The 72,089-nt window shown below is 40.7% G+C and overlaps 1 long non-coding RNA gene across 1 annotated transcript; it reads left to right on the forward strand.

Moving 5' to 3' along the window:
- The first annotated feature begins 18,462 nt into the window (after positions 1-18,462).
- On the forward strand, positions 18,463-21,026 carry LOC109616794. The gene is made up of 2 exons (XR_002198053.2): positions 18,463-19,457; positions 20,438-21,026. It is a non-coding gene; the product is annotated as an uncharacterized LOC109616794 (long non-coding RNA).
- The last annotated feature ends 51,063 nt before the right edge of the window (positions 21,027-72,089 follow it).

Genomic DNA, 72,089 nt, shown 5'->3' on the forward strand with positions numbered 1-72,089 from the left:
AATCCATGCTATGTCGAGATATATTCAATGTTGAGATATATTATAATAAACACCATAAAAATAACTTCCAAAAACAGAAAATGTGAAATAAAATGGAATCAATGATGCAGTCGAACAATGGCTACTTAGTTTCCAAATACAACATTGTCCCAATTCCAAGTGTTGTGCTCTTTGGTGAGGAGAATACTTCCTGATCTGTTGATGGCATGTTATTGCACTTGAAACAAAACGAGCAATTGGGTGTGTATGAAATAGGTACCAGATTCAGTGCCACACTCACATTTAAGTGTAATCTTCCATTTTACCCATAGAAAGAATATACAGATAATACATGCAGACACACAAACAAACAGGCACACAGATGTTTTAACTCATTCAATTTCTCTTAATTTTGACCATATTCATTAATTATTGCAGACCTGATGTTAACATCATGAATACAAAATGTGAAATGTGGGATAAAAGGACTAACATGACAATGCTCACCACTGTACAGCATCTCGTAGTAGGGAGGACACTTGAAAAGGTCAAGAAACAAAGGTTCTTTAATCAAAGAACTTACAGGTATCTAGGGATAGGATGAATGAAACTGAAGAACCGTTCTGTTTTCTGAGCTCCACTGTTTTGATGGAGTGTACCAGAAGCTCATTCTAAAGTACAACACCACGTGACCAATGACGTTCGAAGCTTCGGACGTCACAAAATCACCTTTGAGTTCCAACCACTGCCTTTTTTGTAATGTTTTTTTTTTAAACTGCGTGCATAAAAGGTTAATGAAATCCGGTCACTTCGAGGGCTGTCAGTGGGAGTTTGAGACACACATGTGAATGGAAATTAGAGAGAACTATTTGAAAGAGCAAGTTAGTCAACAGAGTCAAAAAATCGAGCTTGTTATTTGATAGTAGTTACAGGACAGTTATTTGTGAGTTGTACAAGAAAATAATTTTACTAGTTATTTGAGAGTTAGGTAATTTGAGAGAAGTAGACAAAATAATTATTGAGAGTGTTGCTTGTTTGTAACTGAAGGCCACACTATGTTTGAACAGTCTATGCAAGAACAGGTTGTTGACACATTGGCTGGAATTGTATTGCTTTTTAATTTATTTATATAGTCATTATACACATTGCCAAACTACAATGGCTAATGTCTGTCCGGGCCCTCTACAATCTTTCGTGCCTAAAAAGGTCTACACAGGAACATCCAAAATGAATATAGTAATCCGTTCTTGAAGCTTCAGTAGTTTGGCGGCTTAGATGCAAGGAGGCTGACAATAACATCTGAAAAATATTTTGGCATGTAGAGGCTACAAGTTTGAATCCTGGTTTATTAATATGCGGTTTAAATAACTGTCACCTTTTAATAATAACAATACATAGTTCTAATGGAGCGCTTTTGAAAGACCAAACAATGCCTTTCAACTAGTACAAAATCAAAACGAAGAGAGTAATAACACCGCACACAAAGACACACTACGGAGGGAATTAATACCAGAATCAGACAGGAAACAAGACGATGGGAAGGAGGCGTGGGAGTGAATAAAGACAGACACGCAAATGTAAAGCTTTAATGTACAATAACGTGATTGATAACATCCCAAGTTTGTTTGACCCGGTTCTGGTCAAACCAGAACGCAACACCCCACAGTGCACCAATGACTGAAGGCCAAATACCAAATCAAGGAGTCTAATACTGTGACACAACCATACTCTTCCAGACTACTGTTCACATGGTCATGGGTTTCAATTCTTTCTTTTGCGGGTTATACCATTTTGTTGAACACAACATGTCAGAATTTCTTCGTCAAACAAATTCCTGTTTTATTGAGCTTAGCATTTTCAGTGGTCTTTGTTATTCATTCACCCTTAACATTACTTCGAATGCACCGATAAAGACTAAGGAAAGGGTTGGTGGACATGAACCCCACAAAAATATGTACCACTTCCGATATAACAGGTCTAAATCAAACAGGTCATGTTACATTTTGTGCAGCAGATGTCCCTGCTGTGCACTGTGTTTGAAAGCTTCGAGCAGCGAAGCGATTTTTCGAAATGAGCCTCAGGGGTTCAGAAAGCCTTGGTTTTCCTTCTCTGCAGAGAACATCCAGGAACCTGAGGTAGGAACAAGGAACATAGACGTCACACGAAATAATGACTGACAAGAAACACAAATGACTGAAAACGAACATGAATAGGGATGATGATGAGGAGTAAACGAGATACAGGTGAGACCAATCAAAGAGCATAGAAACAAAACAAACTGAACCAATACATTGAACATAGAAATGTAACAGCCAGCACGGCACAGGCTGTGACCGGCTATTTCAGCACATCCCCCAAAGGCATGGCTCCAGCCGCAAGACAAGGAAGGGGGTGGGGAAAGGCGAAAAGGCGGCAGCGACGCCTGCAGGCTGGACCTGGGAGCAGGAAACGAGACCCGGAGGGGCGGCCGGGGCTCGTCTCTGGACCCCTCGGTGGTGACGGCCCCTCCCTGTTTTTCCTTGGTCGTTATGGTGTATTTTGTGTAAATTGAGATTTTTTTTTTTTATCTGCTTTAAAACAAGGCTGTAATGTCACAAAATGTGGAAAGAGTGAAGGGGTATGAATACTGTCCGAATGCTATGTAATTTTTGCAAATACAGACTGATTATGGATAATGTACTGGGATCTGTCCAACAAAAGTCACTGGCTTTGTAAGTGCATCGACAATGTTGTCCCCAAAGTGAGCATATGTACGTCTCCCAACCAGATGCCTTAGAGTGAAAGGCAGCATCTGCTGTGAGCAAAAGGTCAGATCTGCTGCTTTCTAGGAGAGGGAACACAATTCTGGGCATTTACGAAAAAGACTAGCTACCACGTTTGCTTCCAGGCAAGAAACATTAAACCATGCTTAAATGCACCTGCTGTACTGGTTGAATGTGATCTAGCTCCCCATAGCTGGATTAAAACTTTTAAACATGTTAACATTTGCAAGGCCTTGGGACCTGGGGAATGCCAATGTGTGTATTCAGAGGTTCCCAGATCAGCTGGGAGATTCACATGGACCTTCAACCTCTCCTTGTGTATTCAATACCACAGCCTCCTCACAGTTCATCACTGAGCTTAGGACCCTGGGACAGAACACCTACCTCTCAGCTGGAACCTAGACCCCCCTAGGGGTGCACGCTTGGTCCCTTTTTGTACTCATTGTTCACCCCTAAGTACTAGGTGGCATCATTACATTTGTTGACAACATGGTGGTGGTAGGCCTGATAATTAAAGATCTTGTAGTATGGTGCCAGGACAGTAATCTCTCCTTTAAAGTCAGCAATAAGGAGCTGATCATAGAATAAATGAATCATGATCATGTCCTTAATTATTGTGGTCCTTTTGGGTTTCTGGAGTCAGGGAAGTGGGGGGAGAGAAGGGGTGAAGACATGGTGGTGCCAGGGTTTTAAATATACAAAATGCACAAAAAGGGCCATTAGAAATGACGCCACTCATGATTTTTTACTGATATTTTTAATCATATCAAAGCTGATCTATATTACCCTGACACCATCACAAATTAAAATAATCAGCTGAACTAAAGATGTGTACAACCTTTTATATTTAGATACAGTTGGTCTAAGAAATGTATTCTAAGGCCATGACAAATTCCTGACCAAATATCTGAAGAGGCCACAGTTTACCTGTATCTATTTCAAAAGAGGCTCACAGCACTTCAGTAAAGTTTTTATTGTTAAATGAACAACAGAAACTGTGCTACTCAGTAAGGTGCAGGCACGCAATATTGGTCTGTTAGGAAGATACAAAAGCAATTGTTATCCATCTCCTTTCAACCCTATTCCATTTTAATAAGATTGGGCCAGTTCAATGTGCCGAGTGAGGGCGGTTACGTTCTGCTGCGGGCACCAGTATGCACACATCTGCTTATTAACCGGGGGAAATTGACACCCTTGGATTGCAGAGTCTAATGAGAGATGCCTTCACACAACCACTATCCGCATTTCATTTTAATATCTCCGACGCAGGTTTGCCTGATAATTCACTCCCCTCCCGCCTCATCTTTACTTAGCCTGCTCTATGCCACTCCGCCTCTGCATGTTTGGCTTCTCTTTCTTTTACTTCAGTTGGGCCCCAGCTGTAATTAACTGTTATGTGCGATTGATTGCGGACAGCTTAGCATTGACCAGCTTCATTATGGAGTCCCTTCAAAGTAGGATTTCAGCCCTGTCAATACTCACCAGTTTATTTCAGCCGCCCGGTCAATAGTTAACGTATTAAAAGCTTTATTTGTTCTCCTGACTACCTTTGGCCAATTGCTTTCTGTGCTTGCTTTCTGTGCTTGCTCTGTGTATCCATCTCACCCCACTGTCCACCTTGCTCTGCCAATCCACATCCCTCTGTGTCCCTAGCGCTTGATGATGTTGGTCCATAAGCAGATGTCCATCACACGGATTGCTTCTTGTTGGGATATTAAATTGCATATCTATCCACGTAGGCGTACATTTTCATCCCAAAGACACAACAGTACACACTACCAAACCAAAGGCCGAATTCACAACGTATAGTACTTTGCTGTCCTATAGAACCATTGCATGGACAGTAGTAAGACGCTTATCCTCTCCTCCGCACACACTAACACACACACACAAACACACAGGCAGTGTTGCTCTCTTATGAGGTATCATTTTGTCATTTAGCACGCTGCGCTACAAGATGTATCTCCCCCATCGATGCATCAGCTGCAGCACAAGCTCTGTCCTTGTCTGGCATTTCCCTCAAGGCTACGTTTACAGCAGAGGAGTCACACATAAAGGGAGATGGAGGGGCGCATGGCTGCAACATTATAAATGACTACATACTCTCGCTCATACCCCATCTCTCGCTCCCTTTCTTTGTTGAAAATATTCCCTTCGTGTCTGCAGCTAAACCCTAGCTTACCAGCGAGGCATGAGCCCTTACTGTTTGTACTCAGTGACTTGTGGACAGCCAGGCAATTCACTTGCGTGTTTGCTGGTTGTCCTAGAAGAAAGTAAAAATATTTGTTGCGAAGGCATTCATGTATCTAATCCATTATATTTTCCCTTTCAAATTCCCCCCTTAGTAATATACAATAAAAATTGCCATGTTGTTTTTTCTGTAACATGAACAGTAGGGGTTAATATTTCCATTGTTGTGTGACTATCTGAGCTCTGAGATGCTTATTAATTTTCATCTCTTCCATGGTGTAGGAATCTAGGATAGGCAAGAAAATTATTTGCAATGGAAACTGTAAATGCTCAGAAAGTCATTGTTTATGAGCTAACTGGGCATTGAGGTTTTTTCTTGATTGCCTTAAGGAAAGGGGGATAACCTCTTTTGAAACAATTGAAGCTTTTAATACTGTTCTTCTGGGGTAATATGGCGTACTCAGCGATGGTGAGTGACACAGACTGTGTAGCTACACACTCCTTGTGCTGGGTTAAACCTATATACAACCCTCTGTGAAGCCTGCCATGGTGTTTGAAGAAAGATAGAGTTCATGACATCCAAGCAACTGTACCAACGGGATGAACAAGACAAAGCTCTATGTAGCCATCAGTGAGCAGGACAAGGAAAAAAATGTCAACAGCTGTATACCAACATTCACCTGCAGGGCTTGTAAAGTATGGTTTGATGCACCACTGCACTGAAAGAAGAGGCAATGAGGACATTCTCAAGCATGACTTCTTGTTCTTGTTCTGCATAAAAGGAAGAGAACAGGCTGAAGTATCCTTCAAGGGCTTTTAACAGGCATACAAACCACACATGAAAGACGTAAAGAGAGCAGATAATGGGGTTTATGCATGAGTAGCTTGGACATCCCCTCTGTCACATGGATTCACTGAGAAACAAACTCAAACTAAAACCTGAGAATTATTGTGATAACTCCCTCCCAAAGACCTTTTCTTGGACCTTGGATTTGCCTCAGGACTGTCAACAGATTTTGGCAGGCAATAATCCATAGGTTTGATCCTTATTGCTTAAAAACCTAACATGCCACATCTCTAATATACAGGTGATGGTCATAAAATTAGAATATCATCAAAACATTGATTTATTTCAGTAATTCCATTCAAAAAGTGAAACTTGTATATTATATTCATTCATTACACACAGACTGATATATTTCTAATATTTCTTTCTTTTAATTGTGATGATTATAACTGACAACTAATGAAAATCCCAAATTCGGTATCTCTGAAAATTTGAATATTACTTAAGACCAATACAAAAAAAGGATGTTGGAAAATGAAATCTGCATCTCCATGAAGTTGGTCAGCAGCAGGAAGCATGAAGTGATCTAAAACTTCCTGGTAGACTGCTGCGTTGACTTTGGACATCAGAAAACACAATGGGCCAACACTAGCAGATGACATGGCACCCCAAACCATCACTGACTGTGGAAACTTTACACTGGACTTCAAGCAATGTGGATTCTGTGCCTCTCCTCTCTTCCTCCAGACTCTGGGACATTGATTTCCAAAGGAAATGCAAAATGTATTTTCATCAGAGAACAAAACGTTGGACCACTCAGCAGCAGTCCAGTCCTTTTTGTCTTTAGCCCAGGCGAGACGCTTCTGACGCTGTGTCTTGTTCAAGAGTGGCTTGACACAAAGAATTCGACAGCTGAAACCCATGTCTTGCATACGTCTGTGCATGGTGGTTCTTGAAGCACAGACTCCAGCTGCAGTCCACTCTTTGTGAATCTCCCCCACATTTTTGAATGGGTTTTGTTTCACAATCCTCTCCAGGGTGCGGTTATCCCTATTGCTTGTACACTTTTTTCTACCACATCCGTTCCTTCCCTTCGCCTCTCTATTAATGTGCTTGGACACAGAGCTCTGTGAACAGCCAGCTTCTTTAGCTATGATCTTTTGTGTCTTGCCCTCCTTGTGCAAGGTGTCAATGGTCGTCTTTTGGACAGCTGTCAAGTCAGCAGTCTTCCCCATGATTGTGTTGCCTACAAAACTAGACAGAACTAAACATTTTAAATGCCTTTGCAGGTGTTTTGGGTTAATTAGATGATTAGAGTGTGGCACCAGGTGTCTTCAATATTGAACCTTTTCACAATATTAAAATTTTCTGAGATACTGAATATGGGGTTTTCATTAGTTGTCAGTTATAATCATCAAAATTAAAAGAAATAAACACTTGAAATATATCAGTCTGTGTGGAATGAATGTATACATTATACAAGTTTCACTTTTTGAATGGAATTACTGAAATAAATCAACTTTTTGATGATATTCTAATTTCATGACCAGCACCTGTACAGTGTTATTGAAATGTAGATAAATTTGGTATTTTCAAGAATTACCAAAGTTATGGTTTAATCACATTCATTAGCGACAACTCTGTATTGTGTTTGCCACACTTCAATGCTTTTTCCATTTTATAGCAGCACGTGGCCCATGGTTTACACAAAATGGTTGTGAATGGTAATCTTCTGCATTGCTGAACTGTGTGCATGAAAATATTAAATCAAACTTTTTTATGGTACACCTATCGCCTCTAATCTAACTCAAATACAGATGTCAATGTTTGCGTGTACAAGCTCCGTTCTATTTTCTGTCTGCAGCAGCATGCTGCCCAATGTTGAGGCTGATTAGCTAGACAAGCAGGTGTGAAACAGACAGGTTTGAATGATAAGCAGGACATAACATGGAATCTTTGTTTGGATTTGATTTGAAGAAGTGTGATTGCCTCAAACAATTGGATTCAACACTTTCTTGAGCACAGTGCATGCGATAAGCGAGGCCCCACATGAAATCAATATTTGTCTGTCTCAGGGTGTTTATAATCCTCTTGCCTTTTAGGATGGCCAAAATTCAGTTAACTTACATGTTAATGCAGAAAAGGCAGAAAAAAATTATAAACTGTAAAGCAGCAGTTTTTGTTGTCTTACCTTACCCCTAAACTTAATCCTAATCTTAACCTTAACCCCACTTGAGGGGAGCAGCACCTCCCTCAGCATGCATTTGCACTTGAGCGTTGACGTCAACAACACCACTGAACTCTCGATACATAACTTATACATATTAACCAGAACTCATAATTGGCAGTACATACTATCCTGAATAGGTGCATTGTCATGTTTAGTAGACTATCCTAAATTGCACCCATCCATGTCTTAATCACTTCATAATTACAATGGAAGAAAGAAAAATAGCAAAGATGAGGTAGAGGTCAAGGGAAGGCGTTAGAATGCTTGCCATTGGCACACAGTCAACTGACAAAGTGAATATTTGTCAAATCTTTCATGAATTCTTAATTAAAACAGGCACACAATGATGTTTTCGCAGCTTAAGATTTAGATAAGGTCCTTTTCAGATTGAGAGAAGTAACTGCTAACGGCTACACAATTGAATCAACTGGTGGAATAGCTATAACAAAGACATTGGTGGGTGAATTACTTATGGAGTAATTTGTAGCTGTATTGCACTAGATTGTTGACGATTACATTATTAGGACTGATATCCATACTGATCCAAGTATCTTACTCATATTTTTACCTCAACAAAGTGTAAAATAATATACAATTAATTACCACCATGTAGGCTAATTTTACTGGGTATCAGTGAGGAGAGTCATGTTTTCCCCAACTCGTTGCCATGACATTTCCATTGTTTGGGAGGAGTTCCATTAACCTCTCTACCTCTCTGTTGGAACTGGTTTCAAGGTTCAGAGTCGAATGGGCAGTGTCTCACCAAAAAAGTGGTTACTTAGCAACCAGATACCACATCCTGCCCACAAAAACATATTTGTATATGGTATGAAGTAGGTAGATAATGATACCAACTATTGTGTTCTGATATTTGCATGATCATTGTGATTGGAGTCTAGCAAATCTATTAAAAACGGACAAAGGACAATGTTTTTGGCACATTGTATTGAGTACAGGGACTGGATTACATTACATAAAAGACTGGTAATCAGGTTACAAAATAGGTGCCCCATTTTTATTTAAATCTCTGTTTTCACAAATCAATTAATGTACAGTATGTCTGCATTTGTAGAGACGGAACATAAATGAGCATACGGATGTAGGATAACTACAACATTGTTTCAGAAAATGTGGGAGAAAAAACTGAATACAATAATGTGCAAATCATTTAAACCTTATATTCAATAGAACATATTACAAAGTCAACATCAAACTGAGACATTTTATTGTTTCTTGAAAAATATATGCCCACTTTGAATTTGACGCCAGGAACACGATTAAAAAAAGTTGACATAGGCAACAAAAGACAAAAAATAAAAATGGCAACAGGTCTGTAACATGATTGGGTATAAAAAGAACATCCCAGAAGGGATGAATCTTTCAGAAGATGGGGAGGGGTTCACCACTCTGTGAAAGACTGCGCAGGCAAATAGTGCAACAATATATGAAAAACATTTCTCAACATAAAATTGCTAAGAGTTTGGGGATATCATCATCTACAGTACATAATATCATTAAAAAATTCAGGAAATATGGAGAAATCTCTGTACGCAAGGGACAAGGTCAATATTAAATGTTCGTGATCTTTGGGCCCTCAGGCGGCACTGCATTAAAAACAGATATGATTCTGTGGTGGACATAACTGTGTGGGCACAGGAAAACATCCGAAAACCATTGTCTGTGAATATAGTATGTCGCTGCACCCACAAACACAAGTTAAAACTCTACCATGCAAAGAAGAAACCATATATAAACAAGATCCAGAAATGCCGCAGCTTTCTCTGGGCCAGAATTATTTTAAGATGGACTGAGGCGAATTGGAAAACTGTCCTGTGGTCTGACAAATAAAAATTAGAAATTATTTTTGGGAATCGTGGATGCCACATCCTCCAGACTAAAGAGCAGAGGGACCATCCGTCTTCTTATCAGCACATAGTTCAAAAGCCAGCATCCGTGATGATATGCATAAATGACATGGTGTAGGTGACTTGCACATCTGTGAAGGCACCATTAATGCTGAACAATATATACAGGTTTTTGGAGCAACATATGCTGCCATCCAGATGATGTCTTTTGAAGGGAAGGCCATGCTTATTTCAGCAAGACAATGCCAAACCACATTCTGCATGTATTACAACAGCATGGCTCCGTAGTAAAAGAGTCTGAGTGCTAAACTGGCCTGCCTGCAGTCCACACCTGTCACCCATTGAAAATATTTGACATTATGAAAAGAAAAATACAACAAAGGAGACCCCGAACTGTTGACCATCTGAAATCCTATACCAAGGAAGAATGGCAAAACATTTTACTTCTTAAAACTACATCAATTTGTCTACTCAGTTCCCAAACGCTTATGGAGTATTGTTAAAAGAAGAGGTGATGAAACACAGTGGTAAATATGCCCGTCCCAACTTTTTTGAAACATGTTGCTGGCATCAAATTCAAAATGTATTTCCCCAAAAAACACATTTCTCAGTTCCAACATTTGATATGTCGTCTTTGTACTATTTTCAATTACATATAGGGGTAAACTATTTGCACATCATTGCATTATGTTTGCTATTTTCTATCTACCGTACAGTGTTTGCCAGCAGTGTTGGGTGACAGTAGCCCTGTAAACATCTAAGTGTTAGGTTATATCAAAGGAAATGAATACAAAAGCCCTATGGAAAACAAGTCAAATACTCCATGTAACAGCATGCCAGAGGACAGCGGGGTGAATTTTTGTGACTGCTCTGCACTTGCGATTAAAGGAAAACAACTAACGTTCACCAGAAGTTGCAAGGCAACTTGTTCCAGATAGATTTTACAATCAGATAAGGAGATGATATTAACCAGGATACTCTTTATCATGTGCTACTATGAGACAAAACATGAATGTAGAAAAGCAAAAAATATATTTTTTGAACATTTCCAAGATGTTTTAGAAGAGAGCTGATTGACGGTGTGGGTGAAAGACCATTATCATGTTGTACTAAAAAAAGTCAGTGACTAAAATAGTATACAGTCATCGAAAAATATGTATATAATATATTTAGCGATATGTTCCATTCTATAAAATGACCTAATCTTACATACACACATCTTCCTACTACACAACTGCCTACTGAAGTTACATATATGGATGGACATGGACAATATTTTATTTGATATTAATTAAAGAAGCCTACTTTAAATGACAAAGGGGAATATGTGTTTGTTGTTATAAAGATTCATCTCTGTTAAGATTTAGATGAGTAATTGCTACCACTTGATAGCCTGAGTTTCCTGGATCTGGGTATTAATTTCAATATTCATGAGCAGCCTGTTCTTATACAAACTGCACAGAAGACTGTATGAGTATAATTTTGGTAGGATATCTGTCAAACCAGTATCATGTCAATATGAAAAAGAAAATCAATGTTTCTGAAATTCTGAAATGTAATTAATTAGTAATTTTCCTAGGCAATTTGTTAGATCCATATAAATACTTAAATCAACAGGGAAGCTCTACTTTTCAGCTCAGTGTGCATTCTTATTCTATTCTAATGATATTTCCTGATGAATGATAATTAATTTATACATTTAAACATATTCAACATGTTCAGATGTCTAGATTGTCATTATCTGCTGACATGCAGTATTTCAAATATTTTCTCATGCACCTACTTTGCTTATCCTGTAAAAGATACTTGATTAGAGCATTGTTTTAGTTCAGCATCATTAACCTTTCTTGGATTAGAAACAAATCATACTTTGACACTCAACTCATTCCATCGATGTGAAAATAATCAAGTCACACTTAGTTCTTTGGCGTGACAGTGTGCCAAATTAGTTATACCCCTCCAAATAACACTAATAGGGAATTCATTAAATACTACTCAGTTGACCTTTCAAAACACTGCCACCAAAGTCCTTTTGCTAAATCCCCAGCTTATTGACTTGGCAGCTGCCTTAAACGTTGCTCTTAAAAGGGAATTGCATTTTCTGACCTCACACTGCTGCTCATTTCCTTCCAGGCCACCCCTGACCTTGCCCATGGGGCCTTAAAAGGACATGTTCACCTCATTAATGACCCAGCATGACCTGCTCTTCCGGGTCACCCAGCACTCCAGTGGGTCACTTGGCCCCCGGACCTGCCCGCCACTCACTCTTCAATCTTCTCCCTCTATCTCTTTTTTGATAGAGATCACTTTAGCTTAACAGTTACCTGAAGGCTTTGATTACTGAGAAAGACCCAAGAATATGTGACATTTGAAAAGGTGAACACCAGAGCAATCTGCATTATTAATCTAACTAGCAAGAAACGTGTTGGCATAGATTAAATGAAAAAGTCATGTTCTATTCCATTTTACTGATGCAATAAAGTGCAAGTCTGAAAATATATGATACTTCTCCATAACATGGGCCCATGATCGGCTAATATGACACTCACAGACACACACACAAAGTTCCTCTGTACTTCTTGTGCCTTATAGCATTCATAAACTATTCATTTGGGGCCTAGTCCCTAAGTGGAATTAACAACTTCAGTGCACATACATTTTAAGTAAGTATTCATTGTGTATCTATCTTTTCAGCATGCAATGCAGTTTGTGCTAGATTGGTCACCCAGTTTTAATTAATTTATTTAGACGATGCTAATAATGGTAACGAGCAAGGGTGTTGAGACTTGATAACATAAGTAAAGAAATGTCTTATCATGAAATATGACACCATGGCCTTCAGACACAACACCAGGTACAGTAAGGGGAACTTCAGCCAAACATGATTTTAGGTTGAGTTATCCCTTTTGGTTAATTTTTAAAATGTTTAAACTTCTATGGACTTTAATGGGATTGCTGCATTGACTTTAATGGTGATCTTTCACTGTCAAACATAAATGCTAACAAGACCAAACCAACTGCGTTTCACATTTTGGCTATCCCAACCTAAAATGCTTAAATGTGTATTGACTGTGACAGTAAAAATGTGCATACATTTTATTAATAATCATTAATTATCCCTAAAACAGTATCTCTTGAACCATTTAGGCTAGAGACCAAACTTTGTTTCACATGTTTAAACTATCTCAACTCTCAAAATGTTAAAAAGTTTATATTAATTTACCACCTGGCCTCTCGCTGGGCGCATATTCCTCTTTACGATTTAACTAGTAATATATTGATGAACGGCTAATTAACCCCCAGTTTGCCTAACTCTAATTAACTGGAGAAACTATTAAATACAAGGGGGGAAGTGGAGTGAAAAACAACATGATCCAAGTGCCCTACCATATGTTCTGGTATGGAGAATAAATGTAGTACTTGATTTAAAGATTAAACAACTTGTAACCATCCAATAGATGAACATCTCTGCGACCAATTCTCCTTTAAGCACAGAAGACATGACATTGTATTCAAATAGGGTTTAGCAACCCTATTTGAATACTTAACATGACAGGATAACATCCGTTTATTTGATCATAGCATATTTAGAGACATGATGCTTTTAAGTGTGTACTTTATCAGAAAGATAACCTTCATCAGATGCAGAGCCAGCAGGTAGATAAAATGTGTCAAATTATATTCTTCTTTCAGTTAACTTTATTTGCTTCGATAACTCCGATGTATGCAAGCACAGAATAGCCAAATATCACAGTTCAGTGACATAAAAAATAAATATCTTTGTTTCATTGAGAGACCAACACACATGTGGATCCTCCAGTTACACGCACCAAAGGCACCTCAAATAATCATGTTTTTTGTGTAAAGTGCATCTGGCTGTTAGTTGAGTTCTGATATTTGCATGACCGTTGTGATTGGAGTCTAGCAAATCTGTTCTCCAATTTAAAAATGGAAAGTTTTTGGCACAGTGTATTGAGTACAGACTGATAATCAGGTTACATAATTGGGGCCCCATTTTGATTAAAATCTCTGGTTTTGACAAATTAATTTATGTATAGTAGGCCTACATTTGCAGAGATGGGAAAATAAATCTTGAATACACAGAGATTTGAAAATAAAAATGAACACAGAGTTTGGTTTACTATTTAAACTTATTTGTCACCCAACATTGTTTCCCTGCAGTGCTGGGTGACAGTAACCATGTAAACATTAAAGTGTGAGGTTATATCAAAGGCAATGAATGCAAAAGCCCTATGGAAAACAAAATGAATACACAGGCAGGTAAGAGTTTCTGTGACTGCTCTGCAAATGACACGATTACAGGAAAACAGCTAATTTTCTTCGGATTACATGGAATCATGGAGGAGCAAGACAACTTTAGTCAAAATAGATTTTCCATTGATTTTAGTTTTGTATCTAGCATGAGATAAATCTCTTGGTCTTGGATGTATTTGTAGCCTACCGCTGCTGCCATTTCATATGAAAAAACGAATGATCCGTCAGGTAAACCAGGGGTACCTTCAGAAACTTTTTGAAAGCTTCTCATATCTGGCCTACCAGCTACTGGTCACAATGTGCCTGTCGGAGGCACTTGCCCAGACCAACAACTGTCATTAAATTCGATTGTGAACATATGCCAAGACCATATGCCTCTAGTTACCGTGTGTTTTTTTGTCAGTGGCAAAAACTCCATTTAACCCATTTACATTTTTGGTAAAAAACGTGAAAATGTCCAAAGGGGGGGGGGGGGGGTTGATAGATTTTGAGAGCGAACGTATTGTAAGACATGAATTATGTTAACCATAATTGTTTACCAGCTTGACCGGAAGGACCTAACACTTGACCACCTAGGCATTAGAAACCCTGTTCTATTAGCCACACTTGGGTTCATGTCCACACGGCACCCTATCCCCTATTTAGTGCCCTACTTTGGCTCAAAGCCCAAATGAAAGAATATATTCCCATTTAGGACACAAGCCATGCCTGTGGCAGCTTAGCCCTGGAGACCCCCATGTTGGGTTTCCACAGATGTAATTTACACCTCCTTGCCCCCGCGTATGAGTTGGTCTCCGGTAGCCATCCTGCCGTTCAACACCAATGTACCAACTCCCCAGCCCCCCTACCGAACAAGTCAGAAGATGGGCGAGTTGGTACTTTGGGGAAATGACAGGAAGGGATACAACCCAGCAAGCCATCTCATTACAGCGACACAGCATTTCCTGTGATGTTTGCCCAGGCTTGGTGAAATTGTGCGAGAAGGGAAATTGTCTGAGCGTGATTCAAGGCTTTCGCTGCACTGCTCATGCTGTGCCGCTACCGTGAGAGACAAGGGGAAGGCTGGGGAGCTTCTCCGAATTGGATCTGCACAGTGGGTGAAGAGGTGAAGTCAGGCTGGGTCTGGAGCGTCTGGGGTGGACGGGGGTGCCAAGCAGGGGGACGGCTGATCAGGGGTTAAGACAGGTCGAAGCCACATGGTAAGCCCATCCCTTCCCCTGAGGCCGACAGTGTTAGAGGGCTTGCTTTAGAACGGGTGACAGGGACAGCCACGGGCCATTTCATTATGGAAAGTGTCTGTCCAGAAGATGGAAAAAAGGATTATCCCCAAACAGGATTTATTGGAGAGGATAATTCATTGGCTGAGGTTACAATATCACTTCATTCACAGCTCCCTTATTCTCTATGTGTGTGTGTGCGTGTGTGTGTGACAATTCTTTAAGTAAAAGTGGGGTTTTGTGGGAGAGGGGCTTTTAGTAAACATAATTTATGCTTCTGATTTTGGGTTACGAGTGTACAGATGTCACTGAGCAAGTATATGTTGTTGTGTGTCTTGGACCAAATGCAGTGTTTATAAAGAACCAGTTATTCAACTAACCAGGAATAGAAAGACATATTCGGAACGTTGAGTATTATTCTGATTTAACTGTTAGAAGGTGAATGACAGAGCGAACAGACATAACCACTTAGGAAAGACAAATCCTGATTGCAAGTGCACCTTTCAATATTCATAGAAAATGTTTAATCTTCACACACACACAGACACTCTAGCAGAGTTTTAAAAACCGCTGAGGAATGAAAAACTGAGAAATCTCAATTCGAGCTCATTTGTGTTTGGGCCTGAGGGCACTTGACAAAACAATGATGGAGACACAAATCTAACGCCAGGGAGATTTGCATTTAACAAACTCTCCTTCCTAGTCAACTCATATTAATACCTGAGGTAGATTGCTGGTGTTCTTACCTGTGTTAATGCATAAATAAGACAACTGGCTCCTTATACAGAGGAGATAACAGTCAAACATTCCCTGGCTGACACAAGGCCAACGTCTTTATAGTTCTCCAATTTGCAACAAAAGCCACCACTCCTGTCCATGTTCGAGATAGCAAAGGCCTTTTGTCCACCTGCTATTACCATTTAGGCAGAGTGACAAAGCCTACACATCCGGACCTCTTCTCCAATCATCCAACCCTGATGACGACGTCTTTTACGCCTCTTTCGTGTTTCTTCTGTCGACTGAAAAAATTGAGTGTGAAATCTGCCTTTAAAAGGCAGTTGATTGGGGTGCCGGGGTCTGTAATTTAAAATTAACAAACGGGTTAGGATTTTGACGGGTCGAGATCCTCATTTACATATTGTGGGAAGAGAGATTCTGTGAATGCTTGGGGGTGGTGGGCGGGCAGCGTCTTGGGGTTGATTTATGCAGATTTTGTACATCCTGATCGGAGATGGAGCTGCCATGGATCTCTTTGCTCGGTGTTCTACTTCATCTCTCACGTTATGCACCTGTAGTGAATACAAACCCAAGCCGCAGATTTCCCTTGCCTCATCGCAGTTGCTTGTTAATGACGCGGTTGTTAGCTAGGTCCGACTCCAGTCCCCAGGGGTGGGTGGACATGTTTGTGGTGTCATCAGCTGTGACCATTAGATCTATAACACTTGGGTTCTGTACAGAATGCTGGGCAATCATGTTCTGACATAATGCTTCATAACCTGACATTACGCCAACGTAACATAACTACTGAACCATCTACCTATGAAGACTAAAACAAGCCTGTCTGTCTTTATGTCTCATTGCCCACGTGGGCTTAATATGGTGTGAAATTCCCACTGCAAAACAGAACTCCTTTGGACATCTAGTGTGGATAATAGGACAATAGTATCTCCTAATCTCCTTGTCATAGCCAACACATCCTAAGTGAAAACTAACAAGTTGTGTACAACAATACAAAATGTCTGTTTTGTAATTTCTCAAACAGAATTAGCAGTTTTACGAAATATGGAATTCTAAATCACAGTTAAATACACTTGCTAACAATGTAAGACTCCTATACAGAACCCTGTTAATATCATGCCTATAATCAGGCTGTCAACCACCAGGTGTAATTTTGCAACAGCGCCATAAAGACATTAAATCAGGGTATTTAAAACAGTGAGGGAGATGTGCTCCTTTTCAATCCACCTCGGGCCTTTAGTTCAAGCACACTCAGGAGCATTGATAGCTAGAGTAAGTTCCTCACTCCAATAGGTACAAGAAGGCTCCTGATCTGGACGGCCGCAGGCTTTCATGCTATAGACCCTATGCAGTATACTGAACTTAGCTCATATTCATCTTAACGGCGTGTTATGAAAAGTAATTATATAAACGAGTTACGGCTTTCTAAGTGTAATAGGGGCAATTCCATGGTAATGCACTGAAACTGCAGCCAAAACACGAAAAATGTATTGCAAAGTTATGCCATCCCACGCTATGCACAAGGACGTATTTAATAAATGTCCGCTGACAATTTCACCCAACAAATTAGACTTAAGAAGATGCGCATATATTGTAGCAGAACACGTTGTAACCAGGAAGATGGTAAAATCTGCCTTAGTTTGGGTCTCTAACACCAAGCTACCTTTCAAACATGGATGTCTGCTGCCAGTTGCGGGTCAGAGGGTGTGAATGAACGATTGCAATAAGTGGAGAGGGAACTCATGGGTAGGTGCCAGGAAGTGGTTGACATTAACAGGAGCTTCATACCTAGGTCCCTATTTTTTTTTTTTTTTTCATGCCCGCAGTTGCTATATAAACCTGAGCATGACGTCTCCAGCAACTCTATGGGACTTTTACAAATGTATATATTTCCAGGCATTGTTGTGTTTTTTTTGGGCAGCGGGGAAAGTGGGAGGAGAGAGTTTCTGGTGAGGGAGCAGAAGGTCGGATTTAAATCCATGCTGCAGAAGAACAGGTATGGACCACCATAAGCCACTAGTCAATGGGACTATACATTTGCCGTCCCAGACTAACTTTGTTGTGTCCAACCCAGAGTTTGCCATCCCAAGCTAGCTCCATTGCACATGGCTGGTGGCCTTTGTACCTGCAATGTGTTCACGCCTTACAGCTCGGGCCTTGCGGTCCCAGGGCAACCCCTTGTTTGCTTAGGGCCCCTGTTCGGACACATAGATGCAGATGGTGCAGAGAGTAGCCCTGGAGTGCCTGTCAACACGCTCTCGTAGAGTGCAGGGTCATGTTCTCTCACCGAGTACAAGACAGGAAATCCATTTAATTACCTGTGAAGCAGAAGACGGGGCGAGGGGGCCTGACAGGGAAGGACTGTGTTCCCGGAGCACTCTGCCAGCAAGAGAGATGAAGGCAGGGAGAGATGGGGAAAAATGGTCACCTCTAAAACCCTCGCTCCTTCCTCCTCACAAACCTGCTCTGTTCTCCTTCTGTCTCCCTCTCTTGCTAGATTCACCTGTATTCACTCCCTCTTGCACCACCCTATGTCCTTGTCTCACGCTTTTAGAAACATTCTTTGTCCTTTTTCCTCTTCCCCTCTAACCCGCTCTCATGTTAGTGCTCTCTCTCCTTCTCATGCCCTTTCTCCGCTCTACCCCTCTGTCCTTTGCAGTGTCTCTCTTGTCAACCAGTGTCCTCTCTTTTTCCTTCACTTCAGTGCACCTCACATTTTAATTAATGTCTGTTCTCATTGTCCTCTCAGCAGCTGCATCCACCCTTCTCCACCAGGCAAGTGACATGTCTCTTTCTGTTTTATCCCTTTCAGACATTCTCATGTGTCTATTCTAACAGCTTCCGGAGTAATGGCGAGTCCCCCATAGCTCACTTGTTACAGGGATGGCACTTTTCAGAGGGGTTGTGGGTTTGATTCCCATGGAGGAACAGTGCAATAATGTATGCAACACAGTTGCTGTATGTTGGTCTGGTTAAGAACGTCCGGTAAAGGACTTAAGCATAAAAATCAAACATTATGAAGAGATGTAGCATATCATTTAAGATCCTTTCTTTGAAATCATAATCCAAGTTCTACTTCTGTTACTCAACCATGAAGGGAATTCTGATGGCGTGTTGACTTCTCTCCACACCACTGGGCCAGATGGGCACAGCTGCTGCACATCCATGGAACTACTCAGAGTGTACCTTACACGCTCACCACAGCAAAATCCTCCCTCTCCACTGTAGTGCATTTGGCCGCACTCTCAGGTAAAACGGTTTTCATGTAATCAACTCACCATGCTTACTCTCTTGGTAATTCGAGGAGAATGGCAACAGCAGGGTTTCTAGACCGAGGCACAGAACTGTCACGTTTCGAGAAGGTCTGGCCCTGCGCCCAGTTTCTGGAAAATTCACCATGACGCCCTCCTGGCTGTAAGTTCCTGTATGCGTTGTCTTCTGTCGTCGGTGTGATCTTACAAAAGCAATGCTTCTGCTTTAACTCCTGTGGAGAATCTGAATTACATTTCCTTGACTCATCACAACCAACGTCCCTGTGTTTCTTCTAAAACACATTGGAGGATATGGTCAGCAGGGAGAACCCTCTGACCTTTTTCTTCCAATGCGTTTTGAGGATGAGGCGATGAGAAAGGATGCAAGGAGTCAAGAAAATGTAATTGAATGTCTCCCTGGGACTTTGACTGTTGAAATTTGGAAATCGTTCACATTTGCCTAACCCAAGTGAATAGGGGGAGAAGGAGGGAAGAGGTGGGGAGGGGCATTCTGGCGTTAGATTCAAGAGCTACACGATAAGTCCATAAACAGATGCTAGATTGTATGTGCAAAGCACTGCCCTGCAAGACCCTGTAAGGCATCTTCAGTAGTAAAACAAAATCCTGGCTGATTACTGCGAGCAGGTTTTGATGAGGATGAGTGCACGAATGCAGAGAGGGAGACACTCTGTAGCATTTTACTTACACGTATTTATGGCCAAAAAACGTTTTTGAAAATAATTTGATAATTTAAACCTAAATTCCCCATAGTGTGCCATTAGTGTATTTTAAACTCATAAAGCTAAGGTCATTTGCTTACAATTTTCCCTACTTACATTTACTTAATATTTATGTATTAGCTCTGACCATCGCGAAAGCAGAATCGTCTTGCCATATGCACTGGGCAACCTGTCGTTCCTTTCTAGAAGTCACTAACACAATGCATAATTTGGAATAAAACTGTTATTATTTGATAATTGAGCTGTAATTTTAAGTTGACATTCTTCAGCTTGGCTTTACAAACTGAATGGTGTACCGCCTGCTCCGGCTATGCGCACAACACCCACTCACACATTCCACAAGTAATACAAAAGACACCCACGAGTCTTAAATATTCAATGACATTTTGTTTGTTTATTTCAGATTGCAGACTTCGAACAGTGAACAGGTGAGAGCGGTGCTGCAGTCGGTGGCAGCCAGGGGAGAGCAATGAGCGCTGAGCAATGAACAGAATTAATTAAGAGGCGATCTTGCATTCCTCGGGGCTGCTGTGCCTGGGCCGAGGCCGAGGCCGTGAAAGTGCTTGGGAATTCAGAACGTGAACTGAGCAGCACTGGGGGCAGAGTGCATACAGCTCTGGTGAGGACCCAGTACGCTGAGCTCTCTCACGAAGGAAGTCCGACACCCTCCTATCCCCCCGCCCTGCTCCCGGGGTGGGTCAGCCAGCTAACGATCTGCCCGACTAGGCCTCCCAGGAGGAGGGGTTCAACCACAGTTTAGGCCCTGACTCGAAGAGAAGGATGGATGGAGTGAGAGATGGATGGAGAGATGAGAGAGAGATGGAGAGGTGGACGGCGAAAGACAGAAAGGGACTGATTATTCACCTCCACAGATCACCCACTTTGCTCCAGCATACTTCCTTTTAATTTGACATAACTGCTTGCAAACTAAATGCAAAGGAGCATCCTTTGTTTTGTCTATTGTGTCACTCAAATACAATTTTCATAAGTATGATTCAAAGCAGGCTGATCTCAATAATTTGACCATCTTACTATGCTTTCTGTTGGTAAAACCACTAAAAAGTGGTTTGATTTCATTTTTCGATATCAAGAATCTTATGACTTAATAGTTCTGACATGCCACAGCTATTAAGAACATGGAATAAATATGCAAATCCAGGTTTAATGTAAGATTTGTAGAGTTTTAATAATTAAGTGGCTTGGCAGTATGATTTGTTAAACATGCATTATTAAAATGATATAATAAAACATTCATATTGGGGGATATTGATGCAAATACTGTGACCAATGGTTGGCAGCTGTCAAATTTAGACAAACCAGGGAATTTCTAATGTCATCGAACAGTCTGAAAGGAGAGTTATCATTTCAATGTCATAATTTCCATCAGACTGACCTGAATGTGAATGGTGTCTCATACTTAGACATAAGTCCCTAGACGCAAGAGATACAAGTTCAAATTCATACATTACTAAAAATGTCCTTTTAATGTCTACAGTAAACACCCCTTCCTCTCCTCCTTTTCGCGTGAAGCAGACAGAGAGCATGCACATCAGATCCAACTGCTTGCACACAAATACAATGAACCACCCCAGACCCAAAATGGGCTGCTCTATAAATCACCCAACGGGAGGGAAGAGATAGTGAACAGGGTGTTTGCTGGAGATAGAGTTGGCTGTGAAAGCGTTAGAGCGTGAACCAGGCCGGGTGGCGGGCAGCGAGTAGTCGTGACACCCCTACCCCGGCCACCTGTGTCGGGTGTGGGGTTGTGACGGTGAGTGCCGGCAGGTGGTGGGCCTGCGGTGCCAGGGGGAAGAAACCACTACCTCCAGGTGGCACCTTAGTAGAAATCTGCAGGGAGGGGGTGGGGTAAATACCAGGGGTTTTGTGAGTGTTTGTGTGTGTTTCTGTATGAATGAGGGTCTCTTTTTATTTGTACCTGGGAGTGTGTGTTTGGTTTTGTGTATATTTCTGTGTATGTCTGTGTGTGTTTGTCTGTGTGTGTGTGTGTGTGTATTCATGTATATCTGTGCCCCCTACCCTTAAAATATAGAAATGTATTAAAGAATAGCAAACACATACTGTAGTTACGTCCATATTAACCACGCTGTTGGTATTTCCAAAAATCCTGGGATATGGTAAATGCAGTATATTACCTAATCCTAACTGCTAATTGAGTAAAATGTTGTAAATGTAAATATTGACCTGTTGTTTCCAATCCAATTAACTATTCACAGCAGACCACCTTCCACACCAAGTTCTTGGCGGGCTAGAGCAGTGCTCAAACAACACAACGTGCAGGAATTGTCTCGATGCCCTTTGGACATGATCTTGTGAAATTGGATGATTCTCAAATGGCACCCAATTCCCATATAGTGCATTAGTTTTGTCCAAAGCCATGTATTAGATAGGATGGAATGCAGACTATGCCTGCTGAATGAACTCAGATGGTCAAAAAACACTAGTGGTGGAATCTGTGTGTATGCTCCTCAAACAGCACCTATAGGAAGACAACTGGATTTACACCAATCAGCCATAACATTATGACCACTGACAGGTGAAATGAATAACACTGATAATCTCGTTATCATAGCATCTGTCAGTGGGTGGGATATATTAGGCAGCAAGTGAACATTCTATCCTCTAAGTTGATGTGTTAGAAGCAGGAAAAAAGGCAAGCATAAGGATCTGAGTGACTTTGCCAAGGGCCAAATTGTGATGGCTAGACGACTGGGTCAGAGCATCTCCAAAACTACAGCCCTTGTGGGGTGTTCCCGGTCTGCAGTGGTCAGTACCTATCAAAAGTGGTCCAAGGAAGGAAAAGCGGTGAACCGGCGACAGGGTCATTGATGCATGTGGGGAGCGAAGGCTGGCCCATGTGGTCTGATCCAACAGATCAATTGCTGAAAAAGTTAATGCCGGTACTGATAGAAAGGTGTCAGAACACACAGTGCATCGCAGTTTGTTGTGTATGGTTCTGCGTAGCTGCAGGCCAGTCAGGGTGCCCATGCTGACCCCAGTATGCCTACAATGGGCATGTGAGCATTAGAACTAGACCACGGAGCAATGGAAAAAGGTGGTCTGGTCTGACGAATCATGTTTTCCTTTACATCACGTGGATGGCTGGGTGTGTGTGCATTGCTTACCTGGAGAACACGTTACCAGGATGCACTATGGGAAGAAGGGAACCCAACAGAGGCAGTGTGATGCTTAGGGCAATTTTTTCCTGGGAAACCTTGGGTCCTGCTATTCATGTGGATGTTACTTTGACACATACCACCTACCTGAGCATTGTTGGAAACCATGTGCACCCTTTCATGGCAACGGTATTCACTGATGGCATTGGCCTCTTTCTGCAAGATAATGCACCCTAGCACAAAGCAAAAATGGTTCAGGAATGGTTTGAGGAACACCACAACGAGTTCAAGGTTTGGACTCGGCCTCCAAATTCCCCAGATCTCAATCCAATCGAGCATCTGTGGGATGTGCTGGACATACAGGTCCATGGATCCATGGAGGCCCCACCTCGCAACTTACAGGACTTAAAGGATCTGCTGCTAACGTCTTCATGCCAAATACCACAGCACACCTTCAGAGGTCTAGTGGAGTCCATGCCTTGATGGATCAGGCCTGTTTTGGTGGCAAAAGGGGGACCTACACAATATTAGGCAGGTGGTCATAACGTTATAGCTGATCGGTGTATAGACTTGTCTTTATGATAGGGATTTAAAGCAGGGAAAAAGGGTGAGGTTATTTGCCCTTCATGTTGAACTGGCTTCATTTACTGAATACAAGCCTGTTTTTACACATCACACTTAGCACTGACTAATCATGCTCCTTCGTGCCACTCATAATACAGGGAAAAGAAGGAAGATACAGACAACTTTGTGGTTAAAAATAATAATAATAAAAAACCCAGAAAGCAAATGTATAGGAACAATGCCATTGTTAATAATTTTTTTACTGCCTCGTTACCCCCATCTATAGCTGAGATGACACATTCCCTTGATATAGTGCACTACACTGACCACAGCTGTATATGTCTGAATTAGAAAGCTGGTTACAGGGAAAAGTATGCCATTTCAGACATCGCTCTCTGTCTTTCCCTCTGCAGATCCTGTGGAAAGATATTGCTGCAACAGACAGTTTACCAGACATTCACACGAAGGGCAGATGTTACTGAGGGGGAGATAATTGGTCCTGAGCAGGCTGAAATGTGTTATTAGACAGGACACTCCCTCTTACTTTCTCTTTTTTCTTCTCTCCTATTCCCTCATCTTTTTCAGTGAGAGATCTGAGCTTCTTTGTGTCAGCTTTGATCTCAACTAAAGTTCTCTGAGCCATTTTAGATAGGATCAATTTGCTTTAACCCCAACGGGTTTGAAACAACCTTAGTGGCATGCAATAGCCGGAGGTTGACTTTTTATTTCTTTGTTCTTCATGATTCCTCTCTTGCTTGGCATTCCATGGGGAGTATTTATCTGTAGTAGGGTTGGAAAGTTCCAGTAACTTTTTCAAATACTAAAAATAGTAGATGGAGGATTCTCTGTCAGCTTATTACCATATATTTAAATGATCCTTGTCAATGCAATAAGCTCTACATAACCATTAACTTTCTCCTTACATTTCAAGCAATTTTAATGAAAAATTTAAAAAACGGACAAAGATGTGTGTGAATCCCATAACTGGCAGTATATTTGTTCACTATATTTGGGTAAAAATATAATAAAATGTCTAGACTCATGCATAGTGTAGCCTGTTTCATTTATTTAAACAACTGGTACAGTAATCGAGTAAAAGTGAGGGCAGGTCGGTAGAAAGAGTAAAAATACATTAGCATCTGGCCAAGAATCCCTCTCCCAATTAGCAGCAATGTTGTTGAAAGAAAAAAGCACAAGTTTGAGGACATTTCAAACCTGTTCATAAGGTTCATAACGGTGGATATTTGAAGGACAGTCACATGGAAGGAAGGGAAAAGGAAAGGGTGCATTCTCTATGTTTATCATCCAGATTTGTGCGTATACATATACAGTGGGGAGAACAAGTATTTGATACACTGCCGATTTTGCAGGTTTTCCTACTTACAAAGCATGTAGAAGTCTGTAATTCTTTTCATAGGTACACTTCAACTGTAAGAGACGGAATCTAAAACAAAAATCCAGAAAATCACATTGTGTGATCTTTAAATAATTAATTTTCATTTTATTGCATGACGTAAGTATTTGATCACCACCAACCAGTAAGAATTCCGGCTCTCACAGACCTGTTACTTTTTCTTTAAGGAGCCCTCCTGTTCTCCACTCATTACCTGTATTAACTGCACCTGTTTGAACTCGTTACCTGTATAAAAGACACCTGTCCACACACTCAATCAAACAGACTCCAACCTCTCCACAATGGCCAAGACCAGAGAGCTGTGTAAGGACATCAGGGATAAAATTGTAGACCTGCACAAGGCTGGGATGGGCTACAGGACAATAGGCAAGCAGCTTGGTAAGAAGGCAACAACTGTTGGCGAACATTTTCAAGTTCAAGATGACGGTCAATCTCCCTCGGTCTGGGGCTCCAAGCAAGATCTCACCTTGTGGGGCATCAATGATCATGAGGAAGGTGAGGGATCAGCCCAGAACTACACGGCTGGACCTGGTCAATGACCTGAAGAGAGCTGGGACCACAGTCTGAAAGAAAACCATTATTAACACACTACGCAGTCATGGATTAAAATCCTGCAGCGCACGCAAGGTCCCCCTGCTCAAGCCAGTGCATGTCCAGGCCAGTCTGAAGTTTGCCAATGACCATCTGGATGATATAGAGGAGGAATGGGAGAAGTTTTTGTGGTCTGATGAGACAAAAATAGAGCCGTGTTTGAAGGAAGAAGAAAGATGAGTATAACCCCAAGAACACCATCCCAACTGGGAAGCATGGAGATGGAAACATCATTCTTTGGGGATGCTTTTCTGCAGAGACAACAGGACGACTGCACCGTATTGAGGGGAGGATGGATGGGGCCATGTATCGCGAGATCTTGGCCAACAACCTCCTTCCCTCAGTAAGAGAATTGAAGCTGGGTCATGGCTGGGTCTTCCAGCATGACAACGACCCGAAACACACAGCCAGGGCAACCTCCGTAAAAAGCATCTCTAGGTCCTGGAGTGGCCTAGCCAGTCTCCAGACCTGAACCCAATAGAAAATCTTTGGAGGGAGCTGAAAGTCTGTATTGCCCAGCGACAGCCCAAGAACCTGAAGGATCTGGAGAAGGTCTGTATGGAGGAGTGGGCCAAAATCCCTGCTGCAATGTGTGCAAACCTGGTCAAGAACTACAGGAAATATCTGTAATTGCAAACAAAGGTTTCCGTACCAAAATATTACGTTCAGATTTTCTGATGTATCAAATACTTATGTCAATGCAAATAAAAGAATTACTTAAAAATCATACAATGTGTCACTCACAGTTGAAGAGTACCTATGATAAGAATTACAGACTTCTACATGTTTTGTAAGTGGGAAAACCTGCAAAATTGGCAGTGTATGAAATACTTGTTCTCCCCACTGTATGTATGTATACAGACACGTATTAGGGTGGTCAAAGTGAATGTATTCATGTTGATAATTCATTTAAAATGCTTAACACCATGAATGTATTTGCCTGCGTGAAGCAGTGTACTTCTTTGAACCTCAGAACCATCCATAGTCAGTGCTTGACTTGAGCAGGAGCATTCTTGAGCCTTGTACTAACACTTACTGTTAGTACAAGTAAGTGTAAGTACAAAGAATGACATTTTTCTAGCAATTGCGTATCGGTAACTTTTTGTCACTTGACAATATTAGTTTTTTCATAAATTGTGATATCGCTTTGTTTTCCCGCTGCTTTTCTGGGAATCCATCTTAACAGCGTGTTTGTGCACATCAGGTCACAGGATGCACTCTTCCAAGGAATTCTCTCTCCTTGCATGCCCCCATCCCCATTGTGTTGGGTGACAGTACTCAACAAACATGACTTAAGCATTGAGTAGACCCCTAACAAATATGAGAGACTACTGACTACTGTATGTAGATAGCTAATTCTAACACCTCATCCTCTCAGGGTTCTTTATGTGCCATTTGGCTAATTCCAGACAGTATGTCATATGCCTTGTACTCAGTACAAGTCTGCAGCAATGTTTATTGTTTTGCCAGGTTCTCTAATTCCTTAGCATTTTTATGACCTCCATATCTATGCCTCAGCACAATTCTATCTCTATGGAGATGTCTACAGAGTGTTCCTTTGACTTCATGTCTTGGTTTTTGCACTGACAAGCACTTTCAAGTGCAAAACCTTATATATCTCCGGGAAAAATTAAGAGACCGCTGCACCTTTTTCTTTCCTTTCCAAAAATGTTGAAAAGGAATATTTTGAGTGAGGAAAAGAAGCGTTCAATTTGCAGTGGTCTCTTAATTTTAACCCTTAAAACCTTCCTTTTTGACTTTTTTGGAAAGAAAAAGGTGCAGTGGTCTCTTATTTTTTTCCAGAGCTGTATAGTGAAGGGGTCCGAATACTTTCCAAAAGCAACGTATGTACTGTATATACAACCCTGTTAATTAATTGTGTGATATTCCACCAGGATTAGTTGCTTAACATAACATATTTCATTTAACATTTCCAGTCTTTTGTTGTCTCTGTCCCAGCTTTTATTTAAATGTTGCTGACATCAAATTTTTTCTTTTTCAATTTTCAATTAAACGTTGGGATAAATGATCTATAACCCCATTTCCCCAAAAAGGAATTGGAATGAGGACCGTTTGACCGGAGTATAAATGTCACAGTAACAAGTGTTGAAGGGAGTCCGGGTGACAAAGCACATTGCTGTGTGGAAACATACAAGTAATTAATTGAAGGCCTCTTCAGTGGCAGTTGCATTCATTGTCATAGTCAAGAAATTATAGATTTAAGGTGGACAATATGGATTGAGATTGAGAAATCCAGCCATAGACCCAGGGCACCGATGTTCGTGCGACAAGTAGGTCTGACTGCATACTTTTTATTTGGTATTGAGTTGGTGGAGGTCTAAGTTGTCAAAACGGATGGAATAAAAGCTATATTGTTGGGTGGTCAATACGTTGATCCGTATGGAGCCAGCTAGGAAATGTAACCTGAAAATATTTTTTTTATGTATGTAGTTTGTTGTCCTTTATAACATCCCGTCTGGTACCAGCAGGGCATTTTCCTTAATGTGATTATAAACCTTAGCTTTTCTGTAGTGCTTCTCAGGATGACCAACTGTCATTCATTTTCTGGTTTAGGTGTCTTTCTTTGTCCACTCCAATAACAACAAGTATCTAGTTAGCTAACTCCTGTTCACCCTGACCGAGGTGCAGTTATTTCCAAGCACTTCCCGTAAGCTCAAGGCTTCAGTCAAAAGTCTCTTCTGCTGGGGAGAAATAGGCTGTCCAAAATGGGCTCCACATAGTGAGGCCACTACTTTTGACCAGTACCCATAGTGAACAAGATGCCATTTGGGATGCTGCTTTATGTTCCACTTGACCTACCATCCGTGGGCTAATCTGAAGAGACTGACTACCACCTGATGTGGTAGTCAGAAACAACGCTTTCACATTCCTGCTCTCATTGTCAATAGTGGGGAAAAACAATCTCCCAGAGAAAGGCACACTTGTAGATGTACTGATTAAAATTTCCTGTGATATTTGAGTCAAACTACATGCATTTGCATGGCTTTCAGGAGGAAACATAGAATACAGCAGCTTAATCTGGCAGGTATGTTGTGCTACTGTACTTCAAATTATGGTGTACAGTAAATTGGTATGTTCTGGGTTGGGCAATTTATAAATGAATTAGTTAGTATTAGGAAGACATGATGTAAGTAATGATGAGTAACATATTTTGTGCCCCTCCTTGAATTGCGGGTTGTTAGAAAGAAAATACTTAATGAAAATACTGACTCCCAGTTCACCTGCAATTTCACATCCTCTGCCTCCAGAACACATCACAATCCTTGTTCTCGATTGAACGCCGCTCACTCCCCGGTTCCCAATCACCTAAATATTAATTACCTGTTTACCCACCTGGTTCTCATTAGTTGTTCCCTATTTAGATCAGTTTGACACTCCTTTTTCTTTGTGATGTATTGTACATGATATACTAAGCCTTTCTAAAATGTTTTCCTTATTTTCTATATTTTCCTGTGTACCTTACTGCCTGTTTATTCTTGTCCCTGTTTTGAACCTGCCTGATTTTGTACCTTCAACATTCTGCTCTCCTATGTACCAACCAGTCTTCCTGCCTGTTTAATCTTGACCCTGTTTGGAGCCTGCCTGATTTTGTACCTACGCCATTTTGCTCTGCTGTGTATCAACCATTGCCTGCCTGACTACTGCCTTTTGGACTTTTAATTAAAACTACGCTCTGGAGATGACTCCACCATCTGGGTCCATGTCATATTCTTTCAATTATTTGTCCTTGCATTTTGTTTTACATTCATTTTAACAGACAAGTAAGGAAAACTACACCTTCCTCTGTATATGTAAGAAAAATAAACACATATAATTTTAACAAATAACACAATCACATTAAAGAGCAGACAAAATCATTTTCAAGCACAGTTGTCAAATGTCATACCTTTCTCCACCAAAGCGTGAGATACAGTTGTTTTCATACAGAAAGTAATTTTTCTTCCAACACAGAATCCCTATTGCTAATAATGGTCATTATATGATTGTTGTTTTATGTGAGATCTGTCTAACCCTAATGATTATCTTTTGATCAAACATCCATAACCAAAACCTTTTCATAACCGACAAATGTCATTATTGGCGGAGACCTTAACTGTGTTCTAGACGGGTAATTGGATAGATCCTCAAGGATTAGTATTTTATTAGCCTATTCCTAAGTATTCCTAGGCTGAGCTGTCCCAAGAGGAGGTTACAATGTTAGGAATGGTTCTTTGGTTCACAAAACACATGGGGGAAGGTGCTTTGGGAGGTAATTGGTTGGTAGACAGGAGTCAACCAACCAACCAGGTGTCAATTAAATTAGCTACTGAGCCAGGAATTATGAAGCCCATCTGGATTTTTCCACCAGACCTGCACATTCAGGGAAGCGAGCAAGATTATTGGTCTTCAGATGTGAAGAATTGAAAGGCTAAAGTGCTATTGGACATACACATGACATAAGGCCTAAAGTCTGCATTAGGACACAAAGTCACTTTGGATTCAGTGGATGGGGAGTGTACCAATAACACCCGGAGATCGCCCACATGTTTAATTAAGGTTAAAGCCAGGATTCATTTTCTTTCAGAGGATCCAAAGATCCAATGAGTCCACTGGTCCAGTTGGATTCTGTGGACTCTGTGGATTCTGTGGATTGTACATAACCATAGCCAAGTCCCTATATGTACATATAATTTGTACACAGCTATCCAAGCTGCTTACTTCAAGTGCTCCCCTGCTTGTTGATATACAGTACACCACCGCCATCCTGTTGTTTGTCTTTTTTAGCAATGACAGGATGTATCTGTCATGATCACCATATGTGATGCCCAGTCCCCAGTGGGACTGGCCTCCCCAATGGGACTGGCCTCCACTGAAAGTAGCAAAATGCATTCAGGCACATGCAAACATCCAGTGTTGAACCAGACGCATCAATAACAACCCCTAGGGAATGAGGCTGGGGCCAATCACAGATGCTGTGATCAGTCACAGCAGGCACAGGCCATCATAGAAGTGCACTATACAGCCCCCAGTTGGAACCGGGCTGAAGTGAATCACACACATCTACGTATAGAAACAACAGAATCCTCTGATATGGAGTCAGGTGGATATGGAGTTTTCCTTGAAGTTTCACTTGAAACAAGAAAAAGATTTAACATTGGCAATTACACCTGCTTACATCTCCCCCCCACTACCAAACAATCATCCAGATTGGCCAACAACCTGAGCCACCTGCAACTATTCAGAGCCAGTAATCTGTACCTGCGAACATGGCTTTATGAAATACATTTGATTGGTTTGATTGAAAATATTGTTAGGAGATCCTGAAGGGAGTTACATCCCAGAAGTATAAACTCTGAACCCACATAACTATTCTTAATGTTCATAGCGACACTATGACTGTTTGCCAATTAATACACTGGTTAGTCAGCACTGCGTAAGGAGAGCCCTCTTCTCAAATTGTTTGTACAATGTTATTTTCATACTCACCACTCTTGACACACAGTGAATGAATGGGGAATTGATGTTTATGGGGGGAAAAATAAATAGTTAATGGGTTAATGTTTAACTGGGGGACAGAGGCACCTACCAACTGAGAGGGCCACCACCTTAAACATGCAGAAAAAGGGGACAATACTCATGACCCTCACATAATGAGGTGTGTTGGATTCACAGTCCCCTCTTTGCCTAACGCAAAACTGGTGTAACTGAAAAAAGGCTCCACAACAGTCTAGTTGTTGTCTCTCTTGTGCATTTGGGCTGTACTCTGCTGGCAATACTCGGCCCTCAATCAGGGTGGCTCCGGTTGGTGGGTGTCCCTTTGGTTGATGACTGGCAATGTGGGTGGATTGATTTCCTGCCTGTTGGGCCCTGTCCGGGGCCTCCCCCGGGTAGGGCCACAGTGTGGCCGGACCCCCCCCGGTCTCAGTTCCAAGGTCTTTTACGCTGCTATACTATTGTGCTGGAGGATTGGGTCAGTTCTCCTTCCCCACTAAGTTCTCCTTCTCCACTATAAATCATTGTAGACATGAGGAATGCATTTTCTGAATTTTCCCAGTCTCCTCCCATTTTAAACGTTAGGAGGACATGAGGTCCTGGTCCACACCTGCAGAGTACCTGGTTTGGGGGGTCCGTTGCTGTCCCTGTCCTTGTCCATCTGGTCATACTTCTGACCTAGTCAAAATTTAAATAGACTCTGGATTTAGCTCTCATGCATTTATTAATTATTCCAATGGGACTCTTAATATCTCACCCGGCACAGCCAGAAGAGGACTGGTCACCCCTCTGAGCCTGGGTCCTCTCTAGGTTTCTTCCTATTATTCGGCCTTCTTAGGGACTTTTTCCTAGCCACTGAAATTCAACACTACTGTTGTTTGCTCCTTGGGGTTTAAGGACGGGTGTTTCTGTAAAAGCACTTTGTGACAACTGCTGTTGTAAAAAGGGCTTTATACACTCACCTAAAGGATTATTAGGAACACCTGTTCAATTTCTCATTAATGCAATTATCTAATCATCCAATCACATGGCAGTTGCTTCAATGCATTTAGGGGTGTGGTCCTGGTCAAGACAATCTCCTGAACTCCAAACTGAATGTCAGAATGGGAAAAAAGGTGATTTAAGCAATTTTGAGCGTGGCATGGTTGTTGGTGCCAGACGGGCCGGTCTGACTATTTCACAATCTGCTCAGTTACTTGGATTTTAACGCACAACCTTTTCTAGGGTTTACAAAGAATGGTGTGAAAAGGGAAAAACATCCAGTATGCGGCAGTCCTGTGGGCGAAAATGCCTTGTTGATGCTAGAGGTCAGAGGAGAATTGGCCGACTGATTCAAACTGAGAGAAGAGCAACTTTGACTGAAATAACCACTCGTTACAACCGAGGTATGCAGCAAAGCATTTGTGAAGCCAAATAGGAAAAAGAGGCTACAATTTGCACAAACTCACCAAATTTGGACAGTTGAAGACTGGAAGAATGTTGCCTGGTCTGATGAGTCTCGATTTCTGTTGAGACATTCAGATGGTAGAGTCAGAATTTGGCGAGAACAGAATGAGAGGCTAGTGGTGGTGGTGTAATGGTGTGGGGGATGTTTTCTTGGCACACTTTAGGCCCCTTAGTGCCAATTGGGCATCCTTTAAATGCCACGGCCTACCTGAGCATTGTTTCTGACCATGTCCATCCCTTTATGACCACCATGTACCCATCCTCTGATGGCTACTTCCAGCAGGATAATGCACCATGTCACAAAGCTTGAATCATTTCAAATTGGTTTCTTGAACATGACAATGAGTTCACTGTACTGAAATGGCCCCCACAGTCACCAGATCTCAACCCAATAGAGCATCTTTGGGATTTGGTGGAACGGGAGCTTCGTGCCCTGGATGTGAATCCCACAAATCTCCATCAACTGTAAGATGCTATCCTATCAATATGGGCCAACATTTCTAAAGAATGCTTTCAGCACCTTGTTGAATCAATGCCACGTAGAATTAAGGCAGTTCTGAAGGCGAAAGGGGGTCAAACACAGCATTAGTATGGTGTTCCTAATAATCCTTTAGGTGAGTGTAAATACATTTGATTGATTGAAAATAAATGTGATTGATAGTTGTTCTTTTGCAGTGCAAACAACAAACTTTTAGGTATTATTTTTAAGGGCTTATCACCAACCCAGGAATACCTTTTGACATCAGATGCAATAAGCAAGTGCAAAAACAATATTAATCAGTGTTATAGTAATATTTTGGCTTTCTATGCAGACCATTAAATCAATGTTAGCCTTCAAACAACAGTGCATATGTTAAATGATTCATGTAAGATCAACTAGTGATTTCTGAGAAATGTAGAAGTATGCTTCTCAGCCTAGCAAAAACATACTGGACTAGAGCAAAGGGCCCCTTCACATTAACACATATTTCTCATGCATTGCATCAATTTAGTGGACCGCTTTATCCAGAAAAAAAACATGTTCTTTTCATGTGACTTGCTGTGATATGCTACATATAGTAAAACAACACATTTAAACTTTTCAAACAGAAAAGTTCTATACAAAGCTGATGCTGTCTTAACAAATTGTGTATTCAGTGGGGATTCTAATGGACTGACTAAAGAGACATATTTTGCTAGACAAATTGCAAGACCTTTGAAATCATTTGAATAACAAGGTTAAGACTGAAGCCATTATCTAAAACATGCCAAATCATTCAGTAGATAAAGAGACCAAATAGCCGGAGTGCCAGAATGGAATTTGAGGAGACAAAATAGCAACTGAATGATGCCGTGCATTATTAGGTCAAATTCATAGTCATCCCTGGTTGTCCAGCATTAATAACAAGGGGAACTTCATACACTAACAAATGGTGAGTGCACAACTAATACTCAGGAGATATTTATTAAATGCATTATTAATTATTTTCAACAAGACATAAGCTCTGCAGCTGCATTCTCAGTATGCTTAACAGAAGTGTGCGCTAACCCCCGCCGTCATTAAACCTGTCCTGACACAATTAACCCGTCTGCCAAGAAAGATCAAGGCAAGCCATGCACGAAAACTGACAGCTCTAAGGATGATCTAATATATCTTTCTAAAAAGATCTTTGTATTATCTACAAATGTAAGCATTTTATTGTGTACTGAATAATGGAGATTCTAGACTGAGTCCAAGTAGCCTAATTGCGATAGGTGAAGACTAATGAATTTGTATCTTGCATTGTTCTTAATGGAATGAGTAAAGCTCGACCATCTTAGTTATATACCAATGAACCTCAACCTCAACACAGCTAAGGCTCCGTTTTCTTGGCATGACAGTAGAAAGACGGAACAGAGAACAGACTATAAACCGGAGCACCCCGATGTTAATATGACTTGGTGGCTTAGATAAATCATCTGCGGGGAGGGCTATATGGGCTCCAGCAACGTGAATCAGCCTGATGCAGAAGTGTGTGTGTCCATGAAAGAGCAGACCTTTCCCACATGGCAGCAGGCTCCACTGGAGCAGACAATTGCAATGTAGCCATGTGAAAATGGAGCACGATGGAGTCACTTTCACTGACGGGCTCACCGAAACGCCAGAACTTGGATTGCGGGGCACCCACAGCTAAAAAAAAAGTAAACAGATATAGTAAGCAGAGATAGGATATTCGGTTCCGTTATTCTGGTTTTCACACCACCCCAATCCTGGTCTCCAGATTTAGTTTGTGCTTCAAATGACCAGTCTATCCTTTATTTTTCTACCAACTATGTCTTTGCGTATCAATCTTTTTTTCCTGCCCCCTTCACACCGCCCACCACTAGAATGTTACTAAAGGATCTGTTGTGCTGTGAATGTGCCTGTCTCCTGCATCGGTGTTGCACCAACACCCCTAAGAGAAAACAGAACATTCCAATGGAAGTGGCCATCAGAGCCAGTCCCTCCCCCTTGCAGCTGTCCATTAATCAGGACCTCATCAGGGTGTGGTTAAAAAGGCCCCAGGAGAGTTGCTTAAGGTTGAGAGCAAAAGAGAACCTGACCCATACCACCAAAACCACCATCTTGAGTCTAGCCTAGATGATCCTGAGCAAAGTCTTTGTTTGCTTTTCAGATTTGATTTTGTCCCAGTTCCTCCTGTTAGGTCTGTGGATGAAATGTCCTCCAGGGCCCTGAACACTTGTGATGTGTCTGCTTCCTGTGGCTCCACCCGTTACATTATCTACAGTATAAATGTAGTGTCCGTTCTTGCAGAGAGTGTCTGGCCTTTGGTTCTGTTATTAGCGTCCTATCCTAAGGGAGGGCATGATATAGCATGGAGCAGGGTTGATAAAAAGCTGAAGATGGAGAGAAAAGACGGGCGGGACAGAGAATGGGTATGATTGTGGGGCTTACACAAAGCTTCCTTACATCTCCTGATGTATGATCTGTTTGCTAAAAGGACAGGGCCTTGAAAGACGATATACAGTGGGGAGAACAAGTATTTGATACACTGGCGATTTTGCAGGTTTTCCTACTTACAAAGCATGTAGAGGTCTGTAATTTTTATCATAGGTACACTTCAACTGTAAGAGACGGAATCTAAAACAAAAATCCAGAAAATCACTGTGTGATCTTTAAATAATTAATTTGCATTTTATTGCATGACATTAGTATTTGATCACCACCAACCAGTAAGAATTCCGGCTCTCACAGACCTGTTACTTTTTCGTTAAGAAGCCCTCCTGTTCTCCACTCATTACCTGTATCTGTTTGAATTCATTACCTGTATAAAAGACACCTGTCCACACACTCAATCAAACAGACTCCAACCTCTCCACAATGGCCAAGACCAGAGAGCTGTGTAAGGACATCAGGGATAAAATTGTAGACCTGTACAAGGCTGGGATGGGCTACAGGACAATAGGCAAGCAGCTTGGTGAGAAGGCAACCGCAATTATTAGAACATTTTGAAGTTCAAGATGACGGTCAATCTCCCTCGGTCTGGGGCTCCATGCAAGATCTCACCTCGTCGGGAGCATGAGGAGGAATGGGAGAAGGTCATGTGGTCTGATGAGACAAAATTAGTGCTTTTTGGTCTAAACTCCACTCGTTGTGTTTGGAGGAAGAAGAAGGATGAGTACAACCCCAAGAACACCATCCCAACCTTGAAGCAGGGAGGTGGAAACATTATTCTTTGGGGATGCTTTTCTGCAAAGGGGACAGGACGACCACACTGTATTGAGGGAGGATGGATGGGGCTATGTATCGTGAGATCTTAGCCAACAACCTCCTTCCCTCAGTAAGAGCATTGAAGATGGGTCGTGGCTGGGTCTTCCAGCATGACAACGACCCGAAACACACAGCCAGGGCAACTAAGGAGTGGCTCCATAAGAAGCATCTCAAGGTCCTGGAGTGGCCTAGCCAGTCTCCAGACCTGAACCCAATAGAAAATAATTGGAGGGAGCTGAAAGTCTGTATTGCCCAGCGACAGCCCCGAAACCTGAAGGATCTGGAGAAGGTCTGTATGGAGGAGTGGGCCAAAATCCCTGCTGCAGTGTGTGCAAACCTGTTCAAGAACTACAGGAAACGTATGATCTCTGTAATTGCAAACAAAGGTTTCTGTACCAAATATTAAGTTCTGCTTTTCTGATGTAGGAAATACTTATGTCATGCAATAAAATACTTAAAAATCATATCATGTGATTTTCTGGATTTTTTATTTTAGATTCCGTCACTCACAGTTGAAGAGTACCTATGATAAAAATGACAGACTTCTACATGCTTTGTAAGTGGTAAAACCTGCAAAATCGGCAGTGTATCAAATACTTGTCCTCCCCACTATATGGTATCCTAACTGGATTAGAATATATATATATGACATTCTATCCCTGTATATTGGATATTCTTTATTGGTTATTACTTATAACCATATCAAAACCAGATTAAGCTATTTTTTGCCAGCTATATATTTACCAAGCGGCCCCATGGTATCTCAAATGTAGAGCATGGTGCTTGCAACGCAAGGGTTCTGGGTTTAATTCCCAAGAAGTGTCATTACAAAGAAGTATGACAATGTATGCACACATGACTTTTTCCTTCTCTGGATGACAGTATCTGTTTGGGGGGCAAGGCACACCTACTCCCAATATTCCTCATTGGGGGAAGCTATAAGAGGGAGTAGAAGAATATATATGTGACAGAATTCAGGAACAGGGTCCCATCGCAAAATTAGAGTTTGGCTTTTTATTGCATTTTATAAAGGTCCAGACTCAGAGCTTAATTTGAAATGGTATATAATACATTACAAAGCTCTGCAGTTTGGTAAAGGTTTGGGAATATATGCTGCTTTAAAAGTTGATAAACCATACATGAAATGTTACAGTATTATTAACTAACATTATAGCTAATCATCAAGTAAAGTTAGAAACATAACAATCAAGAAAGAAACCAGGAAATGTTAGCTACTGTAGCTGGTTAGTTAATGTTACTTGGCAAGCTAACGTTAACAGCAACGGCAGCAGCTTTAGCTTACTAACCAGCAGTGCAAACAACTTTCTGAAAAGAGACATTATCTTCAGCTAGCTAGCAAACGTTAGATTTACCCGTATACTTGTAGGAATGTTTCACAGCAGACTGGAATTATATCCTCTGATTATATACGAAGTCCTTCGTTGTTTGCGTTTAGTCTGATAACATTGTTTACAACGCTGTGTCTTTTCGCTACTGTTCACACTCAAGGTCTTCAATACTTCAAGAATCTGTACATCTTTTATTGTCTCTATCATAGATGCCATGGTTGTCCTTTGCTTGTAAATGTAATCCATGGACAATTGATTTATGCAAGACGAGCCAGTGTTATTTTTTTCTACCATTGGCATTGCATTGAAATGCCTACATTTTGCCTGAACATTTCAAACAGTATCCAAGTTTGGAATTTCCTCATCGTTGTCCGATTCATCTGTTGAGTCATGGCATCATTGGCCTCCAGAAAGTAATATCTCAAAACTTGTTCCCCCTGAGATTAGTTAAAAACGTCAGCTAAATTCAGGGAAGCAATGTGGTTCACAGCTGTAGCAACGCTATCGCAGTTGTCCGCTTTTGAAAAACTCAGGGTGGCAATTCTACTGAACAAGTATGGGTGTTATGACAGAAACCAGTGACTTGGCAGACCAATCAGAACTCAGTAACTCAGCATGTCCAGCCCCTTTATTATTTCAGCCATGCATGTCTAGCAGGAAAAGTCCAGTATTTTCCACTGTTTAAACAAGTGTTTGCATTTTAAATTGTATTCGTATTTACACTTCGCATACTAGTTTGTTATTAAATCACATGAAAGTTCACATCTTCATGAAGACATTTATGCAAAAACACTAAATGTCTCAGGACATGCTTTTATTCTTACAAACAGCTCTCCTAAAAGGTTGTGACATGCGATATACGACCCTGTTTCTGAATTCTGTCACATATCAAAAGTTTGGCCACACTTACCTTTTCACTTGAATATATGTATATGGATGATATACTACCAACCAGTTATTTATACTACTCAATTAGCAGGGGTGAAGTTGTGGGAGTACTTTGGGGAGCCGCGGAAATAGAACAGCCATGTTAATCATCACATTCTATTCTAAGATAGCTGGATGACTCTGTAGGGATATTGGGAGGTTTCTCCAAAACAATAAACTCTATGCTTGCTTTGAGTATGTCCTTCAGATAGAGGTAATGGAGGTAGCTTGAGTTGGAACTATTTTCCAGGTAGGTAAATGCGTCTGGAGAGAACTTAAATGTATGTAAGTTAGAGGATTTAAATGAGAAGTAAAGCAGTTATCGATGTGCACCCGGTCTTGACTGTATCTCTCCTACAAGGAACACATAGCGTCCATCCCTACCAACGGTACACACTGGAAAAGGGACACTCTTCCATATAGAATCATTATATCTCTCACCCTAGCAAAGAAAGTAGAATGTCCATGCCATTTATGTCAATCCAAGCCAGATGCTGGGCATCACTCTTTAGTTGCGTTTCTTGTAAAAGTATAATATCAGAGTTTTCAAATGGGTGAGGACCTTGCCTCTCTTAATTAATTGGTTTAAACTCTGTGTTCCATGACTAAAACGATAGATAGATAGCTAGATATCAGTCTTTAAGATTTTATACTATAATATAATGAATAGCCTGTGTTTACCATTGGATATTAAATACAGCTTGGACAGAGACAGTCATAGAAACTTGCCATATCAAAACACAGCATGCGTCTTGGTCATCTCAAGAGATAAGTCTTAAAAAAGGTGCATCATGCGTCCACAAAATTTCAGAGGACGCCTAGAACTTTCTAAATGAGTTTGACAACTTGATAACCTGGGACAGATGTGAATAATGGCTTGTTGTGAAAAATGACTCCATGGGCCTGCAACATCTCAGGAGAAACAAAATGTCACCCAAATATGAAACTGTACCTTTAAGACCAAAAAAAGTCAACAAGTTTGCATCCAGGTTTTGGCCACCGGTTTGTCTCTTCATAATAAGGATGACCTCTGTAGAATTTATCTGATATGGGCATAGGCATACAGTTTACAAATCATAATTTTGGACAAGTTTATTATGAGCTGGTATTGGATGATAAAGACCTCCCAAAGCCTTTTAAAGATCGAGGCAGCAATTTATGCATCCAGATTGCATGACTGCTGAGACACATTCCATGGCCTGTTTGCCCAAAGCCCAGAAGCTGGAGGACTCTTTTCTCACACACGGAAGAACATACAGCGGGGAGAACAAGTATTTGATACACTGCCGATTTAGCAGGATTTCACACTTACAAAGCATGTAGAAGTCTGTAATTTCTATCATAGGGACTCTTCAACTGTGAGTGACGGAATCTAAAACAGAAATCCATAAAATCACATTGAGTAATCACATGATTTTCAAATAATGAATTAGCATTTTATTGTATTTGATACATCAGAAAAGCAGAACTTAATGTTTGCTACAGAAATCTTTGTTTGCAATTACAGAGATCTTACGTTTCCTGTAGTTCTTGGCCACTACTTAGTTGCCCTGGCTGTGTGTTTCGGGTCGTCGTCATGCTGAAAGAGCCAGCCACGACCCATCTTCAAAGCTCTTACTGAGGGAACGAGGTTGTTGGCCAAGATCTCGCGATGCATGGCCCCATCCATCCTCCCCTCAATACGGTGCAGTCGTCCTGTCCCCTTTGCAAAAAAGCATCCTCAAAGAATGATGTTTCCACCTCCATGCTTCACGGTTGGCATGGTGTTCTTGGGGTTGTACTCATCCTTCTTCTTCCTCCAAACACGGCGAGTGGAGTTTAGACCAAAAAGCTCTATTTTTGTCTGATCAGACCACATCAACTTCTCCCATTCCTCCTCTGGATCATCCAGATGGTCATTGGCAAACTTCAGACGGGCCTGGACATGCGCTGGCTTGAGCAGGGGGACCTTGCTTGCGCTGCAAGAGTTTAATCCATGACGGCGTAGTGTGTTACTAATGGTTTTCTTTGAGACTGGTGTCCCAGCTCTCTTTAGGTTATTAACATGTTCCTGCCGTGCAGTTCTGGGCTGATCCCTCACCTTCCTCATGATCACTGATGCCCCACGAGGTGAGATCTTGCATGGAGCCCCAGACCTGCTTTGTAAGTAGTACATGCTTTGTAAGTAGGAAAACCTGCAAAATCAGCAGGGTATCAAATGCTTGTTCTCCCCACTGTACAGATAAAACTTGTGTGTTCTCACTTAAAGCAATACAACCATCTGGAACAATTATAACATGGCAGCACAATTCAGTGTAGGATATGTCGATGAATAATGGCATCTCCAATACCTTCAGGCTTTGCCAGTGGTCAGTGACCTTAGGGGATAGGGGGTGAAGAAAAGGGAGTGGTTAATGCATTAATAATAATACTGATCATTTGATCAATGTACTGTTTATGATATGTTCAATCACTAGTACACAACATATAAAATTGAATATACTATAATTTACTTCTGCTTTTAGAACTCATCAACTCTGTTATCCATGTTTTTTCAAAGATCATCTCAGTAATGTTTATATTTTTTTCATAGACAAGAAGTTATGCATGGTTCCAAAGGTTTTTTAGTATAGCTCTTCAACATCTGTGTCTTACAGTATCACGACATATTAATGTTTGAAACAAGTCTTGGATATTCCATTTTATTTTATAGGACTTTACATTGTTCAGGTCTCAAAGATACTTAAAGAGTAAATAACGGTAAAATACCAATTTGTAAAACCAAATGTTTATGCTTACTGTAAAAAGAAATTGGTCACCATTTGGACATTCTGTTGCAAAAGTGATATGTTTTATTTCAGTAGAAAATCAAGCAATAATTTGAACCTCTAATGATTTCATTCTGCCACTGAATTGTAGCATGTACTGTAGAGGCATCATGCAAAGGTGCTCCAATCTAATAAGAATCCCTCCCACTAGTATGGTTTTGTTAATTACTAAATAAACACCTGCTTCCTCCTTGTGTGTCACAACTGCCAGCCCTGCCATGGAGAATATCAAACATGGAATGCAAACATATTTTCTCATCTCCACTTTTTTTCCTGCTAATTATCTTTTCAACGACTTGTCAAGTTGTACTTATTTCTAAGGAGTTGGTATAAAAGCATTTTAGAAATTGTTCAATTCTGTGATATGATTGCATGGATTACTATTTTTATTTCTTTACTGTCAAAGGTTGTGTAATTTTTCCAAGTTCCGATCTGAAAAGTTTCTGGTATGTGTGACATATCAATACAACATAAGCTAACTATCAGACAATGGGTTGTGTGGTAATAATTTCTTTATCTACACTATTATTCAGGTTTGAAATGCTTAGAAGAAATAATAAATTCCTATTCTCCAATACTTAATAATGAACTTACATGATCAGTATAAAAAATATACAGATTTTGAGTTTAGACCATAAGATTAGATTAGAGAGACCCATCGTATCACTTATGGCACAAACACGATCCCCCGCCTTAGCATCACACCAATCCCCCAAAGAAATAAGGCTAGCTTGTTCTAGAACATTCCGGGACAGCCAGCAAGTCCAGCCTCGCCCCTACCCAGCTGTAAACCATCAGGACCTTGTCAAGGGAGACATGAAGAGGCTTCTAGAGATCAGGCAAAGGGAATACCTGGAAAAGAACCCAAAGGCCAAATTTTTTGGGGGAAGAAGTATATTGAGCTGGAGAGGAGGTAGTGGCAAAACCAAAAAGCAGCATTAGCCACCTTTGGGTTACATTTAACTTCTAGACATTCTTTACACAGTGAATTAATGATATTGCTCATCCTTTATATTGTAGGTGTATAGAGTAGTTGCTTGTGTGTCAGCCCAACTGTTTAATGTAGTCAACATTGACTGCTAGTGTTGGCTGCAGTCTGAGCTAGGTCTAACGTAACTAACCCTTCATGTATCAATTTGGATAGAAATTGTGAATACAATGTTGGAATTTCTGTAAATGTTTTTACACAATAAAATGGCTGAAATTGAAGACAAAGATATAAAGGCTGTTTGAGCTAAATGTTTGTGAGAGGACAACAGCTTGCAGTCTTTCATGACTAGATGTTCTATATATAAGTTCTTATCACAAGTGTGATTGTACGCCTCAGGGAACACGAGTGTGACTGCACAGGTGTGACAATACAAGTCAAAGTGTTAACTCTCTTCTCCCCTACCAATTCATAATTAAGCTTCCAATTTATGATTAAGACCATGCCTTGTCCAGCAGGACCTGGAGCATGGGTCCTGTAATGTGCATCCCACAAAGTAATTATTTGACTGCTCACTTAACCAGGAAGTATTCTCCAACATTTACAGTAAACATGACACGGTCCCAGGTAAACATCCGCAATTGAGCTTGGAAGGAGACAAGCTAGCCCTGTCCGGCATGCCACTTACCCATCCCAGACTGCACTGGGCCAAATCTGCCAAACCCTTTGTGGAACCTATGGGTGTTTGCTTTTAAAACATTCTATTAGTGCTAAAGATAGCACTCAGCCTAGAGGACCCTGGCATGAAAAACAAACTCCACAAATGCTTAAATTCAGGCTATTCAAGTAACCAGAATGTATACTTTATATTTCTATGGCATAATTAACGGTGTGATTTTGATAATCCATTGATAGAGCAAGCTATCTTGCAGCCATTATAACCAAGAGCCAGAGGAATGTCAACCCTGCTGAGATGCATCTCTCTACAGGTGGGATGGATAAGCTTTGAAGGAGAATGTGTGCTAACAACAACCCCCTCCATTCAACATTTTGTTCATATATCAGCAATATGCTTCGTTCTTCAAAGAATCATGGCATCAGCTAATGTGGATTCAAATAAACAAACAAATGATTATTTATGAATTTGAAAATCCTGCAAGTTTACTTGATTACTTTTTCTAGTTGTTAGACTAACCTACTTAAAATACACACATTAGCTTGGGTGCATAGGCCCCTCAACACACCCTCCCTACACTCTTCTCTCATTCTACCCCTCCAGCAGAAAGACGTCTCATCGGGCTGGCTCCTGCCACAAAGCATTCTGTAATAGTGTAATTGTGGCTAATGGTTTGTACAGCTAATTAAAGTGTGTGAATTACAGTAATCAGTCAGCCACGTTTGGGCTACTTTGCCCCCACTCTTCCAGGCATAGCAGGGGCTAAAAGGAAGAGGGGGAGTGAAAGAGAGGGAGTGGAGCACGTGAAAAGCGGCCAGTGATTGGGTGAGGGAGAAGAAGTAAGAAAGGGAGAATTGAGGCAGCTAAAAGGGTGAAAGGGAGAGAGGAGAGCTAAAACGAGAGAACAATACAGTGTAAGTGAGAAAAAGTGGGTGTGAGCAGCCAAGTAGTTTGTCAGAGTGGAATATAAAGAAGTGTTAAGGGTTGTGTTGTGCATGGAAAAAAGTGGAGAGGCACACCTCATACAACACAGCTCATCATACTTCAGGATATGTCCACATCAGTGGACTTGCTTTGCTGTGCAGTGGCCACACATGCCTAAGGAGTTTGCTGGAACCTATGAAGAAATGGATGGCAGGCAGTCATATATCCAAGAGGAAAATACCTCTAGGGTGCCCAAGATCAGCCAAAGAAGCGTGGGTGAAATCTAAGTGTACAAAGCTCTGTGGAACTCTTTAGTGTACTACACTGTCTCTGGTACTGATATTTTTGATCCAGGGTTGTAATCTGGAGATTACTTTGCAGGTGTATATGAAATGTTGTTAAATAACAGATCCAATAATAATAAAAAAAAAAGCTCTTACTATTTAAGGTGCTGTGTAATGAAACACATAGGCCACTCTGGGATACTTTTTCCATTACTCTGGGTGAAGAAAGTGTTTTGGGCAGAGGGAGTATTTTCCACCAATAAATTCATTCTGATAAAGACGAAGTGCTGGCCAGAAAAGTAAAGCCAAATAATTGTCTAATGATGTTGGAGAACAAATAGCTTTGTTCAATGCCAAGTGTAACCTTCCTAAGCAGACAACCATGTTTTTCAGCTTTTCATTACTGAATAAGCATTATAGAATTGACATACAGAGAATACAAACTTTAGAGTAATACTGACAGAGATGGGCAGAATTTCTATTACATTTAGCACATAATCTTGTTTTATTGGTCTGAAAATACTCTTCAGCTGTCTTCCTAACAATGTGGTCTTGTTCAGGGTTGGAGCTGGTATTGCAAGTGTTTATTTTTACATTTACATTTTGGTAATTTAGTGTCCACAGCAACAGTCTAATTGCTCCCAGGGCGCTCCGCTTCGAAGAGATTGGGTTCAGTCTCAGTTCCCTTTTCCTTTTCACAAATATATCTAGAATGCCAACTTGGTCAAAGGTCATTAAAATTGTTCTGTTGCAAAAGTGAGCCAAAGAGACATTATTCTGTTAAAGGATTATGCTAACTAGCATTAGTGCATTGGCTGAATATCTATGGTATGGTTAGCCCAGCATCAGCATTATCCCGGAAGTTTAATTGACTTGGTGTTATACTGTGATGATTGCGTTCCCTTAATTTGTTTGACTAGTGTATATTGACTATATACACGCTTGTCCATGTTGTTCAGTTTCAGATGTACCAATATGATGCGTAAAAGCTTTTTGATTAAGTGGAATGGACTTAGCACTTTGCTGTCCTACAGAAATTCTATTTTAGGAACGGATTCATAAAATGGATCTAACTCCTTCACATACAAAAATATTTGAAACAGAAATACTCTAAGCAAAGTTGCAGTCTATTTCCCTTGCTTCCTACACACATCTGTTAACACTGTTCATCCAATCTCTCTCTCACACACACACACACACACACACACGTTTTCTATCCTTGTGGGGATCTTAAACATACATCTAGGTTACCTATCTATCTACGCCTAATAATCTTACCGTAAACCTAAACCCCCTGCCAGAACTCAAATTTTTCTAGTGAGGACCAGCAACAAAAAACCTTGTGGGGAACAAATTCTTAGGTTTTGCTATCTTTGTTTCCCCAGATTGACCTGGATCACACACACACAGACAGATACACAAACAGACAGATGCACACCATTCTCTATGGTGGATAAATTAATTAGACACTAGATGATTTATTCCCATCTAATAGGGTCTCTATACAAAATGTTCCTTGCCCGACAAATCAGCAAACAAGTCACAGACTGACAGTGATATCCATTATGTGTTTAATTATCTTTGAAGTTTGTGCGAAGGGCATTTCTTCTGCTATTGGGAGGACAGAGCTAAGTGCGACAATGATGGCAAATCCCTTTTCAAATTCTGTGGAACAAAGCTGTGACTAGTAACATTGGTCTGGCCCAGGTATTGACAGGTAAGTGAACACTGAAACATCACAAATGATCTCCAGATCCTTATCTGAAAATCACCCAAAATATATATACAGTGGGGAGAACAAGTATTTGATACAATCCAGAAAATCACATTGTGGAGAGGTTGGAGTCTGTTTGATTGAGTGTGTGGACAGGTGTCTTTTATACAGTTAACGAGTTCAAACAGATGCAGTTAATACAGGTAATGAGTGGAGAACAGGAGGGCTTCTTAAAGAAAAGCTAACAGGTCTGTGAGAGCCGGAATACTTACTGGTTGGTAGGTGATCAAATACTTATGTCATGCAATACTTGCTTAAATACTTGACAGATCAAGTATTTAAACAAATACTTGTTTACATCCTTTTTTAATCTGCAACTTTATGGTTTGCAGAAAGTGCTCTTTAGAAAAGGGTACCTAAAGGCAAGCAGTAAGAAGTATTTATTATTTGTTTTACCAGAAAGATAAAAATGACATTCATTCTCATCATTCACCAACATCTCTATAATCTATCACTCCCATGCCCATCTGCAGATTTGCAATAAGTTACATTTGAGGCCCTGAGTGACTGAGACATGTTGCTAAATGTTATTTATTTCAAATTAAGAATCGCAGCATCTGTTGAGAAGCCACACTGGGAGACTCCCCCCACGGCCCTGCACATTTTCTGAATTCCACTGCTCCATTTTAATTTCCTCTGTTTCTCATTCATACATACACATACAGTATCTCACAAAAGTGAGTACACCCTTCACATTTTTGTAAATATTTGATTACATCTTTTCATGTGAAGAAACACTGAAGAAATTAGACTTTGCTACAATGTAAGTAGTGAGTATAACAGTGTAAATTTGCTGTCCCCTCAAAATAACTCAACACACAGCCATTAATGTCTAAACTGCTGGCAACAAAAGTGAGTACACCCCTAAGTGAAAATGTCCAAATTGGGCCCAAATTGTCAATATTTTGTGTGGACACCATTATTTTCCAGCACTGCTTTAACCCTGATAGGAAATGGGCATGAGAAACTTAACACAACACAGATGTGCTGACTAACTCTGAAAGAAGGACCATAGACAGGACGTGTTGCCTGTTACTGATGGGCCCCACACATCCTGTCCATACATTCAGTCCATTCCTCCTGCTAGGAGTTGCCCATGTGACTGACATAGGCTATATGGATAGGTCCATTGACCATAGGTTGGAACATACCATACAAGGGTCTGTTGTAGTATAAACCTTTCTTATTGGAGGGTATTGGAATGTGTAATGGTTGGTTATGACCACTGGCCACCTCCTATGTATTCTGGCATAAAGACAGTGTTGCCTCTGTAATTATGGGAGAGAGAAATGAGAAATGGAAGGACAACATCATAGACTCATGCTGAATAAAGATGGCTCTCCCCTGACTTCTGGTTGCATTTATTTTGTTCATGGATCAAACTTGGACTTTGACAGAATCTAACAACCCTCTTGGGCATGGAGTTCACCAGAGCTTCACAGGTTGCCACTGTAGTCCTCTTCCACTCCTCCATGACGACATCACAGAGCTGGTGGAGGTTAGAGACCTTGCTCTCCTCCACCTTCTGTTTGAGGATGCCCCACAGATGCTCAATAGGGGTTAGGTCTGGTCTGGAGCCAGTCCATCAGCTTTACCCTCAGCTTCTTTACCAAGGCAGTGGTCGTCTTGGAGGTGTGTTTGGGGTCGTTATCATGTTGGAATACTGCCCTGCAGTCCAGTCTCCGAAGAGAGGGGATCATTCTCTGCTTCAGTATGTCACAGTAGATGTTGGCATTCATGGTTCCATCAATGAACTGTAGCTCCCCAGTGCCGACAGCACTTATGCAGCCCCAGACCATGACACTCCCACCACCATGCTTGACTGTAGGCAAGACACTTCAACTGGTTGTCGCCACACATTCTTGACACCATCTGAACCAAATAAGTTTATCTTGGTCTCATCAGACCACAGGACATGGTTCCAGTAATCCATGTCCTTTGTCTGCTTGTCTTCAGCAAACTGTTTGCAGGGTTTCTTGTGCATCATCTTTAGAAGAGGCTTCCTTCTGGGACAACAGCCATGCAGACCAATTTGATGCAGTGTGCGGTGTATGGTCTGAGCACTGACAGGCTGACCCCCCCACCCCTTCAACCTCTGCAGCAATGCTGGCAGCACTCATACGTCTATTTCCCAAAGACAACCTCTGGATATGACGCTGAGCACGTGCACTCAACTTCTTTGGTCAACCATGGCGGGGCCTGTTCTGAGTGGAATCTGCCCAGTTAAACCGCTGTATGGTCTTGGCCACCGTGCTGAATTGGGCCCAATTTGGACATTTTCCCTTAGGGGTTTACTCACTTTTGTTGCCAGTGGTTTAGACATGAATGGCTCTATGTTGTGTTATTTTGAGGGGACAGCAAATGTACACTGTTAAACAAGCTGTACACTCACTACTTTACATTGTAGCAAAGTGTCATTTCTTCAGTGTGGTCACATGAAAATATATAATCAAATATTTACTAAAGTGTGAGGGGTGTACTCCCTTTTTGTGAGATACTGTATGTACCCATGTGCCGTGACACACACCCCTTACATACCTACACACAGAACCCAATGTCTGTGTGTGTAGGTATGGGTTTGGATGTAACTCCCTCTCAGATTTCACATTTCATATAACCATGAATGACTAGTTGTTGTTTTCAACTTGCCGTTGTTTTTTCTTCTCTTTTTGCCTCACATTTCCTGAGAACACTGTGCAAATCTTTCCTGAGGTCTAAAGCTGATATACGTGTAATAACTTGGCCCACTAAAGCTGTGACTGGCCATTTATATAGGTTTTTCAAACCAAAAACAAATCTTAATCTAAACCCATTCAGGCACCTGTCTATTGGTCTGTTGTTGACAATGCCTCTCCCCACAATTTACCTTCATTATTATACAAACACAGGTAGATACTATAACAAAACAAAACATGATGCAATAAAATGTTATCAAAATATCTTAACTGAACTGGAGAAGTAATTAGCTAGATGCACATAAGAATCTAGAGAGTCAATAATATAATATGTAAACACAAAGATCCCCTAAAGATATTTAAATCACCCTTCAAGTAAATCAGTTGCATATTTTAACTCTATGGACCAGTTTTGGGGAAACAGATTAAGCCAAGAGAATATCTATTGTGATGGACTTTTTGAGGGCATTACTAAGCCAATATCATATTGAAATTTTGAATTGTGTAGGCCATGTTGTGGAAATTTCTCTAACCATTGTATTCTCTTGCCATCACAGCCACAACCACTAATGTTTCCTGGTTACATTTATTTTATAAAGCCCTTTTACATCAGCTAACAAGCTTTTACAGGTACTCAGCCTGAAACCCCAATAATGAGAATTGACGCACAGCATGAATTTCTATGCCTTTCACTCCCTTTATACTCATCAACTAAGTCACGATTCACATGTTTGATTCCACTTTTGAAAAACAGGTGCTACTTTTCAGGTCATGGAGACTCTTCCTTCCAAGTAGCACACTCATCCATAATAAAGAGTAGATCAGCTGGTGTCTAGATGAGATGCCTGTGGACATGCGTATGTCTTCTACTAGAACTTGCTTGTATTAGAATTACTCCAAGTTAAAATATTTGGGTTAGCTTATCCTGTGCAAGCTCCTGTATTCTGGTATCAAAAGCTTTCCATCTCACGTTATTTACTGCCTTGTGAGTGAACTGTATTGATAATTCCTTGAAGTTTGATTTAGAGTTCACCCACTGGAGGATATTTTGTTTACTGTTGTCAAGAGCCAATTTTCTTTTTTCCTTTTGTTGGGAGTGCCTACAAGAAACAGTACTTATTTTCTACCAGTTGTACCAGTTGTTTATTTGTCCCACCTGTCCCGCTGGTTATTTTTGTACGGTTGTTTTCTGCCAACTGTTTAGAGTAGCAACCACCTTCTTATGAGGCAAGATACCCAATCAGACTGCGCATTTCTCAGGTCCCTTTTTATCATGTCTTTCACTGCATTTGAGCATTTATGTGTGGGGATAATCAACATTATGGGTGCAAAAACTAAGGAAAATGCATATTTAAAATATATGTGACCATTGATATGTGTGATATAAATATAGCTTTTTGTGAGTCTACACTGAGCAAGGCTTCTGGTTCTGGTAGTGCTGAATATGTACTCCAAGCACGGCCTCTTTGTTTATTTTATTGACTTATTTATTCTGTCCATCGACTGTGTTGCCTGTAGCCCAGGTTTTTCCCCCCTTTAAATCACCAGCTCCTAATTATCTGTCACATTTTCTGCTATCCCATGCCAAAGACACAATGACCAATAATTACCCCTGCAGGCAGCATCTATCAGGTCTCCGCCATTGATTCCCTCTCTTACACTCTCTGTCTTTGTCATCATCTCTCCATCTCTTTCTTCCAATTTTTTTTTTCTCAACATCTATCTCTCAGTCCCTCTCTCCACCAACTCTCTTGCTTATTCCGGTGTGAGTGGTGAATTGCCGACTTCCCCACCAGGTATAACAAGCTTGTGAGCCAGCTGGCCCTGGTGTTGTTGACTACATGGTGACATACCACCACCTAGGCTACGGTTCCTATGGTTTATTAAAAAAACAATGGTACCGCTACAGAAATATAATTAGTTGACAGATTTCAGTATACTTGGGATGTTTTTCTGTGAGAAAGAAATAACCATCCACTTGAATTCAGTGTAGCTCTTGAATGTAAATGAACAAATTGAGAATTCCGCCTATACTGCCCTTGCCCATTATAACTGCAATTTATGTGCACATATGTTGTCAGGACATGCATAGTGAAGGTATTCTGTATAAAATACACATGGGAGATTATGAGGAATTCAGCAGAATGTAGATTGGAAGAAAGAAGGTTTTCAGGCACAAGATAGAACACACAACAAAGAAAAAGTTGTTACTTTTTCTATTCTTTCATGGACAGGCTAAAACTCAAATATGTATATAACCAGCTTTACACACACCCTATGGTTACCCAAACATGTCAACATTATCAGAAAAACATAGACATAGACAATAGTGCTAGATCTGAGCAGCTATTTTAGTAAGTGGTGTCAAGAGCCATTTACTTCAAATCTGTAAATTACATCATTCCACTGTTTGATATACATCTGTAATGTTTTAAATGCTATTTGTTTAGTATAGAATTTTTTTTTTACAATAAAAACACAACATTCTCATCCCAGTGACTTTCCATGCCACCTTCGACCTATTGCGCAATGAGGATCGATAAAGAGGGTCTCCCCCGCCTGGGAAATCAGCCTACCATGGAAGGGACAATCTAATTGGCTACTAGACTTGTCAATACAACCTAAAGCTATGCTAACTTAGCATTAGCTTCAATGATAACAGAACGTTTCACAAAACTAATGCATCCACGCGTAATAGCGCATACTGACCCTCCAGACAATCGATATGTTTTATCAGTCATACATGATCGGATAACATTGCCAATAGGCTGGTTAAGGTTCTAAGAACCTAACAATTCTTTTGGCACCGAACTGGAAGCTTTATCTCAAGCACAGACCAAACCAGAGCTTGCCTTGTAAGAGAAAAGTGTTAAATGTTCCAATAAAGATGGCGCCTCAGATGTCTGGATCGATAAAGGTAAGTCCCAGGCATTTGAAATATATGTCATTATGATCGATTGAATGTCTGGCTTCATCACAAATGAAACTTTAGACTCTGTTTGTTGGATAGCTCCTCTGTTTACAAGTGGCACGCTGGGGAGGGGAGGGGTCATAAAATCTGTATGCCCATAAAAGGTAGTAAGACCAATAGCAGAGATGTTCTACTCTGCCAGAGAGGGAAGATAAGCAACTACCGCAGCAATATTTGAAAGGTTCTAAAGGTTCTAAGGTTCTAGTATCCCAGATCTGGGGTACTTACGTTTTTCTCCCAGGTCGTCGCTGTAAATGAGAATGTGTTCTTGGTCAACAAAAACAGAATAAATGGACCACCCTGCCCGCCTTGCCCTGAGTGCCTTTAGGCAAGAATGCATCTCTTGAAAACATGACTTAGGCATGTCACTCATTCATTCCCTCTCTACTTTGTCTTAAGCCGACTTGCTAGTATATTACTCCAATGCTATCATAGAAAAAAACTACACAGGAGGAGACATTTACTGTGTCACATTCAAAAAGCCAAGTGGCATTGATACAGGTAAGAGAGCCATCGCCTGTAAGGAGGGGAAAATATGATGCCAAACTAGAAGTGAGAATTTCCTGACGCACGACTGAATCCGAACATTACACAGTTGACTTTATATACATTCATTGTACCCTTCATAGCATTTGCCAATTAGGAAATAGTTGTTACAACTGTTAAGTTGAAATGTCTGATGCATGCCTCCAAGGGGCGACACACCTCTCCAAACTGATCAACGCACTTTTATGACTGGGGGAAAGATTATTTTTTAATTCTCCTAGCTTTGTTGTTGAAGAACTGAAGCAAAACCACTTTTTTCTTTTTCATTTGGAAAGCATCCACAATCTCACAATTACTATTGTTCACACAATCTGGGTCAGGTGGGTTTAATTTGAAAACATTGCCTGCCTAATTTTAAATCAGAATATTTCATTTTACATTGTTTGATGAAATTGGTGCATTACCATGAGACCTAGTGAGTGGTCTATAAGAATACAAGACAGCGATTTTAAATGTAAATCCGTTACACAAGGAACATGTGTTAACCATGAACTAAAACTCCATGAAGGGATCTGACAGGACACATGAACGGGGATGAATGCAGAATGCTAAGGTGTTACAAAAACCCACTGTCCTTCTCAGTACAACAGAAGAGTCAGTGTTCATCAAACTCCCTGTTATAACTCATTGTTGCATCTCAGTTCCCTGGCTATGCCTCAGTTCCCTGGCTATGCCTCAGTTCCCTGGCTATGCCTCAGTTCCCTGGCTATGCCTCAGTTCCCTGGCTATGCCTCAGTTCCCTGTTCCTCCAAATGAAGATGCTCCACCCCAGCTGCCATGGGTGAATGGGGGGGGGGGGGGGGGTTCTGCCTTATCTCCCTGCTTGGGGTGAAAAAACTGTAGGGAGGTAATGTCGACTCTTACATCTGACACACTCCAAAACAGGAAGCGGGGGTAGACTTATAACGCCTATGAGTGGAGACCTGTGGAGCGTGTGGGAGAATGTTTAGGCATGAGATGAGTGTTGCTGTAACAGCTGAGCTCAGATCAAGGCTGACATGGTAAAGGGCTCTCAATGCAGGAGTAACTCCTGTCAACACGGAGACAGCCACGCCCTTGGAGACATCGAACAAACAGAAAGAATGCCTTCAAATGACATATAAGAATGTTTATGTGTGTAGTGGGGGCTTATAAAAGTATGTGCCTGTCTCTTGTGTTTGCATGCAGTTGGGTCTGTGTGTGCATCCTGGAGAAACCGCATAACCTAGATCCCTTGCGGCCTCCTCGGGAGTTGTTTTTGCCTGCTGCCACCCTGGACTCTAAACATGGTTTTGCCAGATCCTCCCAGTAATGTCAGCTGATTGATGGAGTTTGTTTAACTTTAATTTCAGTGCAGGTGAGTCACCAGGCCTGTGCACTCCACTGAAGCAGAAAACTCAACTTGGTTAGGTTATAGATTGGATTTCCGAAAAATAAATAACACTGTGCAGGGAGGTGTTTTTTTTTTTTCCGGACAACATGAGTGTCTCTTTTTTTTTCTCCACACATTTTTTAGGACAGGGATGGACCTAGCTGACTTTTTCTGTCAGAATTCAGATGGCAAATATGTGCGTTCACATTTTTCTACAACAATACAAAGTTAAGTCAGAGATTGCCACATTTTAGTTTAACCATTTATTAGAAACATGCACAATAATTTTATGCAGGTCCACACGATCGTGTATACAACACTACTAATAATGATGCCAACATCGTAATATCATTAATAGATATCCCCATAGGAAATGAGGCAAAGTACGTAGTACCAATCACCCCCATGATAAGGAAAAATACACCTGCATGCTAGCTGAGTGAGTAACCTAACGATTAAATAGTCAGTATGAAATCTGATGTTGTGATTGGACAGATCCCAGGTGTCGGCTGACCAAAGACCACTCATGTCTCCTGTCTGAACTGCCTATATGCTAATGTATTGATGATTTATTTTTTTTACCCAAAACAGTGTGGATTTCCTGAACTGGGTCAACACAAACAGTCATGAGTTTTCTAATTCCATTACTGGTAAACACAAATGTGGAAACCACAATTTCCCATGGCATGGCATGGACTCCACTAGACCTCTGAAGGTGTGCTGTGGTTTCTGGCACCAAGACGTTAGCAGCAGATCCTTTAAGTCCTGTAAGTTTCGAAGTGGGGCCTCCATGGATCGGACCTGTTTGTCCAGCACATCGCACAGATGCTCCATTGGATAGAGATCTGGGGAATTTGGAGGCCAAACCAACACCTTGAACTTGTTGTTGCATTCAAGATGTTGATTATCCAGCTGAAAGAGGCCAATGACATCAGGGAATACCGTTGCCATGAAAGGGTGCACGTGGTCTGCAATAATGCTCAGGTAGGTGGTACGTGTCAAAGTAACATCCACATGAATGGCAGGATCCAAGTTTTCCCAGCAGAACATTGGCCAAAGCATCAAACTGCCTCCATCAGCTTGCCTTCTTCCCATAGTGCATCCTGGTTCCATGTGTTCTCCAGGTAAGTGACACTCATGCACCCAGCCAGCCACGTGATGCAAAATAAATCATGATTAATCAGACCAGGCCACCTTCTTTCATTGCTCCGTGGTCCAGTTCTGATGCTCATGTGCCCGTTGTAGGTGTTTTTCCGTAGTGGACAAGGGTTCAGCATGGGCACCCTGACTGGTCTGCAACTATGCAGTCCCATGCGCAACAAACTGCAATGCATTGTGTGTTCTGACACCTTTCTATCAGTACCAGCATTAACTTCTTCAGCAATTTAAGCTACAGTAACTTGTCTGTTGGATCAGACCACAATGGCCATCCTTCGCTCCGCATGTGCATCAATGAGCCTTGGGCGCCCATGACCCTGTCGCCGCCATCGTCTAGCCATCACAATTTGGCCCTGGTCAAAGTCGCTCAAAACCTTACGCTGGCCCATTTTTCCTGCTTCTAACACGTCAACTTTGAGGACAGAATGTTCATTTACTGACTAGTATATCCAACCCACTGACAGGTGCCATGATAACGAGATTATTATTCACTTCACTTGTCAGAGGTCATAATGTTATGTCTGATCAGTGTACATTGGATCATAGCCAAAACCCTTCCCTTTTACAAAAATGAACCGATGAACAAAAAAAGCAACCACATTTATGTCGCTGTTTTCGCATATTGTATAATAATGTCCAGAGGCTGATAAGTACTTGAAAGTTTTATAACTACATTTAATTCATAACTATGAAGTTGACATATCAGTCCAATCATGTTACTCAGTAAGACATTAATTTATGTGGTGAATGACCTTCAGCCTTATTGGGCAGGCAATGCTAATGTGAGTCTATGAGGGTACCCAAGGGGAGTGAAGCTGCCCGTGAACTTACAGAAAGTTATTTGGTTGCGTGCTGTCCCAATTAATATCCTCACACAGCACAACACTTGAGCGCCCATCAACAACGTACAGCTTATTGTGCAGAACAGAAGACAATCAATCAGGAATGCTGCCTGGCTAGATCTTAAGCAACAGAGCAATGAGTGAGGCTGGAAAATCTGCCTCAATCATCATGAACCAAAACAATGCAATGGGAATATGGCAGGTTGGGTTTCCGTAATCAAATATGTTTCTTGTAAACCTAAATAAAATAATATTGTGAATTTACATCAACATAAGTGAGGAACATTTGAGTGATGTACTGTGATAAAAAAAATGATTCTGCCTTCCAGCATTTCTAAGCATCTTTGCAGGAATTGAACCTTTCAGTGTGATTTGACTGGGGCCATGGGTGGAAGAAAATGCCAACACATTCCACACATGCAACCAAAACAAATATCTATTTACATGCAAGATGCTATGTCTTACCAAATTCAAAACATGGATTAAAACATTTGTGTTTTCCTTTCTTTGTATCACAAGCAACTGGACATAGACATTTTAGCACCTTTTTGACATGAATAAAGAAGAGTTTGCCAACAACAAATTTGTTGAATAATCTTTGGGGACAAAATTACTGTATAATTTGAGAATTATAAATAATTAGGTTAGAGAAACGTCTCAGAACGTCTCAGTTCCAAGGTGTTACGCAGCTATATTATTGTGCTGGGGGATATGAGGAATGCACTTTCTAACTTTTCTGTCTCCTCCAGTTTTAAATTTTAGGAGGAGATGAGGTCCTGGTCCACACCTGCGGAGTACCTGGTTTGGGGGGCCCGTTGCTGTCCCTGTCCTTGTCCACCTGGTCATACTTTTGACCTAGTCTAGAATCAAATAGACTCTGGATTTAGCCCAGAGAAATGTATTTATTATTCTAATTGGACTCTTAATATCTCACCCGGCACAGCCAGAAGAGGACTGGTCACCCCTCTGAGCCTGGGTCCTCTCTAGGTTTCTTCCTAAAATTCGGCCTTCTTAGGGAGTTTTTCCTAGCCACTGAAATCCAACACTACTGTTGTTTGCTCCTTGGGGTTTAAGGCTGGGTGTCTCTGTAAAGCACTTTGTGCAACCCTTTTTACAACTGCTGTTATAAAAAGGGCTTTATAAATACATTTGATTGATTGATTGAGAAGACCAAATAACTTAAAATATTAGAATCAACAATCCTTAAACAGACATTCCTATCAATCTTTCACAACCTTGGAATTCCTGGTTTTATCCAGAAGTTTTGAGAAGTTTCAAGAGTGAAACCTGTGGAGAAGAAAATAAAGTAACATCTCAAATGAACAAGTGAAGAGAAATACTCAATTTTCACCACAGGGTTGTTTTCCTCTTACACCAATCTGCCCCTTTCTCTCCCTTCAAACTCTCTCTCTTTCATTCTTTGTCTGCCTCAGTTTTTATCAGCAACCAATTAACTGGCAAAATGTTCTACTCTTTGTCTTTGACAAGGGATCTCGGTCCGTACAGAAATGTACCAGGCCAGCCACAGCCCCACTGATATCTCCTATCCCAAATATAGGCAAATCAACCTTATTGTGTATTCTTCAGTGTTTTTGTATGAGACAATGGCTGAATTCAGTTTACTTTACTTTGTGATGGTGATGCTTTTTGTGCATTATTGTGTCACTGTACCAGAGCGAGAGGTGGCGGAGAGAGGATGCATTCAGGATGGTGGAGATGTGCTGTTAAAATGGCATGGATCTGGATAATTAAATTAACTTTTTTCATACCTGAAAGCCCAATCCACAGTTGTGCTCATTTTCAATTCTGCCTCCCAATTCTATCTCTCCTTTTCCCTCTACCCATCTTTGAAGTAGGTAGAGGTTTTTTGTGGTTTGATTGTTTCTACCTCATTGCTTTCTACTCCAAAACAAATGTTAAAAATTGTTGGGCTTTATCAGACTGTCAGATTTCCAGTATACAAAAAGACTACACACTACACACCTTAATATTTGTTGATGTAATGTAATATTTGTTGAGGTATAAGCTGGATTCAAGGCTAATCCTTTCAGATATTTTTTTTACCTTATGTTTGGGATAAAGCAAAAACATTGGCAGTATAATATATCAGTATTATGCTATCGGGTTGGTTCTGATCAGCGAGGACAAAGTCTGTACATCTGTATGTCAACTTTGATGGTTGTATGTTTAAGGCTGTGGTTCTGCACTGAAGGCCTTGGTTGCAAGGACATTCAAATCTGTAATCAGATTTAGCAGAATTATACATTTACACCAACAAGCTTATTTGTCTCAAGTTTGTAAATGTATATGTGCTATTATTGTATGAATTCATCTCAAATTACACACATTATTTCATTTCAGATTTCATTTTCAGATTTTAAAAAAGAGTATTCCCTGCAAGGCTGTGTCTTTTACCTTCTATAAAAGCAAAGTGATCTGGTGTGACAATGTGTAAATTATACATGAATGTCTTGTATACAAATCCGTCATAGAAAAAAGAGATGTATTTGTATGGTACGGAATGACAGGGCACTACTTAGTTGGGATATTCATTAACAATAACCTAGGGTCAGGGGAGAGGGAAAAGCCAATACCAAGCTTCTGCCGCTTCCTCCATTTCATTGCCACTTATTGGAATAAATGGAGGATATGATCAATGCAGCGCTGGAATTAATGAGCAGTGCCCAGCTCCTGCAATTTGTCTGCAGCATTATTGAGTCGTCTTATTTCAATGTCTAATTTGTTATTGCTCCATACATCTCACTTCCCTCCGACAATGTATGGCAGCATCACTATTGTACAGCATTGCCAGGTTCCCAACAAACACCTCTTCTGTGGCTACCTATCTAACACAGGCATTCTTCATCATATTTTGTGATTCATCATGCTTTGTGTTTTTCCATGCAATTCAAGATAAATAATTCACCAAAAACGTAATTTAAGATATATATTTTTATGTTTTGTGATTTTGTTGATGTTTGTCTCATGTTTTTTTTTTTTCTTGCTCCAGCTTTTTTTACAGGTTGTTGCCAGACAGTATATGTATTTTGTAGAAAGGCAAGCTGTAGAAAGATTGACATACACATTTTGGGAGTTGTAGTTCATGTTTCTACCTCTAATAAAACAGGGGTAACTTTTATGTTGTGTGCTTCTTGTCAGCCAAATAGTTTTGAGAGTATAAAGGTGTTAACATTACACTTTTTGGAGTATATAGGCTGCTACGCTTTCTGCCAGTGGGATTTCAATTCTTGAGATTGGCATCTTTTGTCTTTCTAGCTCTTTTAGGACAAAAAAAACACATTGATGATATAAGATTATTGCACAGGATAAGACCTTTAGATTGCAACCATGTAGTCGTAGCTTTGGGAATGGTGGGACATCTTTGGTGGGCATCTATATTCGATACAGATGGTGGGTGCTGATATAAAATGACTCCTCCAGTTTGCAATTTCCAAAATGTAAAATCCACTAGAGACTTTACACCAGAGATGCCAATTCTGGTGATGAGTGGAGCTGTTTCTGTTGAGATGTCATGCATATATACATACTTCAGCCACAGCAAGAGAAGACAGGTCTGGGAGATCTGCTGTGGTTTCCTAATACAGGAATCTGAAAAACATCTGAAAATAAATAATGTGTGTGCAACACTCATTAGGCTTAGTTGTAGGAAACACTTACAATAATAATAAAATCAGTGTCAACGTTATATTGCCTGGCTATTTCCTAATGGCGTCTAGGGGAGCCACACTGGGTTTTAGTTTTAGGATCTCATTTACAGGCCTTGGTGTAAAAATCACAGGTGTATTTATATTACTTATTAATATGCTTGGAGAGATTGGCTGACCTCGAGCCTTTATACAATAATGTTATTGATCACGGAAGGTTCAATCTATTACATTTGTAAATGGAAAATACATTAGCGGAATGAAAACTGGATATTATGTTGATGATTTGCTATTATCATAGGTATTGTTGTTCTGCCATCTCTGTTCAGTGTATGTCCATGACAGATGAGGAGAAACAGGGCCCTCTCTGGTCATGACCCACTATCTGCAGACGCACTGTAATATTATATCCAACCTAGATTGGTAGGTAATACATTAACTTGTTTTGTTTACATTAATAGTGGTTAACTGAGCTGACTAACTTGGCAGGTACTGGCTTGTACTTAGCTATCTTAGCCTTCTGTTGAATACATACTTCTGTAATCAGCCAAATAGGTTAATACATAAAATGTAAAGACCGTTACCTGGCAATTCTGTTGACATCATTACAATTAATGTCAGGAACTCCTCTAGGGACACAGAGACTATTTTTGTCATATCTCATGTAAATACCGACGTTCTGCAAACCCCCAAATCGGCTTTAGTGACTACAATAGTAGCTGTATCTTGCTGTAAAACACCAAAGGCTGTGGTTCAGATAATGAAAATTTAAGGAGGTGCACCCAGGTGATTCATGATTTACAAGCAATTATGACTTTGTTACTAATTATTATCAAGAATCCATTAAGTTACTAAATGTCAGGACTGTTAAAAACTGTTGACTGAAACTGAGGCTTTGTATTCTGGCTTACAAAACCTAAATATGAAAGTAAAGCACTATCATTTTGAATTTTGTACAGTTGTACATAGTGGGAGAGGTAGAACATCATAACTGTCCATCAATGATCTGTAACCATTTATTATTAAAATATTTGAGGGAAAACTTCTGATTATGTTCGCAAACATAATTATGTCTACCCAGCTCTCCAAATCTTTAGTTTGTCCGTAGACTTGGAAAGCATTCTTTCAGCCAACCAATCAGTCTACGTTTGATTGTTAGCGAACTGATGGATTTTATTTTTTTTACCAAATACAACGTAATTTCTCAATGCCTGTAGAAAATAGCACATAACAAGTACTGCACTGAAGCAAATGACAGATGGTTGGCTAAAATAATTTATAATAAGAAAAGTGTGCTGCAATAAATAAAGCCTGTGTGTATTCATGCTACCTACCAAATGCTATATACATCAGCAGGCACAACTAGTGAAATCAATGAAACTAGAAATTAAGAGTTTCAGCAAGTTCTACAATGGGTGGTTAAACATAAACTAGTCCTCAACAAATCATAATCTGTAAGAATTTGATTTGGACAAGTTATAAACCTCATTCCAACACAGAACAAAAACTAATGATGAAAGACATGCCTATTGAACAAGATGAGAAAAGGAGTGGGGTAATAATATCTTTTTTTTCTGTCATTGGCTAAGGAATTCTATTTGAGTTATTATTTACATCTTGATGTTAAATTCGGAAAATAGATCCTAAAGATATATGGATAGCATTCAATATATTAATTCAAATCTGGTTAGTAAATTGAATGTATACTGACCAAATAATAAACATCCATCCTTTAAAATGATTCTGGACAACCTAGGTCATCTCCAAAATCCAGACAATTCCACTTTAAAGGTGGGTGACTATAACACAGTCTTGAGGGTGTCACTGTGCATTGTAAAGGCAAGACAAGTTCAAAATCTATAGATATGCTACAATTCACAGATGAAGAGTCTATCTGAATTGCCAACTGGCATCCGGAGTGGCCAAATGAGTGGAGGTTGCATCCTCTACGTCCACGCTTCACTTAAAGAGTCTACCAGGTGAGACGGCAGGCTGCCCCCCTACTCCGCGTTGCCTAGACTACGCTTCTTGCTGGACATTGCCTTGTCTGACACTGCCGTCTGCACTTCTGACGCCAGGGATCTTTTTGTTTTGCACATTTGTTTTACCAATGTGGGAGGTACTGACAAAAGACCTTTCTTCTCCTCCAGTCACAAACCACAGACGTCTTCACACACTGTTTTCTCTACCTTACAGTGCCTTGCCAGTGGGCTGCACCCCAGCACATGATGATCATAGTATTCTACAATTGCTGATAAATCACTTTTTGTTCATGTTCCTCGTGTAAAATTGTGTGGTCCGATAAAACCCTTTTCGTAAAGATGAGTAAGAATGGCTCTGAAAAGATTTTAGTCTAAACTTAATCTTACACTAAATGTATGAGAGAAATGTAACCTTTATATGAGGTCAAACTATTCGAAAGAAAATACAAATTCTTAATCAAAAACGTGTCACATCATCAGTTACTCAATGAAATATCATATGTGTGTAATATCCATACTTTTTGTGATCTTAGATATAGTTGGCTATCATAGTGCCAGTAGGTCCCTTGCTCCAAAGACAGTTGCAGTAAATTAATTAATCTCTGATCATAAACTAGATGTTATTGGTTTATGTGAAACGTGGCTAAAGCCTAATGAATTAACTGCCTTAAATGAGGCCTCTCCTCCTGGTTATACTAGTGATCATATCCCTCGTGCATACCGAAAAGGAGGGGGTGTTGCAAATATTTATGACAGTAAATATAAATTTACTCTCAAACATATCACTGAGTTTCATTCTTTTTAAGTTTTACTCATGAAAGTTAACTAGGCCGATAAATCGTTTTACATACTATTTATAAGCCCCCCGGGCCATACACAATGTTCCTCAATGAGTTTCCAGAATTCTTGTCTAACCTTGTAGTCATGGCAGATAGTATTCTAACATATGTAAAAGTCCAATGATCCTCTTCAAAAAACCTTTGAAGCCATAATTGAATCAATGGGTTTCATCCAACATGTCTCAGGTCCAACACATTGCCACAATCACACCTTAGATTTAGTCCTGTCACGAGAAATAGATATTGTAAATCTAATAATTTCCCCCCAAAATCCAGGATTATCGGATCACTGCCTTATTACATTTACCGTTAAAACAAGAAATCCACTTGCTCCGCAAACAATGAGTTTCAAAAGCCGTACTATAATTCTCGGACTACAAATAAATTCCTTGATATTCTTACAAGTTCGCTCATTTACGACAGAGTAAATACATCTGTAAACGATCAAATCGAGGAACTAAACTCAATACTGTGAAATACATTATACACATTTGCACCACTAAAAACAAAAGAAATACGCAACAAGAAACTTGCTCCCTGGTACACAGACAATACTAGAGCACTTAAGCAAGCCTCCAGAAAATTGGAGTGAAAGTGGCGCTCCACCAAGTTGGAAGTATTTAGACTAGCCTGGATAGACAGTACAGTACAATACCGAAAATCACTCACGTCTGCTCGATCAGCTTATTTCTCCAACCTGATTGAGGTGAATAAAAACAATAAAACATTTCTCTTTGATACAGTTAACAAAAAAGCAAAGCTTAGCAAGTGAAGTGGGTCTTCACTTTAGTTGTAATGAATACATGAACTTCTTTGATGAAAAGATCATCACCATTAGAAAACAAATAACTGACTCCTCCTTAAATAGTTATGGTCCTCAAAATCTCAGTTGTCCTAAAAATGTCCTGAACCTCCCTGACCAGGTGTCAATGGGGACACTTGAATTTTTTGATACCATATCGCTCAACACATTAACTAAATAAGTAATGAGTTCTAAACCCACAAACTCTCAGCTTAACACAATTCCAACAAAATTACTTAAGGAGCTATTTCCTGTGCTAGGTCAGCCAATGCTGAACATAATAAATTGCTCCCTTTCCTCCGGATGTGTACCAAACTCTTCTAAAAAAATCTAATCTGGATCCCGAAATATTAAACAATTATAGGCCAATACCAAACATCCCGTTCCTCTCCATAATCTTAGAAAAATGTGTTTCCCAACAACTGAATGCCTTCCTAAAGACAAATAACATTTATGAAATACTCCAGTCCGGTTTCAGATCCCATCATAGTACTGAGGTTGCACTCGTGAAGGTAACAAATGATCTTCTAATGGCCTCAGACAAAGGTTCCGCATCCGTCCTGTTGCTTCTTGACCTTAGTGCTGCTTTTGACACTATTGATCACTCCCTTCTCTTAGAGAGACTGGAAACCCATATTGGGCTACATGGACATGTTCTAGCCTGGTTTAAATCTTATTTATCTGGAAGATATCAGTTTGTTAATGTGGATGGCATATCCTCTGACAAGTCAAAGGTACGCTTTGGTGTTCCTCAAGGCTCGGTTTTGGGCATATTATTGTTCTCACTATATATGCTGCCTCTGGGCGATGTAATCCGAAATCACAATGTAAACTTTCATTGTTATGCTGATGACACACAGTTATATATTTCAATGTAGCATGGAGAAGCCCTTAAATTAGCTACTTTGGAAGCATGCATTTCAAATATTAGGAAGTGGATGACAGAGAATTTCTTGCTCTTAAACTCAAGGAAAACAGAAATGCTCGTTTTAGGACCCAAAAAACAATGAGCGTTGTTAGCAGATCTCACTGTGAACCTCGACGGCTGCATGGTCATGTCCCAAAAAACTGTAAAAAACCTTGCCATTACCCTTGACCCTGACCTCTCCTTTGAAGAAAATATGTCTCAAGAGTTGCTCATTTTCATCTTTGAAACATTGCAAAAATTAGAAACTTTCTATCAAAAACTGATGCAGAAAAATTGTATCCATGCTTTCGTTACTTCTAGACTAGATTACTGTAATGCTCTTCTCTCTGGTTATCCAGACAAATTAATAAATAAACTTCAATTAGTACTGCACACGGCTGCTAGAATCCTAACTAGAACCAAAAAAATGTAATACATTACTGTACGCTGCTGGCAATACTCGGCCCTCATTCAGGGGGGTTGCGGTTCGTGGGTGTCCCTTTGGTTGATGCCTGGCAATGTGGGTGGATGGATTTCCTGCCTGTTGGGCCCTGTCCGGGGCCTCCCCTGGGTAGGGCCACAGTGTCGCCGGGTCCCCCCGTCTCAGTTCCAAGGTGTTACGCTGCAATATTATTGTGCTGGGGGATATGAGGAATGCACTTCTAACTTTTCTCAGTCTCCTCCAGTTTTAAATTTTAGGAGGAGATGAGGTCCTGGTCCATACCTGCGGATTACCTGGTTTGGGGGGCCCGTTGCTGTCCTTGTCCTTGTCCACCTGGTCATACTTCTGACCTAGTCTAAAATCAAATAGCCTCTGGATTTAGCCCAGAGAAATGTATTCATTATTCCAATTGGTCTCTTAATATCTCACCCGGCACAGCCAGAAGAGGACTGGTCAGAGTCTGGGTCCTCTCTAGGTTTCTTCCTAAAATTCGGCCTTCTTAGGGAGTTTTTCCTAGCCACTGAAATTCAACACTACTGTTGTTTGCTCCTTGGGGTTTAAGGCTGGGTGTCTCTGTAAAGCACTTTGTGACAACTGCTGTTGTAAAAAGGGCTTTATAAATACATTTGATTGATTGATCATGGCAAAAGTCCAAACTTGTGCCCTATGCAAGTGTTTGCGTGTTAGAATGTGTATTATGAATTAACCAGTTAGAATTATTATAATAACAACAACTATTCTGTCTAGATACAAACAGTTTCTTAATATAGGTGTAATGCAAAGCAGGTTTTCTAGCTATATAATGTGTTGTATAATTCTTACTAGATGGAACGAAAACATTGCAGGTTGATAGAAGTACCTGAAGGAAGCTGACAAGGAGGAGGCTGCAGAGGAGGAGCAGAGGAGGAGCAGAGGACTGTTTAAATGAAAAGAGAGATTAGAGAGAGGAGGGGATGAGGAGGATAGGAAGAGAAGCATGAGGCGAATGCTACTGTATGTGCCAGATGGAGGACTATTCGTGGAGGGGCTTGGACTTATGGCTTGAAATAGCAGTCACAGAAATCCACAGACACAGATTCTCTTTTGATCTGCTGAGCTGTTGTAATATTGATCAGTGTGTAGCGCTGTACAGAGTGTTGGGTAAGGTTCTGCATACCGAAAGGGCCTGAGAACTGAAACACAGAGACCAGGGGGTACAGACCAGGCTGACAGGACCTCAGGCTACCATCTTTGAGACGTGTAGCACCATGATGGCAGAAGCAACAGGTGGCCAACACGCTTCAGGGTAAAGGAGCGCAGTTCGCACACCACCCCCGCCAAGACAAATCAGGTGTTTGATATCCAGAGACTAGCTGGGCATGGTGCTGTAGCTCTGATACATTGGTTAAATCAGAAAGCATCTATGATTTTCGAACCTAGATTAAAATGACTGTACTAAGGGCTTAATTAAATTCCAAATACCTTTTTATGTTAAGATACTAAAATGAGTAGATGCTGTCAGTTCTCTGAATATGAGGTGTGTGTGATCATTGTAGCTTTGCTCAAAGGGACCTTTCGGCCAAATAATATTTGGTTTCTGTAAACAGGATTTGGGTGTCGGACGGATTTATTTGCCATGATTCTTGCTCTCTGCGCAATAAGTGTAAAACAGTTTTAATTCTAGTGGTGGTAAGTAATTTTCAGTAAATGTCAATTTGTTATTAATTCAGAGCAAAGCTTAAATAAAATTGTGTTCATTAATCACTCTGCTGTCCAGTAGGCTGCTAATTAAAACGTTGTGGGGCTAGCTCGTTAGTCACCAGCAGACCTGATTGTTAATGTCGACTCATTGTCCTCCTTCACACACCATAATTTATTTTCTTTGGTGTTCTTGTAAACTCTTGTTAATTATTAAATTGTTTTTTGGTCCCTTGGTGACACTTTTCAGATAACCATCAAAGGGGCTGCCGATTAGAAGAAGCCATGTTTTGTGGCAGGTTGATGAATACAAAACCAAATATCGATAACAGCTTCTTACCCAGTGGCATTTTTTTTGTTCTGTCGTGTTCAGGTGTTTTTATCATCAGAATATGCCTGAGACATACCAACAGAGTGCATCTGCTAAATGGTCCTAAATATGAAATGACCTTGTTTAACAACTATCATTTTGAGTCATGCGATGATATGTGGTCCTCCAACTACAATTTGGAAAGCCATGCAGTTTATTACGCTACAGATAAAATAAGTTATGATTAAGTTCACAAGGTGATGAAGGTGCACAGTGATGAGCTTTGCTTTCCAATAAATATTGAGGGTCTTATTCTGGTGACATGATGATCGATAACTAATCTCACTCTTACCCATAATCTCATCATGCTGCCTAGCCTTGCTGAACTGTATCCGTGAGCCATTGACTGGAGCGTACATTCCACGGCCAGGGTGGGCACAGTTGCAATTTAACGCAACAGTCTGTGAAAACCGCAGGTAAATAAGGAAATACACACAGGATTTCATGCACAAAAGATATCCTTAATGTGCAAACACCTCCTCCAAAAAGTCTGATGTTTTAAATAGGGTGTGAGATTAACAATAATGTCAAACACATTACTGGACGCTTACTGAACGTGAGGTAATGTTTGGTTCAGTTTAGATTTTGCTTTTGGTTTTGAACGTAGCCTGTTCTGTTTGGTTTTTGTCCTTGTTGTATTATTGTTTACACCTGTGTCTTGTTTGCCCCTAGTTGTGTCCCTTTTTAAGTTCCTCCTGTCCGTGCATTTTTCTCAGTCGTTGTTTTGAATGTCGTGTGTCCTTTGCTGCGTTTTCTGTTCCTGAGTCATGTAGTAAAAAGTGTGTTTGTTCCTGAGACTCTGCGTCTGTGTCCTGTTACCTCCACTTGTGACATTGAAATGTTGTTGTCCAAATGTTTGAACATCTACAGACTGTCATGCCTCTATTTGGCCATAAATAGTGTCCTTCAGCTTATGAGTGACATGTTTTGAGTATAATACTTTATTTGAGTGTGTTTATGACCTGGAAATGGCAGTGTCAGACGACATAATCTCTCTCCTAAAGTGGCATCAACATTCATGATCGGCCATATCAAATAACATACTTTTTATGACACAGTGGATTTCATCAAGGGAGTGATAGGGGCCTTGACTGGGCAAAGTATTTCATCAAGGCAGGATTTTATAGTCTCCCACAGTTTGCTTGTGCATAGCATCGTGGACAAACTGTCGACCGTCGTGAAGGAGCGGCTCTGCTGAAATCCTCTCAGTTAAAGTCCGCGACCTTGAGTCAACATCCGCCTGGCGCCACTTGAGACCCTGCACGGACCTTCATTTATTCATCAATTCCCGAACTTTTACCCCGAAAGGAGAGAAACGTTCAACGAGACACGGGAGGATAAGGAGGATGACGCTGGAGCTGATCGTCCCTCCATCACTTCGTGTAATTAATCAAGGTGAATTCACCCAGGATTGTTTCGGCTTGAATAGCCACGATGATATCTCAAACGCTAGCATAATAATTAACGGCCGGGTCCCCACAGAGGACTCGTATTCCCTCAACAATAGAGGTGAGACAGAGAGCGAGGCCGCTGCTACGGCGCTACCAAGGAAATAACCAGTATCCAAACCCCTCAATTATGCACGTTATCCACCGCCAGTCATACGTCTCTGTCAGTGCCATTTCCCATAGATGTTGGGTGTGTGCGCGGGTGGTATTTGTGTGTGTTAAATAATGCAGAGCCGAAAGGTCACGGGGGGAGATGTGGGGAGGGGTCGATGCTTGGGCGCAACGTGCAGGGCTCACCCGGGCTTTACACCGGCAACCGTTAATTTTCAGGTCAGTTCCAATAATGAAATGCATACGGTAAATGTCAAACAACGGCAGTCAAAGAGTAATCCGCCTCTGCTGGGAAATAATGGATGGCTTTCCTTAAGAACCTGACTAACTCCGTCTTTAGAGAGAAAACGGACTACACCAACACTAATGAAATGCGGTGCATATGTAAAAAGATGTCACGCTGAATTACGAGTGCCTACTCCTCCACTGTCCATCTGCCCGAGCAAGTGGTCCTCTACATCTCGTGAAGCAGTCTTAACTGTTGCGCTACTCAAAAGCTGGCTAATGAGTGGCATAAATGTGGACATTTAAGGTTGAGGGGTAGGTTTCACTTATCTCCACAATTTGTACTCTGTAACGCCGCCCACATGCATTTCACCCAACATGTATCACACAGTACTCTATGAGGAATCCTCTATAAATGATCATATTCATCCAGTACAGGAAGGCAAATCCTAATGCTGCCTCCCAGGTGACATAGTGTTCTAAGGCACCCTTTTGTGAAATATGGTGGTCAGCATCCGAAACTGATGATGTCTGTGTACACACCTCAACCTTAAGTATCCACGTTTGACCCAGGTTCGTTCTCTAGTGACTTACTAAAAATAAACTGAGTTCATTTGATGAATTTGCTACTCTACTCCTATATGCACTTTGACCATTTCATACCTAATGTTGTGTTATATGTTGTTTTGTCTTTATAATGCGTGCCCCTTTCTTGTTCAGGGCTCACATGAAGAAAGGATAAAAATCCCAATATTGTCCTAGGTTCCCAGTCCTACACGGATTAGTAATGTTGATTCATCTTAGATGAGGGGTGTATACTTCAAATAAAAGAATAACTGCTGATTAACCCAGGGGTCCTGCAGAGAGAGGTTCAACTGGCTGGTACCGTCCGGGTTTGGGAAGTTAGCAATGAAATACAGGTGCCTTGCCTCGTTGCGCTTGTGCGACACCTCGTTGCGCTTGTGCGACATCTTGGCTGTATGTGAGCTTAATTGAGTTAGGAGGCCAGACAGTGTGTTCCTTCTGGCATGTAAGGTTTCCTGTATAGATGTCACGGTTGAACGATCAGTGCGATAAGGATGAAAATGGCACTGGATGTGGATAAAATACATCTTAACGTCAACAGTCTGAGTCCACTGAGATTTGCCACAATTAATTGGCAATCACAAAATTGGAGAGAAAATAGGAATGAAAGTAAAAAATAAAATAAATAAAGTAAAAAATGAAAACCAAGGGAAACAAAAGCATCACAAATTGTTACATTACAGTATTAATGGATTGCACCTCATTTATGTCCTTGCTATTGTTATCAACACTTTACAGACGCAACGAAAAGACAAAAGTTGAACAGGAATAATTAATTTAAAGCAGGGGTGTTTTGTCAAAATTAGTTTTTAGAGGCTTCTAAATTCATGGCATTGCTAAAGTAGGCCAATATTTAGTAGAAAAAAACACGACTATCATGGTGTTATCAAATTTATTTTAGGCAGGTGGCAATGTTGTCATTTACAAGCAAAGACACTCCAAAGTAAGCTAGCAATTTTAAATTTGCAGGACTCTTCTCGTAGCTAGTGTTATACCACATAAATAATATATATGGTGACATGAAAATTATGACCAAGTGCATAGCTACACATTTTTTGCCTTATTTTAAGATAATTTTTTCAAGGCTCTTTAAAGACAAAATCAAACCCAACAGCACATATTGAGGATGACATTATTACCCAAACAAACAATAAACATTTTTCAGCCTAAATGTGCAACTAGTACAAGTGCACAAATTAGTTTATTTGGGAATTATACAGTGCTTCAACAATTCATAAATAAGAAAATGCAAACAGTTTAAAAGCATCAAAAAAACAAATGATCAGTGACAGAGGTGGTAGAACAGCTAACAAAACACTTGCAAAGCTCCCGAATTACTGTAGATGCGAGGCACACCTCTGTTTGATTGTCATAAATTATTAAAGTGATTGTGAGGATGATAACAACAACAACAGCAGGCCTCTCCTTAGTGGAGGGGAAAACATAATGAAACGGGGGACTCAAGGTGAGTGGGAGTCACAGACTACATTATCTGTGGTGTTTTGGCACCCAATGTCAACGCCAAAGACAGATCCTCCTTTAATCTCGGGTCTTCTTCATCACGACACCCAAGAAGTGTGTGAAAGTGAGCGAGAGAGAGTATTTGTGTTTCAGAGGTAGAGGGAGGGAGTGTGTGAGGCATTTTTCGCTTTTCTTGGTGTGTGTGTGTGTGTTTGTCTTCAGGAGGGCTGTCTTGTTGGGTGGGGGGGGGGGTGGAAATGACTAACGGCCTTTTGTGTAATTAATGAGGACAGTGTTGATTTCCACAGATAATTTAGCATGGTTGCAAGCGCTTGATTTCTGATCTCCATTTACCCGCTCTCTGTCTGTATCATGTGGGAGGAGTGTGTTAACCTTGGAAAATAAACACGCACATCACATACAGATACAATGTCTTATTCAGCCCCCCCCCCCCCCCAAACCACCCACGTAAAAAATAAAAACACTTATCCCCCACCACACACAAAAACACACACAAACACACACACACACACACACACACACAAAACAAAACACCTAAGGCAGTGGAATAAATACATCTTTAATGATACCAGATAAAGACTCCCCACCAACCCTGTAGTCATAGCTCAGTGATTTGGGTGCCAGGGAAGGAAGGAGAGTACATGAATGGAAAACAAGTGACAGGAAACTCACAGCCCTCTAGAAGTCAACCTGGGAAAACACATCCAGTCAGTCGAACATGGTGGAAGAGCAACAATAACTTCTGATGCAAAAACTCTTCACTTGCTGAGATTTACAAACTTCTCTTGGAGACGAGTGATACATCATGAAGGGGTCTACAGTGCAGACAATTAAAGTGATGGTTTGCATCCAAAATAGCACCATATGAGACTGCAGGACCTTCATTTCGGCTAGTTTGCAAAACTATCCTGCATCTACTGGAAATAGTAATTTGATACATTTTCAGCTGAGGTGCCATCAATTAAATACAAAACCTTTACTGGAGTATTGAAACATCCTAAACATTACATGCTGGGTCCTTAACATACTCAACTATCTCTATCTTTGGCTGGATCTTAAATTTGACAACCTCATGAAGCTGGTTGAGAGAATGCCAAGAGTGTGCAGATTAATATATATATTTTTTTAATCTAATATGATTTATTTAACAATTTTTGGTGACTACATGATTCCAAAATGTGTTATTTCATAGTTTTGGGATATTCACTGTTATTCTACATTGTGGAAAATACTAAAAGTAAAGAAGTACCCTTGAATCAGTAGGTGTGTCCAACCCTTTTGACTGGTGCTGTATGTTGCATTATTGTTGAACTTATAGCAAGGCCTGATTGACATGCAGACAGTGCACTCTCTTTTTCATTTACTACTAACGAAACATCCATGGCACAGGGGCATATTGGAGCTAAACAAATGGCACATTGGTCCCAAAGGCCTGTCTGGTGACATTTCCTATATCCAGCGTGCCTGTGGACAGGCAGTGGGGAATACAGGTGTGACCACATGATAGGTTAAGTCTTTACAACGCCTACATTTTAATGGTGACTGAAAACAAGTGGGCGGTGGTCTAACAGACTGCTTTGCAGTACAATTGGACCATTGCAAGATTAAATACTGATTTGTGGTGTGCTGTCAATGCCTATGTGTTCCACAGGTGGCAGTGCAAATTGTCTCAGCATTCAGCATCGCCCTGGGCGCCTTGTCTCGCCTAACTTTTTTTTAATGATCAGGCTCATTAGTGGCCAGAGAATGCATTCCCTTCCATGTACCTACAGTTAGGTCCGGAAATATTTGGACACTAACACAATTCTCATAATTTTGTCTCTGTACGCCACAATGGATTTGAAATTAAAGTGAAGACTTTCAGGTTTAATTCAAGGGGTTAAACAAGAAAATTGTAGGAAACGTTTAGGAATTTCAACCATTTTCATACACAGTC

This window comes from Esox lucius, chromosome 17 (assembly GCF_011004845.1).
Source record: "Esox lucius isolate fEsoLuc1 chromosome 17, fEsoLuc1.pri, whole genome shotgun sequence".
Taxonomy (NCBI): Eukaryota; Metazoa; Chordata; class Actinopteri; order Esociformes; family Esocidae; genus Esox; species Esox lucius.